Below are 60948 nucleotides of genomic sequence, written 5' to 3'. Positions count from 1 at the left end.
TGTATTGTTATTGTTATACTATTTGATATTTATTTATTTATTTATTCATGTATTCGTTATTATTTTTAGGAAATGCTTTAATTATCTCGTATAATTGGATTTGTTATTTTATGTATTTTATTTCTTTTGATTATTGCTTATATTAGTTTTACTTGTATTATCATTATCATTGTGTTATACATGTTAATATTGCATTTATTCCTACCATTTTATGTTAAGTTAATTTTATTTAATATGGTTTTTAAATAAAACCAAATCCCGTATTTAGATTCGAGAAGGTCGTACCCTAACTTACTGGGTTTCGATTTTTATAATAAATCTAAATACACGAATCTTTTCAAACTCAAGTTTTAAACAATCTCGGGAATTAAGAAAAGATTGTGTCCTAACTTACTGGGCATGATCCATTTTCTAAACTCGAGATAATTAAACATCTTTTAAATAAGTAAATTTTGACATTCATTCGCATATCGAGAATTCGAGATATTGTGTCCTAACTTACTGGATACGATGCTTTCTTTCTCGATTAATGTGGAACGCGCCCCTTTTCCCAAAATTTTCAACATTTTATTACAAGGATCGTATTTTTAAATTTCTTTAAAGTTTTCAGTTTTTCGACACTAAGACATTAAGTAATCAACTAGGTACCGATTTTGGGCGTATCGAGGGTGCTAATCCTTCCTCGTGCGTAACCGACTCCCGAACCCGTTCTTCTGAATTTCGTGGACCAAACTTGTTGTTTTAATAAAATCAAACCGTTTATTAAAAACAACCACTTTTCGAGGTGATCCAATCACACCTCATAAAAAAGGATTGGTGGCGACTTCCGTTTCATTTTTCAAAATTCAAGTTGACCCCGTTTTCATAAAAAAATGGTGTCAACAGCTTGGCGACTCCACTGGGGACAAAAAATAAGAGAGTCAAGCCATGTGTTGATTACTTTGTCTTTTTGTCAAAGATTGAAAACTTGACACGATCCTTATGTTGCATTTCATTCGTCTTTATTTCAGTCTTTATCATTTTGCTTATAATTACTGCGTTTAGATGTATATTTTTGCATATTGCATTGCATGACCGTTGGTCACACCCTTTTAAGTGGGAGTGAGAAACTACGCCTTCGTGAGGTTTTCACCTCCGCATGGGATAGTGAATCGCTTCCGGGATACATCCGTACCTATGTCTTCGTGAGATTTTCATCTCCGCATAGCCATAGGGAAATGTATTCCCCTGAACCGAACTCGGTCTGTATGAGCCTATAATGGGTGAAGATCGGGGAATCTGCTGGTTCAGGTACCTTATCTCTAGAGCCATACCACATGTAGTGAACCTTAGGAGCCCACCCTAGGTAGAGCCACTCCAAATCCCTAGTGGTTACTCGACTAGGTATTTTTTCCTTGCTTGTTTATGTTTTGTACTAACCCCTCTTGTTGTGTTTTGATCGCATTGCATTTGTATATTAGGAAAGAGATATTGATTCAAGTTTGATTACTAACTTAGAAAGCTTGTCATGGAATACGAATTCCTTGATAAAGTGGAAAACAATACGACTACCTGAATATATTCTGAGAAACACAAGAAGGATGATGGAAGAGTTCGTGACCTTGCTTCGTGGCCTGAAGATTCAAGGCGATTGTCTAAGAGCCTTCGACGTTCCACCCCCTTAAAGAGGCGGACGAGCCTTATTAAGACGGGTAGGTGATGGATTGCAACCAAGATCAAGAGAAGGAGCTAGCAATGGCATCTATTGGCGAGATTACTTCAAACATGCAGATGAAGAAAAAAACCGATGTTGTTTCTTGGAATATGAGGGTGAGGCCGTACATGTATCCGTTTTATGTAAGGGAATTTTTTTTTAGAAAAGTTTCCTAAATGTAATTGAATCAGAATCAATGTCTCTTTAGGCATTCATTTCATGTATTTGCATTACATTGCATTACATGCATTAAAATCCATTAAAAGAGTCTAAACGAGTAAATTTATTTCAGCTAACCTGGAGAACCAACCAACCAAACACCCTTACGATATCCAAGCAAAGACTAGAGAAATGGAACGAATGTTGGAAAAATTAGAGCGAATGCAGATTCAGATGCAGGAGCAATTGACTGAATTTCAATAGGAGATGAGAGATCAGATGCTAGAATTACGAAGAACTATGATAAACCAATTCAACCGATTGCTAGCTAGAAAGTCAAAAGAAGTGAAAAACCCGGTAGTTTACTTTGGGGTTGATAATGAGGATCTTGTCTATTCCTTCGATTGTACTCCAACAAGTGTCCAGGTCCAGCCAGATGGGCGCCCACGAGAAGCACTCTTTACTATCGGATCCCAATATTATCAGACTGGTACATCGACACCAGTGAATTGCCTGACAGGCTTAGGATCCAATTTGAGGAATGATTTAGCTAATCCTGTTGCTAATCTAGCCGAAATAAAGAAGATGAGGGTAGAGTACCCAGATACTATAAAAGCCCCAAGGAAGAAGGGGAATAAAAGGGATAATGTAGGTGGATATAACAAAGGCCACTCAAAACCAATCACTGTGGGCAGGCCAAAGATGGAGACCACCAGCAATCAGAGCCCTTTAAAGCAAGAATCTGGAGTGAAACCAGGTACTGAGAAGTCTCAATTTACACCAATCCCAATGTCGTACCAGGAGTTGTATCATAGTTTATTTGACGCACATGTTGTCTCCCATTTCTACTTGAAGCCTTTACAACCTCCGTATCCCAAATGGTACGACACAAATGCGCAATGTGACTATCATGCGGGAATTATGGGGCATTCTATAGAAAATTGCGCTGCCTTTAAAAAGCTGGTCGAAAGGTTTATCAATATGGCATTGTTAAATTTGAGGATTCAATCAGTACAGAAAACCCGCTGCTCAATCATACGGATAATGAAGGGAATACGATGAATGAAGAAATGTTGGGAAATGTTCACATCAGTGCCGAATATGAAGAAACAACTGGAGAAGAGATCTTATTAGATGTTCGCCCTTCTAAACTTGAGAGTGTTTTGAATAATTAGACTGCAGAAGAGACCCCTGTAGTATTTAGAGCTTACTTAGAGTAATATTCAGAACACACTTGTTGCTTTTAGCCTAGAGGCAATAAGAACTCTTTTGTGAAATAGGCTCATGTCTGAACTTCATTATTTTAATGGAATGCATCTTTGCGATCTTTTTAAACAAATATTCTTTCATTTCTTATCAATGATTATTTTTATTCTTTTATTCTTTCTTCCAAATCACTATTGCATTCATAAACATATTGTACAACTTCATATATTATTTGTAAATTCTTTTGTACTTACAATGAGTCCCCAGATATCAATGACATGAGTGATACTGCTACAGACTCAGATCTTCCACTTGAGTGAGGCATGTGTTTAGACGGATCTCATGACTTTGGAAATGACATAGATCATAGCTTATCTCCAAACTTGTTGAGGATGGTAGAACAAGAGGATAAACAGATCCTACCTCTCAAGGAATCATTAAAAATTGTGAGCTTGGTAAAGACTAGAATTGACCTGACCATAGAGACGAAGCAAGACCTTGTTGAGTTACCTCTAGAGTTCAAAAATGTCTTCGTATAATCATACCCAGATATGCCCGGGTTAAACGTCGATAATGAAATTTGCACAACAGCACGATGTCAGAAATATGCAGTATGAATGATGTAATTCTCTGTCGGGGCAATGCCTTTCTCGTGGAGTCAGCATAGCTTTGCCCATTTGAAGTCGAATTTCCATCTCTTCAAGTTGTTGTTGGGTCTATCCTGATTAAAGAGGAAGATCCAAAGTTTTCTGTAGTAGTTGCGCCCAAAAGGCTCAAATCAAAAATGGAAGAAAAAAAATCAAAATCAAAGTAAAAAAATCAAAAAATTAAAATAAAAAAAACAAAAAGAAGAAAGAAGAAAAAATCAAATTCAAGATCAAAATGAAAATAAGAAAAAGAAAGAAGAATGAAAAAGATAAATCTAGATGAAAAATCAGATTAAAAGGAAAAAGAAAAAAAGAAAAGGAGAGGCCAAAGTGAAAACCCGCAAAGGGCGCTTTGTGACCAAAAGTGGTTTTGAGTTGAAAACCCGAAAAGGGCGACTCAAATTTTGAGCAAAATAGGGCAGGGCCATCATCATCATCGAAGGTTTCCAATGGGCATTGCTTCACTATTGAGATCATTAATTACTTCATCAAATGGATAGAGGCTACTGCATGCGTCAATGTCATCATGTGCCGATATAGAATTCCAGAGAGGATGGTATTGGAAATTACATTGAACTTGAATGGCAGCACGATAGCTGAGGGCTGTAATCAGTGCAAAATCAGACACCACTGTTTGTCACCGCACTGCAAGGCAATGAATTGCAAAAATGACTGAACTTACAAGGACTGGCATAAGGAATCACCATTTGCCCTCATTGCTTGCCAAACATCTATCTAGATTTCTATCAGAGTAACGTTGTTCTCTTTGGGTTACGGGATTGAGGTAGTTTCACCTATTGAAATCCCCCCTCTCCGGGTATTAGAGTTGGAAAGATCCAATCGCGATGTGATCATTTAGACTTGGGAAAAGGGTTAAAAGCTATTCATCAGGGTCGGATATACCAGGAACAAATGACACGAGCCCATAATGAACAGTGTCATCTCAGAGAATTCCACGAGAGGGTTGGATGTTGAAAAGATCATTCGAAAGGATTCCAGAGGGAAATGAATGCCAAACCGAGAATGTCCCTATGTTGTAAAGAAGACCTTTTTCAGATGAGCACTGATCCTGAGTGAGATTTTTAATCCTATAAGCTCGGATCCAGTCAAGAAATACTTCGTTTAAAGAAAAAGAAAAGACCAATGTGAAAACCCGCAGAGGGCACTTTGAGTAAGAAAAAAATATGAAAAATGGTGCCTGAGCCAAAAAAGTGGTGCCCGAGGCTCGGCCCATTTTCTAAACGGGCCTTATTTTTTTGCCCAAGCCCATATTTCGGGTCTATATTTTTACCCAAACCCTCCCATATTTCGGAGGGTTTTGTGTGTCAGGCAGACTTTACCATGAGCACCTCTAATATGTACTCATTATATTATTGTCATTTTGTTTTATTATTTATGTAAATTTACCATAATTTCTCCATTATTGTACATTGTAGATAATTGCCACATACATTTGTTTTTCGGCATAAGCGTATAAAAAAAATATAAAGACTAAGGCGATATTCTTTATTTTGAGGATTTGAGAAATTGTGCCCCTAACTTACGAGATACGATTTTCTCCTCGAACCAAAATAATCGAACGTCCCTTCTCTCTCCCTCTTTTTTAAGAAATAATAATTAAAAATATATAAGATTTGGGCAATAATTAAAAAATGAGCATTCTTATTTTCAGGGATTCGAGACATCGTGCCCTACCTTACGGGGCATGATTCTCTTCCTGATTAACTTGAAATACGAAGACATTCTTCATAAAATTTGATTTAATTTCTTATTTTTGGGGATTCAAGACATCGTGCCCTAACTTACGAGGCATGATTTTCTTCCCGATTAACTCGAAATATGAAGGCATTTTTCATAAAATTTGATTTAATTAGCGATATTTTAATCAAATAACATCATGCAAAAAAAGGAGGTCGTACTTTAAATTTTCTTCAAATTCACAAGTCTCAATGTTAATACATCAAGTAATCAACTAGGTACCAATTTTGGGCGTTTGAGGGTGCTAATCCTTCCTCATGCATAATTGACTCTTGAACCTATTTCCAGGGTTTGTAGACCAAAAATCATATTTTTAGTAAATTTAATCTTCTATTAAAATGATTGAATTTCAAGGTGACCCGATCATACCTAAATAAAAAAGATTGGTGGCGACTCCATTTTCATTTCAAAAAAATAAAAAGTCGATTTAAAAAAAAGGTTTCGACAGTCTGGAATTGAAGAGAGTTTTTTTAAATGGAGAGAGGAAGCGTTGCAAATAAGTGAACGAGATATATGAGTTGGAATTGAAGAGAATTTTTTTATGGAGAGAGGAAGCGTTGCAAATAAGTGAACGAGATATATTAGAAGGCAAAGGGGAAAATCAGAGCATATTTGGTAACACTAAGCACAACGACAGGCAGTGTTTGGTAAGGTGGAGAAAGGAAAAAGTGGTTGAAGATTAAGCTAAACAAAGTAAATAAATTCAAAGAATTTTGAGAGTCAAAATTCCTTTCATCAATTGTAAAAGACTCCTGTTTATAATGTCTCGAAAAATGGGAGTTACAAAGTTGGCAATTAATAGGAACAATGGAATAAATTTCAATTATAATGACATTAATGGTTAATATGGGATGATGAAGAGTGTTTGATGGTGATGGTAATGGTGAATAGTGGAGAAGAATTTACTATATTTTTGAAAGGAAGGAAAAACACTCAACTCTACAGAATTCACTATATTTTTGAAAGGAAGGAAAAACACTCAACTCTATAGGAAAATGTTTAGAAGAGAACTTTCAAATACCTCCGTATCTGATCCAACAAGCCAAGCTCTCTGAAATATCCCAACAGTGAAGACAACCCAGGAACCCTACCATATTCCGAGGTTACTTTCACTTCTTCTACTTTGTTGAAGCGGTCCCATGCGAAACATATTTCGTGAAACATTTCTTGAAATGCAAAATGATGGTTGTTCTTGAATGAGAGTTGTTCCGGAATAATAGTTATTTTGGTTTGTTCTAAACGTGAGTTATTCTCAACATAGTTGTTCTTAATGTTGAGGTTGTTCCAAATAAGAGTTGTTCCTCAATAATAGCTCTTCTGGAAAATCACAATTGTTCCGAACAATGGTTTTTCTAAACACAGTTAATTTTGAAACATCATTATTCTAAACAAGAGTTGTTATGTATTTTAGCTATTCTTAACAGGAGTTGTTCTGAAATAACAACTACGTTGGAAGATAGTTGTTCTAACTAAAGCCATGTTCTGGACATAACTATTCTCGAATAATAGTTGTTACTCTGAAAGAGATACGTTTGGTAGCACAATTTCCTGAAATATAATATTCTTTATCTTAGGAATGAGATAAAATGTTAGTAGCGAAAATTGAATATCTACATTTTACCCTTGCATGAGAATTCTTAATAGAAGAAGTTATCATGTAAGAAGAGTGTAGTATAAATAAATAAATAAAACAATTATATACTTGTAAAAATAAAATTCATGTTATGTAGAAAAGAAAAGAAAATATTGAATTTCCCACCTTGTTACCCCTTCATTAATTTTTGTTTTGATAAGAGAGAGAAAGAAAAAAGAAAAATTCATGTATAAAACAAGTATATTATAAAAAATGACAAATTTTCTTAAAATTTGTGAATAATTTGATTGTTTTGTTTTTCTTAAAACTCGAATATATATTCTTATATGTAGAATAAAGACTTATCTGATTTGTTGTGGTTGACTTTATATATATATATATATACTATGAATAATGTAATACCCAATTTATGCCCACCTACATACATAAAAAAATAAAATAAAATAAAATAAAACAAACCAAATAAAGAATAATGTCCAAAAAGATTAACGTCCAATTACAATAAAATTACCAGCCCAAATGTTCTAAGCCCAATTTAGTCCTTAACCCAAATACTAAACCTATCAGACCCACCAAGCCCAATACACCCCAGCCCAGTGCAGAAAAAACCCAGATTCCAAAAACCATAGAGTTTTTTTGGAATGGTCCAGTGGCCATTTTTCCTTAGCCGCTGAAACAATTTCGTCCACCATCGCTTCCATCCGTCTCTTGCACGTGCCGCGTCTTCCACGTGCGCCTCCAGCTGGTGTGTACCTGCATCATAACAAACCAACAACAGCAAAGAAGCAATAGGATAACGGCAAAGAAGTCGAATAACAGAAATAGCAGAGAAAAATAGAGATTTTTTATTTTTTATTTATTTTCGATTCGGCTATATAAGGCCGATTCTAACGCTGTAAAGGGGATCTTTTTTTTCCACAGAGATATCGGATAGAAGAAAATCAAAAAAGATTGAAAGGGATCGAAATAAAAAGAGATTCATAAGGTGATTGAAAATTTTTCTTCACTTTTCTCTGTTTTTGTTTTTGTGTTATTTTGTTCATTAATAGTATAGAAATAAAAAAGAAAGAAAGGTGAGAGCGCGAAGAGTTTACCTGACGATCGATTCCTTGCTTACTCCGTTGTAATCGGAGATCGAGTGAGGGATCTTGAAAAGGCTAGCTCGAGAGCATGAGATGGAGGCCATGGCTTTGAGAGATTTTGGAACGGCACAGCCATGAACAAAAGGGCCTAGGGTTTCTTCTTTTTAACTTTTGTTTTAAAAATAAAAAATGGTTGCTAATTAGGTTTAATGCGGCGTTTATATGCGTTGAAAAACGGGGCTGAGATCCGCGCGGTGACCCTACCCGAGGGCAGGATCCGCGCACTTTCGTTCATCGGTCTATTTGCGTGAAGAGTCCCTCTTTCTTTTGTGTTGTTTCAATTTGATTTATTCATTTTTTAAATTTTTACCTCATATTTGGTTTCGATTCCATATGGATCCGTGTTCAAATGGTGCTGTTTTTAACGTTTGATTTTGAAACTTCTGGATTTATGCGGTTAATTACTGTTTTAGTCCCTTGGTTTTGAATCGATTGTAAATTTAGCTTGCTTTTATTTTTTTTTTGCTGTTTTTGATCCTTTTAGTTTCGTTTTGATTTCAATTTCATCTTTGATCCACAATTTTGTTATTTTTATTCTTATTTATTTTATTTTTCTTTCTTTCAATTATATTTCAATTTTAATTTAGATTTTAGTACTTTAATTTTAAATTTAATTAGTTTTTATTTTGACATATATTTTGAAAAATCTAGTATTATTTTAATATTTAAGCTTGACATTGTTTTTAAAACTTATTATTAGTATTATCTTAATATATAGTATACTTTTATTTTAAATTGTCATTAATATTATTTAAATTTATCATATATCCTAATTTAAAATTTATCATGTACTAATTTTTAAAATTTTCTTTTATATTTTTTACACTTCAAAGAATTATACGATAGTATCCTCATACATTATTATATATATATATATATAATCTATATCTTTATTCCATGAATATTTTTTATTTGTATAACTATGAAAATTTTTAGTGCCCTTTAATATTTTTGAGTTACCCATATGTATATAATTTCATTCTTTAAAATACTGTCTTTTACATTTTGTATATTTTAACTTTTGTATATTATTATATATACCATTATTTATATCGAGTTTTCACTTTATATATTACTTATTAGATTAATATATGTATATTACTTTGTATGATGCTTATTTTAATTTTCCTCATATGCAACAATTATTTTAAAATTTGTTTAAATATTATTGTCTCACATAGTATTTATTTTAAACTCAATTTTGGTTATTTCAATTCCTTGTATATTATTGTAAATTTTGTACATATACTTTATTATTACAATTTCATTTCTTTTATGTCATTTTTAGTTATTTCAAAATTTTTACATTTGGTTTGCATTTGCATTAATCGGCTTGTTTTTATTAGCTTTTGAATGTTGATATTAATATTGGCGTAATGTACAATTGAGACTATCTTTGCTATGTTTGTCGAATTTATCTATTATTTATTCATTATTCTTTAGTATGTGTTTGGATTATAAGCTATCTTTTACATCATACATTGACATTCAATCATATTACATTTGTTTTAAAAAATGGTGTTTCATTAAAAGCACCAAAATCATTTTTATTTCATAATTTTCAAAATACCGTATTCACGATTCTCGAGAGAATTGTGCCCTAACTCACTGGGCTTCAATTTTTCCGATGAATTTAGATAGCCGAGTACCTCTTTTGACCATTTGATTTCTAAATAAAGCTTTTAGGGATTTCAAAATGTTGGATCCTAACTTACTGGATATGACATTTTGCTATCTCGAATTAAGGATTTTAAAATAAAAAACAATATTTGGTGTTGAGGAATGTCGAGAGATCGAACCCTAACTTACTGGATTCTGATTTCTCGATTGACTCAAATAACCAAATATCCTTCTCAAAATGTACGATTTTTTAAAAATTTTAAAAGACAAACGTGAATTCGAAGATTAAACTGTTGCACCCTAACTCACTGAGTGTGATAATTTATCTCTTTGAAATGAGTATTTCTTATCATACAATTTGGTTCATTCAAATTTTCTTTTCAAGGAATTGTATTCTAAAATCTTTTCAAATTTTCGACACTAAAGACATTAAAAAATCAATTCGGTACCAAATTTTGGGCGTTACGAGGGTATTAACCCTTCCTCGTGCGTAATCGACTCCCGAACCTATTTTCTCAAAATTTCGCAAACCAAAATCATTTTCAAGGTGAGCCGATCACATCTTAATAAAGGATCGGTGGCGACTCCCATTTTCATTTTCAAAGTCGATCCCCATTTTTCAAATATAAAAAAAATGGTTTCGACAAATAAGATCAACAACAATGAATATTTCGGATCAATTAAGGAAGGATCATTCTTATCTTTTTCAAGTAGTACAGTGATAAGTGCACATATTTTACATATTTGATGCCTGAGCATTTAACATTTTCCATGACCCATAGGTAAAATATTGCATTTTAGTTTAGATTTCTATTATAAAATTCATTTGCATTTATTTATCTTTTTAGTGTTTTTCCTTTATTTTATGCATTTTTAAATAATTAAATTTGATTTAGATATTTTTTAACTTGAAATAGGTGCATGGAAGCTTAAGGCTCGGGTTTTGAGACCATCGAAATATTAGACGAAAAACCAAAATAAAGCGTAGCCGAAAACGAGGAGTTTAAAATAATTATCATGAAATACTTATTGATACTACTTTTGGAAAATAAAGGCATGGAATAATAGAAGATTGAAATTAGTGAATCATAGAGTGATATGAGTGGAGACAAAGATTATTTTTCTATAGCAACCTTTGTCATGCCAAATAAGGTTACTAAATTTAAACACATAAATATATTATATTAATAGTATTAAATGCAATACAATTGTCTATCATGGTCTTGTCATCAATTACAAGTTAGTGTCGAGCTGATCTGTGACATCAACCCAATCAGTGGCATTATCTATATACACAAATTTGGTGAGAGAAAGCATTTTATATTAAAAGTTAATTTTTTTTAAAAGTTTACTCAGCGGGAAAAAATTATTTATAAATTCATTAGATATGAGTTCATTTTCTAGACATAATAATTTTAGTTCATTTATTTATAAAAACATGAAAATATAAAAAGATCATCAAAATAATATAGTAGTCAGTTAATAAAAGGATATATTCACTTTTTTTTAACTGATGATACCCGATTAACCCGTGACACCAACTCAATTAAATTATAAGGATATTCAAAACCCCATTGAACTTTTATTTTATTCCTAAACCTTTTAATTTGTTTCTAGCAGATTTTGGGGCTGGTGAGCCCATTGTTGGTTGCTGCAGCCCTTTTGTTTGTTTTTAGCTAATTGAGCCCATTTTTTTTATTAGCTGAAGTTTAGTAGGTTTGACTTTAAAGCCCGTTGCTAAATGATGTTGGTTCAAATGGATATGTTGGATGTACTTTGGTTAAATCGTATGGCATATTTTAGTTATGGTATTTTGGAAATACCAAAAATTTTCTATTTTGGAAATTTATTCACTCGAATATTAAATCGTTTTATCATATACATACATACATGTGTAGTATCATAACTAAATTTTATATTGCACATTTTAAATTTCAGATTTTCGTGATAAAGTATTAATTTTAGGTATAGTGGGGATGCTATAACCTTCTCTACGCATAACCGATTCCTAAATATAATCAGGAAATTAAAATTTTATTAGATAATCAGAATTTTAAAATTTAAATAAATATTTAATCAAATAAAAAAATTAATTAGATAATTTATCCATTTGGTTTAACTTAAATATTTATTTATATAGTTTCTATATTATTAGCTAATTTAAGTTTTAATTTGATATAAAAATTTAAATTTTAATTATCACATTTTAAAATATACATGTAGTAACCATATTTTGTCGAGGTCAAGTTCGGTCTAGAGTTGTATTTGAATTTCATATATATAACTTTTTAGTTTATTATTATTGACAATTTTGTAATACTAAAATAAAAAAGAAGATGAAAAAAGATTAAAATATGCAGAAGGTTAAACATTGTTTAGACGGTTTTGAAAGTATATGTCTCTGTACACGTAAAAGGGTTGATAAGGAAAGTTTTATAGAAAAACCAGGGCGCCATCTTTACCATTCAACTAAACAATACTTGTTCATAGGAATGGAACAAATTTAATGGTTAATTGTTTATCTTTTCAGCAAATTCTCGTGGTAAGAGGATTTGTCATTACTTCTGACGATGGATATCCTAGTTACAACAAAAGAAAAACACACTAAACAATTCAATAACCTCATGGCGGAAACATATAGGGAGGAGAACCATACGGTTAAAGAGAAAAAGAAAGGAGAGCATGGGCAGAGATGTAAAGAAGCAAGGAGAAGAAAAAGAAAAAGAAAGAAAAGTCATGATTGGTAACATGTTGCTTCATCACCATTACTTGCACCTTGACAAGTCCTGAGCATGAAAACTCTTGATTGGTAACATGTTGCATTTGTAGTGGCCCAAATTTGTCCGGCCCATATAAAATAAAAACCAAAAAATAAAAAAATAATATTAATATCAAAGTCCGCTTACAAAAAAAAACAGTTTGGCCCAAATTACAAGCCCAAACCTAAACTACACTAACCCAAACCTACTAAACCTAATAACCTAGCAGCCCAAAACCTAAAGATTTTCGGAAAACCTATCTCCCTCTTGTGCCGCAACCTTACCATGTCGGCAGGCTTGCCGTCTGACACCCCCTCTGCCACTACCACCTGTAAAACAACAGAGAAACAAAAACAAAAAGCACAAGCAGAGAAAAAAAACAAAAATAATATACCTTGTAATATATTTGGCTATAAAAGCCAAAATCATCTTGTAACACACACACAAAAAAAATCGAATACAAAAAACGAAGTTCAAAAAAAAAAAGAAGGTAATTTATTTTATTTGCTTTTTTATTCCGAAAAAATAAGAATAAAAAAAAGTTTTAACTTTTACCTGTTAAGAGCCGTCATCGAGAACCACCTTCAATTTGAGAAGCCTCATTGAGGGCCTCGCCGGAGAGGGAAGAAAGTGAATGGTTTCTTCTTCCTTTTTTTTTTTCACCGATCTCGCCCTTTTTTGGGTGTTTTATCCCTAGATCTAACTCTAGGGTTTCGAAAGGATTAAAAAAAAGTTTTTTTTTTTTATTTTTTGACCACTATAGGTGGTGGTCGCCGGCGTTGATGACCGGTGGTCACGACGGCCTTGTGGCCGGAGCGAGAGGGGGGGGGAATTTCAGAGAAAAAAGAAGAAAAAGAGAATTTTTTTTTTGAAAAACTAAAACCAAATAAATTTTTTTTGGGAATTTTTTAATTTATACAAGCCCCTAAAATGACATTGTTTTGGCACAACCCAAAAATTCGACCCAAATTACCCTTAGGATTCTCGTGTTTTTGCATGGGAGGAGCTAATTTCCATTTTGGTCCTTCCGTTTTTTTGCTCTTTCTTAATTTCGTCCTAATTCATTTTTATTTGTTTTATTTTTGCCCCTTCTATTTTATTCTTGTGCGATTTAGTCCCTTGACCCACTGTGGACCCATTGAGGGGATGACAAGTGAACTTGGGTTGGGAAAGTAACCCTCTGGGTCCCTATTTTTCCATTTTATCTTAATTCCACCCTTTATGTTTTGTTGTTGTTTTAATTTTACACTTTAAATTTTATTACATTTTTAATTTAGTCCCCCTAACTAACTGGTAGCTTCTTTAAATGTGGCGCGTACGTAGTGGTTGGGATAATTAAATTTTGAGTCCCTGTGTTTTTATGTTTTATTTTACTTTAATATATTATTTTCAAATTTTTCATAATTTATCCTTTAAATTTTACCACAGTTTTGATTAGGTCATTTATTTAATTTAACTCATTTATTTTTAATGTATTTTTGTTTTCTTAGTATTTTTAATTTTGCCATTTACATTTTTTACCTTTAAATTAAGCAATTTTTACTTTTATCTTCGATTTATTATTATTATTATTTTGTTTGTTTCATTATTAAATATGGTATTAACTAGTCATAATCATTATTATTATTGTTATTATCATCGATTTGTGTTGTTATTATTATAGTTGCTTTATTACTATTTGATTATAGTGATTACCGTTATTTATGTTCTTATATTATTATTTTACTATGGTCATTTCAAATTTTTATTTATATTTTATATTTTTTTTTCTCGTGTAATTATTTTATTTTAGTCATTATCATCTTATCCATTATGCTTAGATATATTTATTTATTTTCGCACTATGCTCAACTGCATATCATATTAAGTGATGCATTCGTTTTTACACAACGCATAAGAAGAAATTAAAATCGAGGCAATATTCTTTATTTGGGGAATCTGAGGGGTCGTGCTCCTAACTTACGGAGTATGATTTTTCTCTTTGAACCGAAGTAATTGAATAACTTATTTAAAATGAAAACACATAGGATTTAGGTAATAATCAAACGGCAATTATCCTTATTTTCGATGATTTGAGACATCGTGCCCTAACTTACGGGGCATGATCTTTTTTTCTCAATTAACTCGAAATAAAGCCTTTTCCACAAAATTTAATCTAGTTCGCGATATTTTAATAAAATCATACAAGAAGGGGATCGTACTTTAAATTTTCTTTGAATTCTCAATTCTCGACACTAAGACATCAAGTAATCAACTAGGTACCAATTTTGGGCTTTACGAGGGTGTTAACCCTTCCTCATACGTAACCCACTCCCGAACCCATTTCTTGGATTTTGTAGACCAAAAAAAATTATCGTTTTAATAAATCTAACATTTTATTAAAATGACTAAAATTTGAGGTGATCCAATCACACCTAAATGAAAAATCGATTCAAAAAAATGTGTCCACAGCTATCATCAAATATGGTTGGTTCATCTTGAAATGAAACTCCGGTCTTATTGAGAACATCATCTTGTTCTTCATTGATTGTAGCTGCTTAAAATATTTTCCCTCTCGGTTCAAACATTTTCACCTTGATAGTATTTCTAACCCATTGATGTTGGCTTTCTCCATAAAAGTGATTCCAAGCTTGATTTTTTTTTTTTGACATGGAAACATATACTAATAGGCATTAATATATCATTTATTAATTTCGGTGAAGGTGGATGCTTACATGTTTTTTTTCTCAAGAATTAGATGAGTGGAAATATCAAGCTATAAGGCAACAGTTTAGCATTTAAAAATTTTGATAAGGTAGTTGTCAAGATTACTAGAACGCGATTTCATTAATTATTCTTAATAGTAGAATGTCTTTTTTGCATGTATACCGCCAGATTATATATTTTGCGGGTATACTGCCAGATAAAAAGTACAGATATATTGCTAGAATCACACTTCTTCCGTCTCATTATCATACCTCACCCCAATGTATATGCAGTCATAAACAGATTCAGATATATCAAAATGTCATACACAGATGTATTGTGCTAATTTTTGAACGAAACAGATCAGAACATGCCAATGTCATATACAGAAATTCAGATCAGATATGCCAATTTTATATAACTAAGCATGCTTTCAGGAATTATAATGACATCCCTAACGTACCAAAAATTGCTACATATTGGTTGCTTTGTTACCATCTATGGATGCATACAGAATGTTATTTTCAAACCTACGACCCAAAACACATCCCAAACAATTCTGCTCGAAAAGGGCCCACATGACCCAATTTATTGAGCCCACACACTCGTGTGACGTTGATTGACAGTTTCATTCGCATCGTTTAATGAATTTTTTGAGCTCGGGTCACACACCTGATCGATTCTGAGATGTCGACAGAACAACATCACCAAATTCTGCACAAACGACATAAAGAAACATTTAATTACACAGAAATGACCCTTACTTCCTAAAGAAAATCGTGTTAGAATTGTAAAATAAATCTAAAATAAAATTTAATAAATCAGGACTATCATGTCAAATCATCAAGAATAAATCAAGAATAAAACTAGATACGAAAGCGTAACTGAAACCATGAATTACTTGAAATTTTTCCGGATCTTGAAGATTTGATCTTTCAAATTAGCAAACAAGAAATTTAGAGAATATTTGCTCTCTTTTACTAATGATGGGGTATTAGAAAAGATATATTGTATGTAATTTGGGACCATAACCCTAATATTTATAACATTAGCACATTAGTTCTAATTCCTAATTAGCCCATCATTCATTAGGATTTGATTAAAACTCAATTACTAGAGTATCTACACATATTTGACCAATACTTTATTTAATAATTAAAGCCCAATAAAATTTTAACCAAATTAGATTACTTTCAATTTGGGCTAACCTATCATGATAGTAAATAATAACATGTAATTACCCTTATTATATATGTGATGTCCATATTTTTCAACAAGTCGACCAAAAACTAACACATTCGTCAACAAAATTCCCGAATTAACCAACCAGCTCTCCAAAAATCGGCATTTAGCACTTATCTCGCAAAGAAAAAAAACAGCAACTAGCAGAGTTAATTGGAGGATCAGGTAATTCACGCTCCTCACCTAACCAAAATTATAAAAGATCAATTAACCCCAACAACACAACGATAATTAGTACCCAAAGTAACATTCGAAGAACTTACTTAGGATGAAGTTACAAATCCTACTCCAAGATACTTACCACGCACAGCCGAAACAAATCAATTGGCAAAGAGGCGGCAAAACAGAAAACAAGATAAAAATCAAGGGAAACAGTAGAATAGAAGCAAAGGGGTGGCAAAAGAGAAAAAACTACAACCTATCAGATTTATTTAGTAGTTGAGTTTGACCGAAACTCTAACACCTTAGGTGGCAACAAGTGACAGAGCAAAAATAATTCCACTTTTGCACACAACAAGATTTGAACAAAGGACTCATAAGTAAGCTAAAGCTGGTAAACTCATTTTTATTAGTAACCTTACAAAAATTAAAAATAACTCTTACCAACCAAGACATATATGGTATCAAAATTAATGGAAAAATTGTAAAAAAAAAAAAAGAATTGAACACAAGATCTAAAGTAAACATCCAAGACACTTAACAAATCGAAATTTAGAAAAATTGGAGCATTACAATACATACAACTAAACCTGTACATTACCGAATAAAAAACTAGTAAATTATATAAAAGGTGAAGTTGCATAGATAACTTCGTTAAATGGGACTTGGATAGTTTATTTTAATGGCAAATCAAAAATATTAACAGTTGATTTAAAATATTTGAAACACAATAATTTATTTCAATTATCAATGTCAAAACAATAAAGGATAATAATATAAACAAAACCAATCCATTTAAATGAAATTAAGTGTATCAAAAAATAAAACCAATTATTTTTATATTAGGTAATGATGCTGACATGTTTTCTAGCTGACTTTGCCTACTTGTTTAGGGCAATTTACCAGAAAAAGCCTTTTTTTTTTCAAAATTTACCGAAATGGGCCGATTTTTTTATTATTTACCGGAATGATCCATTTTTCGGGAAATCGTGCCCACGTCAGCGCGATGTCAGGGTACATGGCAGGACATTGCGAGGGAGCGATTTCCTTCCACGTCAGCAGGTCGCACTGACGTGGACGCGATGTCCTGCCACGTAGCGCATTCCTGGGGACGCGATTTTGACATATTTTTCACGTTTGGTTTTTTTGGCTTTTAGGGTTTAGGGTCAGGCTTTTTAGGCAGAAAATGTTTCGGAATAAATTATTTCGAGTTGACGTTTCTGGTCAAATAGTATAAAATCGCTTCTACCAGGATGCTATTTGAGAAGAAATTGTGAAATCGCGCCCTCGTGGACGCGATTTTGCTACAGTAGGTCATGTAAGAAATAGTAAAATTTATGAAATAAACTAAAATTATTAAGTCCAGAAATTGTGTTAATGGTTAGTAAAATTATCAAAATATGTAAAATTATTAAGCCAAAAATTGTATTAATGGTTAGTAAAATTTATGAAATAAACTAAAATTATTAAGTCCAAAATTGTGTTAATGGTTAGTAAAATTTATCAAATTAAGTTAGGTTAGGGTTAGGGTTTTTAATTAATTTAGATTAGGGTTAGGGTTTTAATTAATTTAGGGTTAGGGTTTTTAATTAAGTTAGGTGAGGGTTAGGGTTTTAGTTAATTTAGGTTAGGGTTAGGATTTTTAATTAATTTAGGTTAGGGTTAGGGTTTTTAGTTAATTTAGGTTAGGGTTAGGGTTTTTAATTAATTTAGGTTAGGGTTTTTAATTAATTTAGGTTAGGGGTTAGGGTTTTTAGTTAATTTAGGTTAGGGTTAGGGTTTTTAATTAATTTAGGTTAGGGTTAGGGTTTTTAATTAAGTTAGGTTAAGGTTAGGGTTTTTAATTAAGTTAGGTTAGGGTTAGGGTTTTTATTTAGGTTAGGTTAGGGTTTTTAATTAATTTAGGTTAGGGTTAGGGTTTTTAATTAAGTTAGGTTAGGTTAGGTTAGGTTAGGGTTTTCAATTAAATTAGGGTTTTTATTTTATTATATCAAATAATATCAAAATTTTCTTCAAAAATTTCTATGCGTATTACATCAAATAAACTTCTATTTTATTACATCAAATAATAAATTTAAATACGGTAATCAATGTCTATGCCCGTGGGATTCGGTTCCACATGGCGGTCGTCGACGGTTGCGCGCTAGATTCCTCCTTCCTCTAGCTTCCGGCGGCGGTTGTTCTTCCTCCGGTGGTGATTGTGGTTCTTCCGGTTCGGCATCTGGTTGTCGGACTTGGGACGATGATCCACCTTCAAAGAATAGTGTATGTGGAGGTGTTTACATCATGAACGGCGACGGTGTTTGAAAGCCATACGTTGCTGGCGATTGGTAAAAAGGAGAGCTCCCCGAAGGCATGTGCGATCCCTCCTGCGCCGCTGGCCTAGATATCGACGGTCCGCTCGGCATAACAGGAAATGGAGCTGAACCGGGCATTTGGCTCCAACCTGCCATAGTATTCGGAAAAGGATACATGTAAGGGTTAGGGTACATATAAGGGCTAGGAAACATACTTGGCATCATAGGGAAAGGCGATTGCGTGGGTATCATCTGTTGAATTGCTGTGTCAGGTGACTGCGTCAGTGCTCTCGTTGGGGCCGGTGATTGCATGCCCGCTGATGATGCGCCGGGTGACTTTCTAGGCCTCGTTGAGGGGATGCCTTCGAAGTCTTCTCGCCTTGGATTTAGAGGCCCGTGCCTTTCCCTTTCGAGACGTAATTGTCGTTGCCTCTCCTCTGGCGTAAGTAAATACGGCTTGCCATGGATCCTAAACCATGGCATGTATTCTGGAACGCACGCTAACTCCGGAACGATGATTTCTTCCCGAGTAGGTAGATATTCATGCCGATTTTCTCACATTTCTGTGTACTCGGACCAGTATCTAGGCCAATCCGTACCTAATAGCCGAAGGTCGATTTTGTGGTGCTCGTCAAACTCTTCAGGGTCCGCAGGAATCGGTTGTCTACATCCAAACTGTCGTAGCACTCTGTCTGTCTGGTGGGGCTCCACGGTTGCATAGTTGATCAACACCACTTTCACGTGCCAAGCGTTTGGATTTTGTAAAAACTCTTCCGGGATTACTGCCCGAATTGTCGGATCCTCGTATGGTGTCCATTGAAACTATATGAACATGATAGAAATATTAGTTATATACATAATACTAAATACTAAATACTAAATATCAATCGACTAGCGAATGTATGGAAATATCTATTTGCAATAATACTTACTTCTGCTTCTGACCGTTGGTCCAATAGAAGCCATATATCTTCAAGTTCAGACGGTAATCCACGATAACTTGCCGGATGGTTCCACCTAATTAAATAAATTTTTAGCATACTTTTATTCTTACAAAATCTACATAATAATTCTAAAATGTAATATAAAATTTACCTCGTTACGAGTGGGAATGTCTATGGGTGGTTCACTCGAGGACGTAGAAATGGAAAGCGAAATCGTGCCCATGATTGCAGTAGTGACAGGCAACCTCCGATGGTTGCTCTCCTCGGTTGCGTCGCCTCGCACGTCTCCCGATATAATGTTGCCAAGACGGCAGACCCCCAACTAAATTCACCGACTCTTCTAAAATCAACGAGTTTTAACAGTCACCTTAGATGTACACGGCTCCGTGACGTGTCCGGCATCAGATAACCTCTAATTATTTGAAGAATGTATGATCGAGCATATCAGATTCTTTGGATTTCGGTTGAATTTGCATTCGGATCGGGGAAGGTGGCACGTAACCAGCCCATCTCGACCTTACCTCCATCTATTTTTTCCGGAATAGTGCCCAAAAGCTCGTAGCACATCGCCTCCCAATTGCTAGATTGGACAGACCTGGTGACTGGGTGCCCGTCCACCGGCAATCCCAACTGCATGCTGACATCTTCTAGAGTGATAGTGCACTCTCCACATGGAAGATGAAATGTGTGCGTCTCGAGTCTCCACTTCTCGATCAACGCACTAATCAGTTTCGAGTCCAACTTGCATCCTCGGCCTACCGTCCCCACGTGCCAAAAACTCGCTTCCCGCATGTAGTTCTCTACTAACGGTGATGGAGGAGCATGCATATTTCGGATATGGCATTCCAATACCCGATCTTCAGACTTTTATAACAAACAATAAATTAATAATTATCTAAAAATACTTAAATAAAAAATCTTAAATAATAATTACAAATTAAATTTAATACTTACCATTTTCATTTGCTCCATCGATATGTGATTGCTATCAAGACGAATCAATGATCCGGCCATTGATGAAAATATAAAAAAAATTAAAATTATTTTAAAAAATATAAAAAATTAATAATTATTTAAAAAAATAGATTTGAGAGAATTTTGGAAGGAAATTGAGAGGAAATTAAAAATAAATATGGGTTTGAGAGAATTTTGAAAGGAAATTGAGAGAATTTTGGAAGGAAATTGAGAGGATTAGAGAGGAAAAATTAGATAGGATTTGTTTGTGAAAAAAAATAAAGGGTTGGGGGGTATTTATATATATATATTTTGACCGTTGGGGGGGCAACGGTCAAATTTTTGACTGTTAGTAGTCTTTGTTCACGCGGAGGACATCTCGTCCCACGCCGCCAGTCGCTACCGACGTGGACGCGATGTCCCGCCATGTACCCCGACATTCTTACCGACGTATGCGATTTCCGGAAAATGGATCATTCTTGTAAATAATCAAAAAATCGGCCCATGTTTACATCACAAAAATATCTACAACACTATAAAAATGACAAAATTGAGTTGTCGTTTTTTTTCATGTTGCCAAAAATGAAAATAAAAATTTCAAATTTTTGTCTACTAGCCTATTTTCTTACCGATGCACCCCTCGAATAATATTATATAATTATATCGTGACACTAAAAATACAATATAATATGAATATTAAAAATATGCTACCTTATATTGAAGAAAATAACAAAATATATATTTGTTATATTTTATTACGGGAAAGATTCACTTATACCAATATAAAATTAAAATAGTTTTACACTCTTTCAGATATTTTTGTATGATTAATATTTTAACAATTTAGTCATTGAAATTATCAATATAACTGTACTTATCATGTGTATAAATTTTAAAACAGTCCAATATCTCTATCATATCGATCTAAAATGTTGTATATATTAATATTGTTACGCCCCAAAATATAAAGGGTTAATTGAAATAAATAACTAAAAATTAAATAAGTTTGATGGTTAAATACCATTGTCATATTTTAGAGGTTTTAGGTTCAAGTCACTCCCCTCCTATTTCTTATTCTTTTATTTTCAACAAATTAGGATTGAAACTACACTAAAACAAGTATTATGAGAAGTAAAAGTTTAATATAAGAAATAAGCCTTAGGCCTAACTGTTAGGAGCATGCTTTCCTACCTTATTTACCCAAGTTTGAGCTACCATTTTCCCCAAAATGTATTTTTATTTTCGACAGTTAGGGGAAAATTGCTATGCCACCCTTAGGGTTCCCCAAACCCTAGGTATTTAGTCCAATATTACCCAACTAAACTTGAATTATGTTTCTTTTCAAATCCCATAAGAACTTTCTTTCCTCTCCCTATTTCTTCTCATCTTTCTTTTCTTTCCTATCCTTTACATCATATTTTCCATCTTTTGCTATCGAGTATTTTTTTTCTTGTATCAAATCAACTTCGCTTCTTGATTTCTTGCGATATCGTCAAATAATATCCTTAATCTTTTCCAATAATCGATAAGTATATCTGTAATAGCCCGATTTTCAAAAATGTCGAAAACAGTGGTACGAGATCACCAAATTCAGAAAATAAGCTCGTAAATTTTATTATCAATAATTACGAGCCAAATATGATTTTTAAGAGATTTTAAATTAGTAATTTGTATTTTATAAAATTTATTAAGTCAAGAAATTGAGAAAAGAGGTATCGAGACTTCGATATTATAAACCGAGCCGTAAATATTTTTATAAATATTTACGGAGTGTCAATATGGTAGTGTTAAAGTTTCACAGAAAATTTTAATGTTTTGGCAGTTAATTAATTAAAAGGACTAAATTGAAAAGATGCAAAACTTGCTAAAGTGATTAAATAGCTTAACAATTAAATAAGGAAGGACTAAAAGAAAATGGACCAATTTAGGGCTGAGATGACATACCGTTAAAAAAATCTAAGATTTTTATGTATTAAGGACAAAATTGGAATTACAATAAAGTTTATGTGGCCAAATTTTATTTTAAGCATTTCAAGACCATTTCTTCTTGAAATTTCGGTGGGAGACAGCCATGGAAGAGGGTTTGGAGCTGGTATTCCATATTTTGGCTTCACGTAAGTTTAATTCTTGCTTTGTCCTTGAAATTTTTATATTTTAGATTTTTACAATTAGGTCCAACTTAGTATTCTACTAGTTTCTCATTTTGTTGAAAGTTTTGGAAGATACTAATGATAAGTTCATATGATTGTTGTTATTTTTGATGAAATTGATATGTTAATGGATGTTTAAAGGTGTTTTATTAAAGAATTTTAGATGAAAACATGTTTTAGGGATTAAATTGAAAAGTATTGAAATCATGGATAAATTCTAAAATTTCATGGAATCTATGGGCTGTTATTGATATGTATGAGAAATACTAGGCTTGAATTAAGGATTATATTGCAAGAATTTCATTTTCCAAGCCTAGGGACGAAATTATCATGTATTAAAAGTTTAGAGTCAAATTGGTAATCAATATATTACACTAAACAGTTTTGGGCAGCAGCAGTGGTCTGACTTTGAAAAATCACCAAAATTGTGGGAATTGAATTAGAGGGTGAATAAAATATGAAATTAAAGCTTATTAAGTCTAGTTTCTCATAGAAGAAACGGTGTAAGTAATGAAATTGTAAATCATGAGATATAATAGATTTTGTGAGACAAGGTCAGAATGAATTCAGGTTCCCTGTTCTGAATTTGGAAAATCATTAAAATTGTACAAAAATGATTATGAGTTATAATTTATATGGTTAGAATCCTTAATGAGTCTATTTTATAAGAAACAAACTAAAACATCATCCAAATTCTGTACAATGAGATAATTAATTTTTAGTGAAGAGTGGTCGGAACTGTCAGACAGCAAAACAGGGGAAACTTTAAAGAATAAACTGTACTATTTGGCTGAACCAAAAATTCTTAAAATTTTATGGTAAGAAGGTATGTGAGTCTAGTTTTAGGTAAAATTAACGGATCTTAATTTGGAGCTCTGTATCTCCGGATAAAAATAATTTAGTGACTCTGACGCGGATAAACAGCTTTGAATATACATGTGAGTGAATAGTAAAATTATAGCTAATGTTGTTTAAGTGTGTTATACACATTAAGGATGTGGAATGGAGAGGAGGAGGAGGAAAATTGGGAAGTATATGAATGATTTGTGTATAATTGGTCATATGCTTGATTATAATTGATAAACGATGAAATAGAAATAATGCTTATATTTGTGCATTATTGGTTTTGGTTTAAGCTCATGTGTGAAAATAAAGTTTCATAGTATGTGTGTATCGTATATTCGGTATATGATTTGGCATAAAATAATTTCATGAATGGTTTATCATGTGGTTAGTTCCAAAAAGAGTTATGTTTAAATATACTAGCTTGTGACTATGGTTGAATGCTATGTTTATATCTTGTGTGATGTGTATAGGAAACAAGTGTGGTAAGATAATGAAATAGTAAGTTCATATGACTGAAATTTAATGATAAAATGTTAATTTCATGAATTATATAATGTATGATGAAATGTATTTAGTGTTGAAAAGAGAGTAAAATAAAATGCGAAAATTGAATAAATGATCAAATTGAGCGGAACGCGGATTTGAGTACTTCGATCAAGTGACAAAGTGATAGGTGATAGCTTGGCTACACTTATCGATCAAGTGACAAGTGGAAAGTGATAAGTGATAGCTTGGCTACACTTATCGATCAAGTGACAAGTGGAAAGTGATAAGTGATAGCTTCGCTATACTTATCGATCAAGAGACAAAGTGATAAGTGATAGCTTGGCTACACTTATCGATCAAGTGACAAGTGAAAAGTGATAAGTGATAGCTTTAGCTACACTTATCGATCAAGAGACAAAGTGATAAGTGGCTACACTTATCCGATCAAGAAACAAAGTGATAAGTGGCTACACTTATCGATCGAGACAAGTGATAAGTGATCATACGTAAGACCATAGTTATACTATGGCAAAGTGAAAGTGAAGTACTCAATTTTCCGTAACTGTTCCCTAATTTGATTAAGGATGGTAAGTGACAAATGGGCCCAAATGAATTAAAGTAAATGAATAAGTGGTAGTGTATTTATACCGGGATGATGTTGTTATTTAAGCTAAAGTGATATTTTCATTGCAAAATTAAGAATTTCATAAATGTGTTATTGAATGATATAATCGATAAACGTTGAGTTAAATGGTAAATACGTATTAGTGTTAAACTTAGTGACATTGAATTGTACGTGAATTAAATGGAAATTGCTAGTGATATGATCTAAATTGTGAGCATGAGAAATTGCGAATTAAATGAAATGGAAATGAAGCATTGAATTGTATGAGTATGTACCGGGTCTCGTAGGCCCTAATTATTATGATTATAATATTTTGAGGATATATTGTGAAAAGTTATAGAAGCATTCTAATTATTTTGAAAGTTTTAATTTAGTTGAAATTTTATAACTCACTTAAATACGTTTACAAGCGTATGTGTTTTGGTAATGCCTCGTACCCTATTCCGGTGTTGGATACGGGTAAGGGGTGTTACAATATCTCAATCCCGATGATTAATCTCGATTTTTTGTAAAAATACTATCCAGTACGTACGAGCCCAATTTTGACCCTAGCCCAACAAACTAAATTGACCCAAACAACAAACCTAAACCCAAAATTCAAACCCAAACAAATTAACCCTAACTGCCCATTTACAAATTAAACCCTGACCCAAAGAAATAACAAGGCCCAATGGCCCAAAACTTTTAAAATTTTTAGAATAGCCAGAAACCCTAGGGTTTTTGGAACCGTTCCCCTCTTTCGTGCCGCCCGAGGCACCTCGTCCTGAGGTCTGACCCCTCGCCTAGCCTCCTTGCACCGAAATGGCAAGGTCACCTTCGTTGACCTTGCCTAGCCTTGCAAAACACAATGGAAGAAGAAAACAGAAGCAAAAAAAGTAGAAAACAGTAGCATAATCGGCTCTAAAAGCCCGAACGAAATGTAACCCTTTTCTTTTTACAGAGAATCAAATACTAAGAGGAAAAATATCATTCAAATCCCAAAGGTTTACTTCTATTTGTCATTTTAATTTTTAATTCATTTTTATTCTACTTTTTATTTTTTTATATTTTTACATACGCAAATAAAACATAAAATAAAAGTGAAAGGTTGGAAGAAAACAAACCTTCGCGTCCCGTCACCGTAAATGACTGAGGTAGCCACTTCCGATGAAAAGTGGCCAAAAATTGAAATTTTTTAACCTATTGGGTATTTTTTGTGGGGATTTCAAAAAATTTTAGCCTCGGATCTATGTTCAGGGGGTAAAAAATGATAAAAAAATGGTTTTTTTTTTCTGGCCACTGTGGAAGGCGGCGGCCACGGTGGTCCGGTGACCGGAGTCCGGCCGGAGCCATGGCCCGAAATTGAGGCTGAGAGAGAGGGGAAGGTGTTTCAAACTCTTTTTTTAAGGGGAAGGAGAAATGAGTTTTTTTTAAAAAAAAATTTGGCTTAAATAACCTAAATAAAACGACGCCGTTTTGGTTGGCATCCTTAATCCCCAAAAGGACGTCGTTTAGCCCCTCAACCCGCTCATGTGACCCGACCCGCCAGAGGATCCACGCGTTTTCGACGGAAGGGCTAATTACACCTTTAGCCCTTCTGCTTTTTAATTATTTTGCAATCAAGTTTCTTTTAGTTTTTAATTTTGCCCTAAAATTTCTTTAAGATTTCAATTTGCTCTACCTTGAAGCTGTGCGTTTTGGGGGGATGGGATTATAGCCCATTTGGTCCCTTCTTTTTATTTTCGCATTCAACTTGGTCCTCACTTTTTTATTTATTTTTGATTTACCACGAATTGTTGTTTTAAAGTTCAATTTGATCCTTTTTTTTGCTATTTTACTATGCTATTATTAAATTAATTAATTAATTAATTACTATTATCATTAGTATTATTATTTCCTTTTATTTGTTTACATATTATTTTTATTATCAAGTTAATTAATTTTCTCGTTATTATTTCTATTATTTTTATTTGCTTACCTAAATACTTTAAGTACATTTATCTTATTTTGTCTCTTGTTTATTTATGTTCTTATTTATAATTTTGAAACTTTAGATTGTTAATTGTATTATTATTATTATTATTATTATTATTATCTTTTTATTTTTTATTTTTAGTGATTCATTATTATTATATTACTATATTAACTACTTTTACATTATAGTATACTTTTTCTTATTCGTTTATTTACTTAAATATTTCAAATACATTTATTTTATTATGTCACTTCTTTATTTATATTCTTTCGTACAATCTTTAAACTTTAGATTTCTATTACTGTTATTATTATTATCATTATTATAGTCAATATTATTCTTAAATTGTTTTATATAATATATATTTATTTTTATAATATCAAGTCTTTAACTCTAAATTTTTGGTTCGTTTTCCATTATTATTTGTTTTGTTGATTATTTTTTTAGCTCGTTTATTTTATTCTTTATATGGTCATTCGTATAAATGCAATTATCATTACTCCGATACGCATTTTTATACCGTACTTTATTTCTATCGATTCATGTTACATTAATTTTACTTGATACATAAATCACGATCTTAAAATAAGTAAAACTTCATATTTTGAGATTCGAAAAGGTTGTACCCTAACGTACAGGGTTTCGATTTTCTCGATAAATCCAAATAAACGAACGTTTTTAGCAAAATTTTTAAAATAATCTTGGGAATAAAGAAAAATCGTATTCTAACTTACAGAGAACGATCTCTTCCTAAAATCGAGAGGATCAAATACCTTTCAATAAATAAACTTTTCGGTGTTTATTCTCGTATTAGGAATTCAAGACATTGCGTCCTAACTTATGGGACGTAATTCTTTTTCTCGATGAACGTGAAATACGCCAATTTCTAAAAAAATTCAACATTTTAACGAAGGATCGTATTTTAAATCTCTTCAAATTTTTCAATATTCGACACTAAGACACTAATTAATCAACTAGGTACCAGTTTTTGGGCGCTATGAGGGTGCTAACCCTTCCTTGTACGTAACCGACTCCCGAACCTGTCTTTTGAATTTCGTAGACCAAAACCTTTATTTTAATAAATTAAATCGTTTATTAAAATAACTAGTTTTCAAGGTGGCCTGATCACACCTCATTAAAAATGATCGATGGTGACTCTCATGTTCGTTTTCGTTTTTCAAAATCCAAGTCGACCCTTTTTTACAAAAAAATGGTTTCAACACAGTACTAATCATATGTTTGATTAAACAATATTTCATATTCTTACCAAAATCTTTCGTAAATCTTATTGAATCTTGATACCCAATGTTAATTCATACGAATTTGTCATTGAAGGACCTAATTTAGGTGAATCAGATTAGATTTGATCACAAGGAACGTCGATTGGACTCCCGATGAAAGGCGTGTGTTCTTTCACAAGTCAAATGAGACAAACTGTGTCTAGGATTAGGACCACACGGTCTCCCACATGGGCGTGTGGACCACATGACCCCCCATATGACCATGTGCCTTGGAAACTCTAAGCTAGTTTGAATCTCACATGGCCTGCCATACAACCGTTCCCTCCTATAGCTTAATTTTGCAATTTACCACACAACCACATTCTGTTACACGGCCTGGCCATACGATTGTGTAAACCTTCAACACGACGTATAGCATCCCACACAACTTGGACAAACGACCGTGTGTCTCCTGTTTTACAATTTTTCCCAAAATTTTGTGAATTGTTCAGTTTAGTCTCTGTATGACCCCCGAATTGTTTTTAGAAATTTTGTTCACCCGATTGAGTCCCTGACATTATGAACATGCTAGAATCTGTGATTGATGATTGAACTGCTACTGAATAATGATGATATGTGAATATTACATGTTTACTATCACTTTCTGTAACACCCCGAACTCGTGTCCGTCGCCGAATTAGGGTTACGAGGCATTACCAATCAAAACCCAACTCAGAACAGTCTTTCATTTTAAAATTTATGCATAAATTAGACTAAATCAATCACAAAATTTCATTTCATATATATATATATATATATATATATATATATATCGACCAAATTCAAATAGCAATCATTCACTCTCTCAAATAAGTCACCTCATATATATATAAATATATATAGGCACATAACCAATTAAAATCAAACATGCATCATTAATCAATTTACATATACCAACCATGTTTCAAAATTCAATCATATCATTATCATTTACCTAATAAAATTTGATATCATTCAAATTCTTAAAACATTTTCAAACATATATGATTACATATCATAAACCAAGCATATATCAAATCATCTATTTGTACACATTTATTTCTTTTCAATTTACTAACTATACTACATATTACAAACATAGGTAATCTACCCTGTTTGGATAGCTTTTATACATCAAATCGGACATCATTTATATACCCAATCGGACAGCATATATATACCAAATTGGACAGCATATATACACCAAATTGGATAGCATTTATACACCAAATCGGATAGCATTTTATACACCAAATTGGATAGCATATATACACCAAATTGGACAGCATATATACACCAAATTGGACAGCATTTATACACCAAATTGGACAACATTTTATACACCAAATTGGAAGCATATATACACTAAATTGGACAGCAATTTATACACTAAATTGGACAACATTTATACACCAAATTGGACAGCATATATATATATACCTAGTCAATTAATTTACCAACAATTCATTCATTAACAAATATGTCATACTTAAATATATATACATATTCAATCAACCTATCATTAACCAAACATATAATCACATCATTTATCACTTCTAAACCAATTCATAATACCAATTATACATTTCGTTAATAAGCCAACAATAATCACAACTAAAACACATTTATCAACCATACCAAATTCACTTGAACCGAGTCATAACAATCCACATTTGCAAATCCTACCACAAAATATATATATATATATATATATATATATCATGAAACATAATTTTTCCAACATGAACATATACCATGACCGAACATACAAAAACATAAACATCATTTCCAGCCATTTTCGCATGGCTCATATTTACATACCCCAAAATCAAATATATTAACTAGACTATACATGTCATAAGTTCGAATTCAGATTTAATACAATACCGAAAATAGTCAATAATGTGATAGACTTCTCTGACGGTCCCCGAGCTCGTAACCAACTCCCAAAATCTATAAAACGAAAAGCAAATACACACAGTAAGCTATCACAGCTTAGTAAGTCATAAGCAAATAAACATTTAATCATTTACATAATTTAAGCTAGTTAAGTAGTTAAAAGCCATTATAATTTCATATACAATCCAGCATATCATCTTATATATCAAAACGTATATATAACTTGTAATAACTTTTCTTTGGCCGAATACTCAATTGAACCTTAGTATATTTAACCTTTACTTTCAATAATACAACTACAACATTAGGTCGAATATACCAACTCTCACATAGTTCACATTAACATATAGCATCATATCATCAATTTAAACATTCAACTTACCTTATTTTCATAATTTAGTATGAATACATACCTGAGCCTTTCTAACTCAATTTTACACTCAATCTTAACTATATCATTGCCCGTTGAACCATTCGGAATTAAAAAGGATACTCGAATAGTCGAATATATTTTACAATGCCAACATCCCAAACGTGGTCTTACATGTAATCACATAACGATGCCACTGTCCCAAACAGGGTCTTACACGTAAACACAAGTTGATGCCAACGTCCCAGACATGGTCTTACACGATAACACATAACGGAATCCTATGTCATGACTTATGTATCCTAGCTATTCCTAAGGTTTGTACGAGACTTTCGGGCATCGTAACTCGATCGAATCAATCTCGTAAACATAGCTCCCAAGCTTATAAACATTCAGCCAAAACTTATATATATTCATAAAATTCAAATCATCATATAAAATTCATATATATTCAAAATTAACAGCATTTATTTGCTTATAAACTTACTTCGAATATCAACGGACAAAATAAACGACTATTCGATTATTTTTGTTTTCCCCCGATCCAAATTCGTTTTCTTTGGTTCTTGATCTAAACATATTCAAATCCATTTTATTCAATTTAGTAAAAAAAACATAAATGGGCAAATTACCATTTTGCCCCTGACATTTTACACTTTTCACAATTTAGTCCGTATTGCATAAAACACAAAATATGCAAAATTTGAAGGTCTCATGCTTGGGCTGAATTTTACCCATGATTATACAAGTCCATATATTTCATTTATTTCATATTTTAGCCCCTCAATTTATTATTTTTACAATTTAACCCTAATTACTCAAAATCATCAAAATTTCCAATACAAAACATATTAATCCAAAACATCTCTTTCGTAATCTATCATCTAACATCACAAAGCTGATGAATTCATTAATGGTTTAACTCAAAATATTCATCAAAATAAAAAATTAAAGCATGGGTTAGCTAGTCTTCGAAGCAACGATCTCAAAAACGTAAAAATTATCGAAAACTAAACAATGAAGATACCAAATTTTAATCTTCTAATTGCCGAAAATACAAAGCTCCAAATTCCTCTTTTCTTTCTCAAGTTTCGGCAAAATAAAGCCATTTGCATGGCTATATTATGTTTTATTTAATTTAATTATAAGTTAATATGCTTTTTACCATTTTACCCTTAATGAATTATCATTAAAATCCACCTAACATTGTCCAATATTGTCCACCACTATTATTAATGGTATAATTGACATGCAAGTGCTCCACATTTCCATTTTGCTTCAATTTGATGCCCTCAACTAAAAGACCTCAAAATTTTCACTTTACGTGATTAAGTCCTTTTTATCAAATTGAGCACACAAACAATAAAATTTTCACACGAAATTTTCACACATATTAATTCACTTACTGTAAACACCAAAAGAAATTTTTAAATATTTTTCTGACTCGGATTCATGGTCCCAAAACCACTTCCGACTAGGGTCTAAACTGGGCTGTTACACTTTCTCTTTGATGAATTGATATTGTTATTCTTATCACTGTATTACTGGTTGCATGTCTACTGTCGCTATTAAATTGAATACATGTTAAACATGCCTACTATTATTATTAAACCTAATACATGTTAAGCATGTCTACTACTATTGTTGAACCGAATACATGTTAAGCATGTCTATTGTTCTTGTACTGTACTGTTACTAGCATGTCATATTGCATTGCATGAGGTGGAACGATTGAAAGGAGGAAGTACTGGCAGTTTAATAATCAGCAACACTGGTGGTTTATCCACGAATTTACTAGTAGCTTTTATCTAAAATTATGTTGTGCACTCACAACCTACTGGCAGTTTATCTACAAACACTGGTGGTTCATCTGCAATCTTACTGACAACTTTTATCTGCAAATACATTGTGCATTCATCACCTACTGGTAGTTTATCTGCAGACACTGGTGGTTCATCCACAAACTGGAGTGTCCAGGTTAAAAGAGTTCTGAGGAACTCTTATTGTGGAGTGTAGCGGTGGGGTGGGACATTTTCTATTAAATGAAATTGCATTGCATTGACACTCATAAGCATACTCGAATGAATTGTTAACTTCTGCTATACTATACGAATGCTATTGTACAGAAAATTGTTATTATGCTTGGCTTATTACTCTGCATTGAGCTTCATAGCTTGCTCCCCTTTTATTTCCATCTCTACAAATAACCCATTAGGTTAGGACGCAGACACGACATTTGGAGGGTTTCAGCTCGAATTTATTTATTTTTATAAAATATTTTAGATTTATTATTTGATATTTTTGAATTCAGAGATTGTATTGTTTTATTTTTGAACTGTGGCATGAGACTTAAAATTTGTATTTTTGTAGCATGCATGACATTTAATTTGATTTTAAGATATTGAAATTTGGATATGAATTAGTTATGCATAAACTTTGTTTTTATTAAAAATATAAATAGATATAAGTTTTCCGTTACTATAATATAGATAAATTCTGAAATAAATAAATAAATTGAAAATTAACTAAGTTTTTGAAAGTAGTTACTGTTACAAGAAAACTGTTAAACTTAATCCATTTTTGTCAACTCGTGAGTTTTTTTTTTATTTATGAAAATATGCTAAGTTTTCTCCTAAGATGAACAAATGTTTTTAAATAATTGTTTTATAAACTCTGATAACTTACTGGCCGATGGCCAATGTAGTCTTCCGAATTTGGGCCTAACGTCTAGGCCGAGTTGGAGAGGTTACAAATATTTAGTGAACGGTTGAAAGTTTTTTTACACAAAATAAATAGTTACAACTTTTCAATTTACATCAAATTTGACATGCATGCTCTTTATAAACGACATATGAATTTAACAGTTGGGTTATTAAAATATTAAGGGTTGGAGAGGTTAAAGCCATGCACGGATAACGATAATTTGATTAGTGAACTAATACTACTTTCTTTCCTCACTTGATAGATGTTAAAGCCATGCACGGATAACGATAATTTGATTAGTTTATATTTCTTACGAATAAAAAAATAGTAATAAAATATTTATAGTAGATGTAGGGGTGAAGGGATGGAATTATTTTAAGAAAAAATTAAATTATAAAATTTTGAGTTAAAAGGTAATTATATTAATTTATATTTTATAAATTTTCAAGTAATTTAGAAAGTAATTTTTGAAAGCTATTGCCTACCTAAATAGATGTCATTAATTTCGATACAATGTTAGAGGTAGAGAGTGGGAGTAACCCGATTCGAATCCTTGTCAAATAGGTATTTAACAAAACTTTAACCACTACTTTATTCAAATTCTGAATTAAATTTTGAACTTAAAACTTATTTTCTTATCAATACCATATATTTATATATTTACAAAAGTTGACTAATTGTTAACTTTAAATAATATTTTATTATTAGAACAAACTTTTATATTTAAGAAATTTAAAAGAATGCTATTTTATTTACTTAGAGATTAGCACGAATCTACCTTGATACCTATGTAATGATAAAGTAATTTGATTTTAAAATAAATTAAAATGAAATTTATATAGAATAATTATTTAGATTAGTTGATTAAGCTTTATTTTGGTTGGCATTATTATTATAATAATATGGATGATGTGAGTTCAAGCATGCTTAAATTCGTTTTCTTTCAATTTAAAGGTTGAAAAAGGATTATGAGTAAAATAAATATTAGTGTTACTTAGAATATTAAAATTTTCAACTCACAATTTAAATTATTTTATTTTATTTATATATATATATTTACTATATGTTATTTTCACACATATATATATTTGACCAGTGCACCTCCCTCCTTTCGCTTGGTTAGTGTTAGTGTTATTACTAAATTTTTATTAACATAAAATTAATATTTAATTTTTACAATGTGTGTTGAATTAGTAAACGTGAATCGTCATGATTTTGATGGATTTTGTTTTATGGGAGTTGAATTGCAACAATTAAAATCATTTTTTATTTACAATTGCATAAAATCAAAAATATTATTATATTGCCTATTTGCCTTATACATTGATTAACGAGAGTTTAAGATTTTCTATTTTAAAAGGATTATTATCTTATCCGTAGTCAATCAAATAAAATAAAAAAATTCGTTAAACTATTAGTAAGTTTATTTTTTGGTCATTTAATTTCAAAAAATTACAAAACGATCATTGAACTATTCAAAAGTTTTTATTTAATCCACTGATCTGTTAAGTTTTTTGAAAGAAAAAAAGTCAAACTAGCGAGCTCCATGTGATGATTCGACAATTGGTATGGTTGATCAGTACTCATGACGAGTAGAAAAACATACCTTAGATCCAAGTTGATCTGACAGTTAGTGTTGGAGATTGGAGAGGAAAGTTTGGATTTTGGTCTGCAGATTCATAACGTTTAAAGCTGTTTTAAAAGAGAAGGGAAAGAAGAGCTTTCGATCGATGCATGTGGTGTGAACAGAGAAAGCCATATAACATCAGTTTAATAGCCAAGGACTTAGATAAAAACTTTCATATAATTCAATGATCATTTTATAACTTTTTAAAATTAAGTGACCAAAATATAAATTTAGTAATAATTTTGTGAGATTTTACACTATTATTTTTTATTTTTAAGAAATTATAATGGCACATGTTAACATCCTAAGTTGGAATTTTTTATTCTATTTGCATAAAACAAATACCCTTAAATAAATAATACCCTTAATTTTTTATTCTATTTGCCCTCCAACCTCCTAATTTTATATTAGTAAATGGATCTCATGTATAAAAAACCCTATTGTTCTCACCTTTTCTCCCAATTTGTAATATGTTCAAAATAAACAATTAGTCAACTTTTAATAAATATATGGTATTAATAGGAGAACAAATTCATAGTCCAAAATTAATGCCATCTATTATAATATTTTATTACTAATTTTTTTAACAATCTTATTATAGGTCCTGATCATATTTGTTATTTTCTAGCAATGACACAATGCCTAGAATTACTCATAGCCCCTTCCCAAACCATAAATAAGAAGATAATGCATTTCAGTGCACTCAAATCCACATCCTCCTATATTGACAACAATACTTATACTAATCAAACTAAAACTCAATCAGTTTTTATTACTAATCTTTTATTTGTGAGAAATATAGATTAGTCAACTTAAGTGTATATGTGTGGGGCCGTAACATTTAGGAAAGAAAATACTGTATTAATTAAAATGGCGGACTTGCCTATTTAGTCCTTTAAATTTTATAAAATTACATGTTAGTATAATGGTAAAATTACATTTAATTTGATTTCTCAATAATTTATGATTCATCTTTGATCTTGTTAAAGTGATTTTTAACTTTGTCCCTAATGTCATGGGTTAAACATTTAAAATAACTATAGGTAGATTATCATATCATCATCTACTTGTATGATCTTGTTGTTGTTTTTACAATGCACCTCTCTAGGTTAATAATCAATGGCAAAATCAGGAGACTAGCAAATAACTCGAACCCTCCTAAAATAAATTTTTATTTATTTATAATTTATAAAATTTTAAATTAGTAATAGTAAATTTACATTTTGATCTTCCTGCAAATGATAAAAACTTGATTTAATCTTTTAAAACTATAAAGATGTAGGCTATTAAAATTAAAATGGTAAAATCACATTTTTATTATCGTAAAAATATATAATTTAATTTCAACCTCAAAATTTTTTCTAACTTCACAGTTAATGTTATTATTATTGGTCATGGGTAATAATGATATTATTATTGTTCATGCGAAAAGCGATTGTAAAATAAATCGTCATGATTTTGATGGAAACCTAACTTTTTCTCAAAATAATGCATTATTGATGGACTTCGAGAGCTAACAAGTAACCGCAAATTACACTGATATTTGAATCATTCAAATGGAATAAAAGGGAAACATTCTTATTTATAAGTAATTAAATACGTTTTAATCTTGACTATAATACAATGGTTGACTGCCAAATATTTTAAGACACAAATAAATATAATTACTTTTTAAATAAATATAATTGTTTGTACATTTTTTTAGTAAACAAAAATGCATGCTTAAAACTAGGAATGTATAGAGATAAAGGTTGTCTCATGCAATCACCACACCTTGATTTAATTGATTTAATTGCCCTACTATTATCTTGGCCAAGCAGTCACCACTTTATTACTCTCTCTTAATACATGCCTAAACTTCACTTGCTAATGTTTAGTACACAATTCATGAATTAATCGGACTTCTTCAATGTTGTTAATTAATGCAAATCCATTTTGAATAGTATCAATTAACATTGCATTATCACAATCAACCTCTACCTGTTTGAAGCCCCTTGATCAAACCAACTTCAAGCCTTCAACAACTGCCCGTGCTTCAATCTGGAAAACATTGGACACCACTGTTACCATTTTGAAACCCATCAACCAAACTTTGCTTGAATCTCTCACGGCTCCCCCTATTGTTGCTTTGGTATTACTCATTGACATCGATCCATTGACGTTAATCTTGATCCATCTAAGTTTTGGACGTTGCCACCCTTGTTCTGTTTTAGAAAAGCAAACCAATTGCTCCATGTTACCACTGAATCCAAAAGACTTTAGCCAAGCAAGAGTCGAAGCAATGAGTTCATGGCTACTTCTACTAGTATTATTAAAGATGAAATCATTATGGCTCTTCCAAGAAACCAGGTAACAATTGAGAAAAATATTGGCCATTCGCCCTCGCCAATTGTTAGATTCCCTCATTCATGATATTCCAGTGTACCCAACATGTAAGTTCCACTTAAGCCTAGGTACTAATAACTTCCGCACAATCTAAGCGAAACCGCAATCTCTCACAACATGAGTTGTTGATTCCACTGCCTTTCCACATTGTTTACAAAAAGGGAAGAAAGTCATACCTCTTCGTGTGCGCTCTTCATTTGTCAAAAGTTTATTTCAAACAAGTAGCCACAAAAAGGTTCGTACTCTTTGGGATGCCTTAACTTTCCAAATTCCTTTTATCATTCCTGTAAGACCCAATTTCTGCCCGGGGCCCAAAACCAATACAAACCCAAATAGACCTCAGCCCAAATACCAATTAAAACCAAAAACTAAAAAAACCTAAAGCCCAAACAGCCCAACAACAACAGCCCACAAACTAAAAATTTTCAGCAAAAACCCTAGCCGCATGCCTCTAGTGCCGCATGTCAGAACCACCTCCTCGCATGCCACTGCCGCCATTCGCCTATCACTGGCCATCCATGCGTCTGCCACCTGCAAGAGAGAACCACAAGCAACAGCAGAAACAAAAACAACAAACAAATAGTAAAACGACAAAAAAATAATGATTAAGGAGTTTGTAATCGGGCTATAAAAGCCCTAATCTGTGAATTGTATTTTTTTACGAACATTAGAAATAAAAAAGCAAAAACTAAGGTGATTTTGTACTTTCGTTTTCTGTTTTAAATATTTATACAATTTTCTTTTCAATATTTTTTATTATTCTTTTATATGCATTCAAAAATATAAAAAAGAAAGCATTGAAACTTACCTGGGCATCGCGGTTTCGTCGTCGGAGTTCCCTTCTCCGTTGCCGAAATCGAATATAAAAGGCAAAGAGACTCTTTTTTTCTTCTTTCCATTTCTTGGGGAGGGGGAAGGGAAGGCTAAAAGCCCTGCTTCGCGCGACTCCCGCCGCCATTCTCGGTGGCGCCGCAATGGGTAGCGGTGGTCCGACGGAAGGGTTCCAAAGCTAGGCTGAAACCCTAGCAGAGGAAGGGGTGTTTTAAATTTTTTTTTTAAAAACAAAACAGCAAATGATTTTTTCAAAAAATTTTATAGCTTTTTATGAGGGACGCAAAACGGCGTCATTTGGGGCCTGTTTCAGTGGCCTCAAAATGATGCCGTATAGGGCCACCCGTGCGCGTGCCCGACCTGTCTGAGGATCCGCGCGTTTTCGTTTGGGGGGCCATTTGAGCAATAGATCCCTCCTTTTTGCGGTTTGTTTCAATGTGGTCTTTTGTTTTTTTTATTTATTTTGGCCACAAAGCTTTGTTCCTGTTTCGATTTGGTCCAAGGACCATGCGCACATGCAGACCCTTGAAACGGCGCCGTGTAAGGTCAAACCCAACCCGCTGAAGGTCCGCGTGTCTGAGAGAAAGAGGCATTTTGCGCAAATGATCCCCCCACCCTTTATCCAATTCTCAATGCTTCCCTTTTATTTTTTTTAATTTGCCTATGAAATTTTATTTCTTTTCCATTTTAACCCGTGTGAAACGATGCACTTTAAGGGTCAGGGATTTATATCCCACTTGGCCCCTGCGTCCTTGCAGATGTTTCAATTGGCTCCAGATCGCTTTCTTTTATTTCAAATCTAACCCATTGATTTTATTTAGACTCCAATTTGGTCCTTAATCATTTTAAATTCAAATTTCATTCTTAAAAAAAAAACAAAAACAAAAACAATTATTATTATTATTTTTATTTGATATTCGTTTAATTATTTCTTTTAAATTGCCAATTAAACTTATATGTCTTTCATTTTATTTATTATTCATTTGCTTTATGTTTATTGGTTGATGCATATTATTCGTGCCTTTATTTTCACTATCTATTTATTTATTAATTTCAAATGCTTCCAAAATTTAGATCTATTAGTATTATGTGCATTGTCGTTGTTAAGTTCGTAATGTTATATTTGTTATTATATTACTATTATTCATGCACATTGATACTGGAACTTTTAGATATTAAAACATTTGTATTTTACAATGCATATTAGGCCTTTGTTTCAATGTATGTTGTATTATTATTATTAATAGTCATGCACAATTCCTTTTGCGTGTTAACGATTTCTTTGAAAGCATAATGAATTAAATGTGTACCCCTCAAGTATTTTATTCATCTTTACTCAAAAAGAAAAACTTCCCAAAATAAAGAAATATTTTGCATGTTAGAAATACGAAAAAAATCGTGCCCTAATTTATGGGGTTTCGGTCTTTCTCATTAAATCTAATAACAAAATATCCTTTAAAAAATTTCAAAAATTGAAAGGAATCTCGATAAGGTAATATCTTTGCATTTTGATAATTCTAGAGATCGTACCCTAACTTACAGGGTTTCGAGTTTCTCACTAAATCTAAATAGCAAAGTATCCTTCTTAAAATTTCAAAAATGAAAAATTTCATTATAAGGTAATGTTTTGCGTTTAGGTGACCCAAGAAATCGTGCTCTAACTCACTGGGTTTCGATTTTTCTCATCAAACCTAAACAGCGAAATGTCTTCCTAAATTTCAAAATATAAAATTTCAATAAAATTCAAGACAAGCTTATTCTCTAAAGTTTCAAATATCGCATCCTAACTTACGGGATGTAATATTTCGTTACTTTGGTATAAGTGGGTCTGTAATCTTTTTTAATTTGCTCAAATGACTTTTGTAAATTTCCATTAATAAAATGATTGTATTTTTAAATTTTTTTCGAAATTTCAACTTTTGACATTTAGACATCTATTAATCGATTAGGTACCAATTTTGGGGCGCATCGAGGGTGCTAACTCTTCCTCGTGTGTAACCGACTCCCAGACTCGATTTCTTAAAACATCGTAGACCAAAATCATTGTTTTAATAAAATTGAAATATTTTTTTAAAACTACTATTACAAGGTGATTCGATCACACCTAAACAAAAAGGATTGGTGGCGACTCCATTTTCGTTTTCACAATTTAAGTCGACCCCGTTTTATAAAAAAAAAGGTTTCGCTAATTCCCAAATTGATTTGGATTGGTAGTACAACATAGATGCTTATATGACTCTTTAAGAGAGAATTTGTTGACTAACGTCCACTTCCAAGAAATATCATCCATTCCGAACCCCTCAATGGTGGATTGCAAGCTTGTATTCAATCTACCACCTTTCTAGGGAGTACTCTATTTTTACATTTTAAAAGTAAACATAAAATGGTGTAATATAAACAAAGATGTTAGAGTTGCAATATAAATAAACGTAAAATCAAAAGTGTTCTGATATTATAATTGCAGAAAATTAAAAATTTCATATTAAATTTTAGTGTTTAATTTATTAATGGTTAGTGCTTGCCTCATATTTACATCTCATATTGAATCAAATTTAAAGTCTCGTTTTATCCCATTTTGTGTAAATTTTATTTATCAGATAATTTAAAATATGAGTTTTGATCTTTTCAAATCAGATTTGATGTCATTGAGATAAGTATGTTTTCTCTATTAGTTTTATTTCTTCTTTATTCTAAAACTCTCATTTATTATAAAAATAATTAGCTACCACTCATTTACGTTTCTTTTTATCCATAATTGTATCTAAGGAAAAGCATTTTAATTTTAATTACTTTATAATTAAATATGATTAATTTTAATATTTTATTTAAAAATATAGTATAGATTCAAACTTAGCTGAAATCAGATAAGACTAAATTTATTGTCGATTAATTTTCTTTTGACCAGTGCACACCTCCCTCAGTTGAATTCATCGTTATTGTTTTTTTTTTTGGTGAACAATTAATTTTATTTTGACCACTGCACAGCTCTCGCAATTTTATTCATCAATGTTTTTTTTTTTTGAATTATAAAAAAAAATCAAAGTCTTAATGGTAAGATAGTTAGTGCAACTCAAATTTAGATCATATTTGATACGGTGAACGCTCTAACTATAAGGGTCACCACACGGGTTCTCAATGTTATTGTTATTATTTCTTGCAAGTTGTTATATTCATGTGAAATAAAGTCTAATATTTATTACATAAAACCAAATATATTAAAATATTCTAAATCTGAAACGTCACGATTTCTTTTCTCATTAATAAATCCTACACATGAGAGGAAAATCAAAGAGTAAGACTTTCTCAATTGGAGGCCGGATCCCAACTATTAATTTAATGAAATTATAAATTTATCATTTTAAAGTAACTAAAACGAAATTTAAATTTAAAGAGATTAAAATGTTGCCATAAGAAAAGATATTAAGGCTTTGTTTGATTTCGGGAAACATACATTGTTTTTGTTTTCATTTTCAATTCTTTTGAAAAATTGAAAATATTCAAGAAAATGTGATTGGTTGAGAATGAAAATATGTGAAAATTGGAAATTAATAAAACCTATTTTTATTATTTTCACCAAAAATATTTTGTAAAATGAAAATTATGAAAACAAAAGTTTTTAACTTTTAATCAATTAACTCCAGTTCAAATTCATATAAACGTAAACATATTTTTTCAATAAATTTTCAAATATTAAATTTGATATATTAATTCAAAATTATATAATTTTATTTACCAGGTTCCCATTACAGAAACTACCTAACAACTTTTCATGTTTTGTTTATTATTATTATTCACTAAACAAGTTTTTCAATTTTTAAAATAGAAAACGACAATTATTTTCTAAAATGAAAAGAGAAAATCTATTCTAAGTATTAGTCTCTAAACTCTTAAATTAAAGAAAATACGGTTAAAACACATTTGAATCCACATACTTCTTATTGTTTCATAGCTACACCGTTAAATGAACTAAGACTCAATTAATTAAAAATAAATTTTTTATTATATTATAAAATTAATTCAAAAATCAAATTTAAGAATAATTAAATTTGATTTTTATTTTAAATATCATATCGTAAGGACTAGAATTTCGTGGTAATGATATCAACATGTTTTCTTGTAGCAGATTTTTGTTTACTTGGACTATATTAAAATTTGGTTTTCTTGACTATCTATGACAAATAATGAAATAATTGACTTATTTATTTTTCAAATTAATATGTGATCAAAATCATTTAAAAAATAGATAAATTGATCACGAGAATCAGTAATTTATTTGATTTGATTATACATTGTAAATTTTGTATGAAGTATCGTATAAAGTTTCCTCTTTACGTAAGCTCCATGTGAAGCTAATATTTTAATATTTGTTAGGTAAAATTATTACTTATATCTTTTACTAAATAAGTGTTGAATTATTTAAAAAAAATTGAATCGTGGAGTGCTTTGGAAGTTGATTTGCATAAAATCTAACAATTACATTAAATTAAGTTTTCGTATTACTTATAAATTCAATTAAAGTTGACGTATGATTTTAAAATTAAAGAGTGGGAAGAATAATTTTATGCTACAGTCCCTTTATTAGTATTGAAATTAAAACCAAAGGTGAAGCTCGCTCAGTTTAAACTTGTGCAAGTCAGTCGATTTGAAGCATCAATCTCATTTCCAGTTAAAATTATAAAACACTCAAATAAACAACGAAACAAAACCATTCGTCATTTGAACCAATTACTAATAAATAATTAAGAATATATCACCACCAAACTTTAAATTAAGCTGATAATAGCTAAAATTGCAGTCATACGCATTACCTTGCATATAAACCAATGCAAATTTAACGCTCACAAGTTGGTTAGTTCAACAATCAATACCAATGAGAAGATTCCTCAATGACCACGGTCTAGCTTTTCTATTCAACAACTATTCCAAAACAACACCTGAACTAAATTCAATGACAAGAGGGTTTTCACATTCCATCCCAAGCCAATATACATTTCCAAGATAGTTTTAATAGCCCATGACTTTGCTATTTCAGACTCACCCGCAATTATCGGCCTAGAAAATAAAGAACGAGCCACATCTTCCTTGTCTTTTAACACCTCACCACATCCAACTTCGTCCTCCTTAACTACACCTTTGTGCAAGTATTTTTGTTTTAATAAATTAAATAACTTAAGAATGTTTTTAGTGAAATGTTCGGGAAAATGAATAATTGTTTTATGAAATTCAGTTCAAAGAATTTCATTATTGTACCCTATTTGTTTTAATAAAATTTCTTTTAGCCGAAAAAAGAAAAGGAAAGATTAGATATTTGACAAAGGAAATTAGAGTGTTAAAAGTGCATTTATTGATTAAGGATTAAACTGGAGATGGTAGTGAAATGGGAGAGGAATTAAGGTGAAACTTACCGTAAAGTGATAAGGGCTTTAATGGGAAATAAACCATGAAGTAATGGCTAAGAAAATTGGTGGGGCTTTGAATATGTTAAGGCTAGGTGTCATCACTTACTTAAAGGTGGCATGAAAACAAGTTGCCGAAACATCCCTCCCATGCAAGATTAATATTTAGTTATAAAAATATATCAATATTTTTTAATATTTTGTTATCTTTTAAAGTGTAAAAACGAATCATGTGGGCGAGTCAAGTTCTCTTGGTTATTGTATTTTTAAATCATCTAAACATGGACGAAGATAAAGGGTATGTTAGTATACTCTTAAAACAATTTTTTAATTTTGTCCCTATATCTAAAAGTTGAATAATCAAAACCCAAGTTTGTTTTTAAAACACAAAATGAGTCATTTGGACTCAAGCTCAAGCTTGTGCTAAGATCTGCTTGGACACCAACATTGAAAAACGTAGAAAAACGATAAACACATAATATTTATGCAGTTTGTTTCTTCTATGTCTATGGGAACTTGGTTAGAGAATATTTTATCTTAATATTTTGCATAACAAGTGTTTTCAAGCTTTAACATTAATGGATTTAGATTTCTTACCTTTGTATCTAAGATTTAGACACTTCCCTTTAAGTTTTCCTTTCGAAAATAAACTTATGACACTAAGTCACACACTTGATTATTACTCAATGAACAAGAATAAATTCTCTCAATTTAGTACATAACTTATAAAAGTCATCCCAATATATATGTAATATATCATTTACAACCAATCTTGTGTCGAAACAAGTAGGATAATATGTACAAAGAATATCTTCAAATAGCTCAAGATATTCTTCTTAGTTTAATCCATTACATCCAAGATATATGAGTACGTATAATTCAAATATCATGGATGAATGAAAATCATCCAAAATAATAACAGAAATCTTAGCGGAATTAATTTTATTATCAAAATTTACCAACTTACGTATGACAACCAATTGGTACTAATCCAAAACTGCTATAAGTAATACTAAAAACTGAGTCAACATTTTAATTGATAAAATTTGAATATTCAACCTCTACAAGTCTTAATATACTACTAAGCACTGTATCATTTTATTTTTGGACAAGTGGGCGCCTCTGGTTTTGCTTGGTTAATTGTCATTTTATATTTTAATGTTTTATTCTAATAGATATTATACTTACTAACTATTTTGTAAGGTTAAAGTTGACAAATATCCTATAAGGATATGGTGAAATATTAAAAATATTTTTAAAAAAAAGAGATTTTTCAAGACTACTTGTGAAAAAAAATTGTTATTATACCAAATATTCACCCTATTACAAATAGAAATTTATGCAGAGGTTTTACACTCCATAAGTGGATTGAGGGTTTGACAAGTGTATTATCGGGTATAGTAAAAAAACTTAAATATATAAATAAATGTGACACTTGTTACACCTTCAATTTACTCGTGGAATTTAAAAATCACATAGGTAATGTATCAAATAATTACATTTAAAAATATGTTAATTTATTTATATTTAAATAATAAAAATATAATGACCTATATAAAATTATTAATTATTAAATAAAATTTATATATATTAAAATATTAAAAGATATGAATGGATTTAAATACATTCACATTTTTCCATTATAACCAACATGTTTTATTTTAGCTAACCTTGTCTGTGTTTTTGTGCCTACGAGACTATAAACATGAATGACTTAGACTTATTTATTTATGTTGAAGGGATTTTATGAAGTTGTGAATTCATGTCATTTTTATCCCTTTTCAATAGGAACATGACAAATCAGATTTTTTCTCTTAACTTTTAGCATTTTTAGTTGGATTTGAACTTTTTCAGGAGCAAAAAGCTAAAAATCAGATTTATTATGCTCCTATTGAAAATGTATAGAGATGACATAAAATCGTAGTTTCATACAATACTTTCTCTTTATTTCTGTTTCATATTGTGAAATGTGAAAATTAAATCATGAATTGGAAAAAGAATAAGATTAATTTGACCAATTGATCAAGAATCAACAAGTTTGATTTCTTTTGCAATTACAAGTTATTGGATTTAATGCACAGGTTGTTATTCTGTCCATTAGAAATGAAATTAAAAAATTAGCATGCGTTTATTTTTAATTAAATTTTATACAATACAAGTTTTAATGGATGAAATGAAATTTGATTCTTCAACTTTATTTTGCTTGTATAATCTTCAATCTGTGTGGGGTAATCTTATTTATAGTTAGGTTAATATGTTGATTGATTTGATACCCTATATAAAATAGTATTATTTGAATTCAACCCTTAATATCTATTTTATATTTTATATTTTATATTCAGTAGCGTACAAAGTTTCCTGCGCTTGGATAATCAAATTAAAAAATTGGGAAGTTAATTTACAAGCTATAAATAGACCTAAATCTCTACGTAAAGAAAACCAAGTTAATTAACAAGCTAATTTAGTTCAAGGTTAAACCTTTCCTTGAGAGTATAAAAAAAAAATTAAGAACATGGGTGTCACTGTCAATGCTGAGATTGAGTTTCCAGCCATTGAGTTCCGTTCATCAGATTTGAAGCGAGGAACCGATGGATGGCGCCATTTGTGCAAAAAGGTTCAAGAGGCTTGTGAGAAATTCGGTTGTTTTGAGGTGGTGTATGATACGATATCGACGAAAGTCCGAGAAGAGACTTTTGGGTTGATGAAAGAATTGGTTGAGGTCCCGGTGGAACGGAAACAAAAGAACACTAGTCCCATGCCTTACCATGGCTGGGTTGGACCATGCGAGCAAGTTTCTTTGTTGTATGAAGGCTTCGGAATTGGAAATGCCTCCAACTATGATTGTGTTAAAAGTTTTACTCAACTTATGTGGCCTGAAGGTCACCCACACTTTTGGTAACAATAATTCTTCGACTTTTCTAATTTTACGGGTTGGGTTGGTTTTGATAATTTCTAGTTTGAGTTGAGTTGAGTGAGTTCTAAGTTATTGAATTTTTATAATTAAATCAAGTAGAGTTTGAATTCAGATTAATCAAATAAATTTTTTTATTTAGAATTGACAATATCTATTTTTAAATATTAGATGTTCATAATATGATAAGGAATTATAAGTACTGGTATTATATGAATCATTAAGTTAAATTTTAGGTTGTCGACTAAATCATAGTGGAGTGTCAAAAGATTGGTGATAAAATTTTAAATCTTACAAATCATATAAATTATTTGATTTTTTTTTCTCAGCGACACTATATATACCATGGGAACACAAATGGAGGAGCTAAACAAGTTAATCTGGTTAATGCTAATTGATAGCTATGGATTAGGAGATGACTCACTGAAGTTGAACTACACAACATTAGTGCGGATGATGAAATACATGGCTCCTCCACCAGGGGAGTATGAGAGAGGACTTTTTGCTCATACTGATAAACCAGTCAGTACACTTATTTGTGAGGATCAAGTTTCAGGATTGGAAATTGAGGTCAACGACGGCCAATGGATCAAGTTGACCAATCTATCTCCTTCTTCTTTTGTTTTTGTAGTTGGAGATCCTCTCAAGGTATGTTTCTATATATGATTAATATTCAATTTTAATTTAATAAAAACTTAAATTATATGATCTATATGAATAAAACATGAAATATAATAAAATTTTATACGATAATTAAGTTCAAATATTTTACAATTTAGAATTACTTTATTAATGAGAGAAAATTTTATTTTTTAAACAGTAAAATAAGTTATATATAGATAATGTGAACAATTACCATAAACTATTTAGTAATATTTTGAAATTAAATCTCGAGTTTAAATTTTGAATAACTTGTTTACCATGCTCATAATATATTTTAGATTATTGATGTTGAATGTGAATACTTATCATAAAATTTATACTTATTGATGTTGATTTTGGAAATTGAAGGCATGGAGTAATGGGAGGTTGAAATCAGTAAATCACAGAGTGATGATGAGCGGAGACAAAGATCGATACTCTATAGCAGCCTTTGTCATTCCAAATGAGGGTACTATAATCAGGACACCCGAAGAGCTTATAGATGACCAACATCCTCGGCTTTTCAAGGACTTCGATTTCATGGATTTCTTCCTTTTTGCCTTTTCCGACCCAGCAAAGCACATCGACAACGGGGAGTTGCTCCATGTCTTTGCTGGCCTCTCACCACCAGTTTCCAATTAAAATCATGCCCATATCGACAAGTAAAATCCAGTAAAATCAATGTTACAAATAATAAACTGAGTTCTATACTCGAGATTTGCGTTCTTGTATTGTACTACTATGTTATGGTTAGTAATAATTTTATAATTGTATTGTACCAAAGGTTACTAAATATTGTACAATTGAGTCTATTTATATGTACTTTTCGATTAATTAATTATATAGAAATTATAATAACACGTGTCAATATCCCGACATTATTTATAGTAAATAACATTATAAAATTTTCCATAATTATCACGAAATTCTCACCAAAATTAATATGCGACTACATCTTATCACTCTAAGATACGGTCCTTGCTGATTAGCGTGTCTGAATCAGGGTTACAAAGGCCTTTTAAATAGGCTTAGATTAGAGGTCTAATCACACTAAAATAACTCTAAAGTAATCGAAGTCCAACTGGGAAAAGAAATCTTGCTTGGAGTCTAAATCGTGGTTGCCTAATAGGAGAACACGTCGTGACGTGTCGTCTCTCCTCGTCAAGACGTCGATGCCGCATCTGCCTGGAATTTTCATCGCGTCGTGATGTCAGGCCTGTTTTGGCCCTTCTTCAGTTGCTCGCTGAATCTCATCTAAGGTGTTTGCAAAGTGTCCGATAAATGCGAGGTACACCCAAACTATTATATACTATTGAAAAAAAAACTTTATTATGTATTAAGCACTTAGTTGAGTTGGTGTCACAAGTTAACTGGGTACCAACTCAACTAGATAATGACAAAAAATTCGTACTTTATAATGTAAATTGTATTATTTTGAGGATATTTTTCCAGCTTATATCTTTTTATATAGAAAAATATACACATATAATAAAGTTTGAACCTAAAATTTTATAGTTTTCAACATTCATATTTTACCATTAAACCAAAACTTTATTTTTAATTTATATATTTTTGATAAATTTATTTATTACATAAATTCATTTCTACCATAATAACTAATCTCAGTTACAATTATTATGAATAAATTATGGAGTTTGCCGAGAAAAAAAGAAAATAAGTGAGCCATCATAATATATGAATGGTCATGAGTCCCTTTGCTAGTATTGTATTGTAGGGCTAGAAATTGAAACCAAATATGGAGAGAGTTACGGAAATTGATTGGGGTTATTCATCGTGGCGCTAACTATAGTTGACTGAATTTCAGTTTGAAGATATTTTCACAAGCAAAGTAATGGTATGGAGGGTGTTTTAGTAAAAATTGATATATCGAGATCTTTTTTAAAAGTTTGATGATGAATTTTGTTTAATGCATTATAGCTCTAGTTGTCTAGAGAATTTTATTTTTATTCTTTCAAAACTATTTTTGAAAGAAATTAAATGAGACGACTTATCCAACTCACCAACACCTATATTCTCTTCTAGCTGACGTCATCATATTTGGTTTTCATAGTTATCTACGAGACGACATATGGATTGAAGTATATCTTTTTCATATTATGGAAATATAGAAACTAACATAATTTGGATTGACGGTGAAGTGTGGTGTTTTTAATTTATTTTTTGTTTCACACTAGTGTCGTTACAGTATCTAATTTTATCGTCACTATTATTTTTACACCGCCAATTTAAATTCACCCTAAAAATTTTAGAATAAATTAGGAGAATAAATAAGTTGTTTGGTTTAATACGTTATATAACCGATTTTTACTTTTTATATTTTTGACCACTGCACTTTCCTGGTTAATGTTATGTGTTACCATATTTGTTCTATTAGATACAAGGAAAACGAAAGGTCTAATATTTATAACGGAAATTTCCTCAAAAACTATTTATTACAGAAAATTTTGGGCTTAATATTTTCCAATATTTGTGTTGAATTAGTAAATATGAATCGTCATAATTTTGATGTGGTTTTAGGAAGTTGGAATATTGCAACTAGCAATAAAGAAAATGCTTTATCTTCAATTGCACCAGCTACATTAAATTTCCATCCACCTAAGACTAGATTGTTAATTAAAATAATCTATTAAAATTTTTCATTAATAGTTTCCGTCATTACCTATATTGATTATTAAAATAAATTAATAGATTAATCGGATGGTGACATATGACATTTTGGTTTAATCTAATATTCTTCTAAAAATATCAAAATATAATATTAAAATTGATATAAAATTATAAAAAACTATAAAACTTATAAATATTATAAAATATAAAAAGTCCAATCAATTCTAAATTACAACATCAATCAAACTTATTTAAAATGTTTAAAATTTTAAAAAAGCGTATTAAAATCTTAAAAGATAACAAAAAAATTATAAAAATACTAAAATCAATACAAATTTATAAAAATTATAAAAAAAAATCATAACATCTTGAATTGGACCGGTTGGCCCGAAATCGACAAGGGTATCGGTCGAGGAAAGTTATTAGACTAGTTGAATTGGGAATCGGAGGATTAAAATTTTTTTGTATTTTTAATATTTTTATCAAATCAAAATTTTATTATCCAACTATTAGCATATGTCAGAATGAAATATTCTAACTAAGGTTTTCAAAATTGGACTACTGATCAAACCATCAAGCCATCGGTTTGTCAGTTCGGTTGATCCGTCAAGTTCAATTAAATAAAATATTAAAAAAATAAAAAATCGATTCAACTGTTCAGTTTCTAGGTCAACCGCTCTAATGGTTTTCTTCGAATCAATACCCTTATTGATTTTGGTTTAATCTGTCCAACTGATTAATCCTGTCTAGTTTAATTTTATATTATTTTTTTATAATTTTATAGGTTTATATCAATTTTAATATATTTTTATTGTTTTGATGGTTTTATATAATTTTAATACTTTTTTTTATAAAATTTTAAAGATTTTTTATAATTTATTAGAATCTTATATTTTTTATAATATTTATAAGTTTATATTAATTTTCATATATTTTATTATTTTGATATTTAATAATTCTTATATTTTTGATAATTCTTTTTCTGATTTATATATATATATATATATATTATAATTCTCTAATGAGTTTTGATCATTTTAATGAAAAATATTAAATTAAACCATAAATTACCACGTGTTACTATCTGATTGATTCTTCAATTTATTGTAACACTCAACGTAGTCAATAACAAAAACCGTTGACGGAGGACTTAATTGATTATATTAATTAATAAGAAAAACTTAATTAAATACAAATTTAAAACACAAGCTTAACTGATTTTTTTTTGCAATTTCTTAAAGACTTTTTTAACATACAAACCTTAAAATTATTTCCACACAAATTTAAAATATGTCGTTTTGTTGGAAATAATTAAAATGATTTCCACGTAAAATTAATTTATTTTCGCACTGGTACAAGGACAAAATGTGTATTTCTTTTAAATGTATATAGAAATACATTTGTCTTTACTTGAATAAAATTTTCCACATGCCAAAATGGAATTTAGTACCACGTAAATATCAACATTTCACATTATACATCAAACCAAAACTAGATTTATCGTCTTGAATTTATAAATTTGAACCCTCGTCGTTTTTCCTTTTAAATGGAAATATTTCTTTTCTTCTATAAATGGAGGAGGTGAGCAGTCAACATCTATATTTATTTACTCTACACAGGAGAGAAAAATAATCTCGTTATAGATTTGGTCATATCTATTTTTTGTGACATAATACTTAAAATTATTCATAGCCTCTTCAAAAATTATAAACAGGAAGATAATGTACTTCAGCACACTCGAACTCACGTCCTTGACAATAATACCCATATTAATCAAACTAAAATTCAATCGACAAGTTCTAGAAAAGTTAAATTACGACAACTTGTAAATTTAAAATCAATACCATTATATTATACATTTATTTAAAATATTAAATAGAGTTTTAAATTTTCTTAAAAAAAAGTAGAGTTTTAAATTTATTCTCCATTTCAAATAACTAAATAAAATAAAATCAAAGTTGGAATCACAATTTCATGCATTGGTTATATGTATCGGTTCAATATAAGGGATTGGATCGATAGATCCGTAAATTGATTAAAACTTTTTATATATATATATATTTTTAATTTTTATAATCCAAGTAATTAAATAAAAAATGAATGGTTTGATTGACTGAGCCACGAATAAGATTTTGAAAACTATGGTGCCTGTCTTGCAGAGCATGGCATTGCAGGGCGAGAATTTGATATAAAAAATGGACAGCGGATAGAGTAGACATCCATGAGGTGGTTCTTTCGTCATTTTAAGTATGAAACTGTTTTCTTCTAGCTGGCTTTGTTTACTTTGACTATATTTAGTTTTCTTGAGTAGACAAAAAATGAATGGATTTATTTCTTTATTTTTGGTACAGTGGAAATATGAAAATTTAGATGTGAAAAAGATAAATAAAACTTAGTATTATTTCCATTTTTTTAATCCATGAAGTTTGAATTCAATCTCTTTTTTTATATGTTTTAAGTAGCGTATAAAGTTTGCTTTGACCAGAGCAGCCCCTTCGTTTTGCTTGGATATTTCACTTTGCCCCGCCACCATTGAGAAAAACTATAAATAGAGGTAAATCCCTACCCAAAGAGAAACCAAGTTAGTTTACAAGCTGATTTAGTTTAAGAAAACATTTCCTTAGAGCATAAAAGAAAAGTTACGAACATGCCGGGTGTCAATCCTGAAATTGAGTTCCCAGCCATTGAGTTCCGTTCATCGGATTTGAAGCGAGGAACTGAAGGATGGAACCGTTTGTGCAAGAGGGTTCAAGAGGCTTGTGAGACTTTCGGTTGTTTCGAGGTGGTATATGAAAAGGTATCGACTAAACTCCGAGAGGATGCGTTTGGGTTGATGAAAGAAATGGTTGAGCTCCCAGTGGAGACGAAACAGAAGAATAATAGTCCCATGCCTTACCATGGTTGGGTTGGACCATGCAAGCAGGTTTCTGTGTTGTATGAAGGCTTTGGAGTTGGAGATGCCTCCAACTATGACTCTGTTAAAAGTTTTGCTCAACTTATGTGGCCTAATGGTCACCCACACTTTTCGTAAGAAAAATCCTTTTACCTTCCTAATTCTGTGGGTTGGGTTGTTCTCTAATGAGTGAGTTTGAATTATTGACTTTTTTTTTATTTTGATATTGTGTTTTCAGTGACACTATTCATACCCTAGGGACGCAAATGGAGGAGTTGAACAAGTTAATTTGGTTAATGTTAATTGATAGTTATGGATTAGGGGATGACTCATTGAAGATGAACTACACAACGTTGGTGCGGATGATGAAATATATGGCCCCTCCACCAGGAGAGTATGAAAGAGGACTCTTTGCTCATACTGATAAACCAGTAAGCACACTCATTTGTGAGGATCAAATTTCAGGACTGGAAATTGAGGTCAATGATGGTCAATGGATCAAGCTAACTAATTTATCTCCTTCTTCCTTTGTATTTGTGGTTGGAGATCCCCTCAAGGTATATATATATTTATTATTTAATTTATTCAAAATTTAACATAAATAATCTATGTGAATAAAACATAAGGGTTAGAATTAAGTTAGAATGAATTTTTGCCTTTTTCTTGGGGCGGGGCTTGTCCCATGGCATTGTTTGCAAGTCCCGAGTTTGATTAAGTCTTGGATAAAAATCATGGACAACTCTTCTTCTTGCTCTTCAATTAGATTAAAAAGTTTTAACGTGAATAATGATCATAAAATACTTTATGATATTAACATAAGATTTTGGGTTCAAAATTTTGAATAACCCTTTTACCTTGCTCATGATAAAAAAAATACAGAGAAATTAATTTATTGATGTTGAAAGTGAAGATTTATCAAAAAATACTTATTGATATTGATTTTAAAAATTGAAGGCTTGGAGCAATGGGAGATTGAAATCAGTGAATCACAGAGTGATGATGAGCGGAGACAAAGATCGATACTCTATAGCAGCTTTCGTCATTCCAAATGAGGGTACTATAATCAAGACACCCAAAGAGTTTATAGATGACCAACATCCTCGGCTTTTCAAGGACTTAGATTTCATGGAGTTCTTCCTTTATGCCTTTTCCGATCCTGCAAGGCACATCGACAACGGGGAGTTGCTCCATGTCTTTGCTGGCCTCTCACCACCAGTTTCCAATTAAAATCATGCTCATATAGACAAGTAAAAGTTTGGTTTTGGTTTTAAATTAATGTTACAAATAATAAATTGAGTCCTATACTCGAGATCTACGTTCTCGAACTGTATTACCATGTTATATTTTGTTATAATTGTGTACTACTAAATCTACTATGTTGAGTAATGTTGGTTTTATGAAATCAATAAGATTGCAGTTCATGGACTGAACAAGACGCCTACTCATTGAACTTGAAGATTTGAAGCCATGCATGCATTGATGTTTGAATTTGAGAGCTAATTACACAACTTTATTATTATAAAATAATTGATTGAGTTACGAGTCAAGAATTGAGTGATATTAATTTTATTAATTTTTTTAAGAAAAATGCTGGTTATTATTAAAAGGATAGCACCAAAACATAAATTAATAACAAAATTCATAAATCCCAAATTAAACACCTTTCTAACTAAAAATCCCTAAAACAAAACAATCCAAGGCCCTATCAGCCTAAAAGCTCTTATCGTAAACTTAATCCTACATTTTTCTAAGGCCCTAAGACAATGCCGCAGCCAGCCACCAAAACTTGTTGGTCACTCTCCCTCATTTCTCTTTTTAAGCTATCATTTCCGATGTTCTAACCGACCTTTCTAGAACTTTGTTTCTCAAGGCATCCCAGTTATGGCCAAGTTCTCTTCACCCATTCGATTTCGTTTACCAATCTACCCATATTGAAATGCATTTACCCAATTCTTACCGTTCTTTTTTAGCATCTACCTCCCTAACCCACTCACTTCCCTAACCGTTCTTCCTTTTCGCTGAAGTTTCTTACTTATTGCGCAGCAACCCTCTACAATCCTCTGCCATAGCGGCTAACACTGCTCCAAAAAGTTCATTATTAATTTTATTATTAAGTGGATAGAAAATTTGATGTTTTTTAAATAAAATAATATGTATGATGATACGACATTTAATTTAAATTATATATATATATATTATATTTTTAGAAAAAAATTATTCTCATTCTTAAAAAATTAATTTTTTTGATATATATGTTTTCTAACGAAAACGTTGAAAATAATTTTGGTACACCCTAATGTGAAAAGTTAAATATTTTAATATATGCAGGTGACTGGTTTTAGGCTAGCAACGTGGAGCTGCCAACACCACATGTTAAACTGAATAAAGAATAATATTTTCACAAGAATATACAATGGTTGAAGAATTCGATTCAGATTTTTCATGTAAATGCAAAATTTAAATTATTTGTCAACGACAATACATAAATGGTGAATGCTACATTTTGGTACTTATATTTTTTATTTTTCAAATGTAAAAGTTGGATGATATGATACATTATTCTTTTTAATTTTAAGGTGATGATGTGATAAAATTTCAAAGTGATACATCATCAAATCTTAATTGAATTCAATGTTAACGATCAAAATAAACCTAATTAAAAAGTACATATAACAAGTGGACGAAAATATATAAATACCAAAATTGATTTAATTATCAAATTTAATGACTAAAAATTATATTAACCTTACAAGAAACACAAAATTAATTGTGAATTTCGAGAGGAGAAAGAAGGAAAAAGGAGGCTGCTGTCTTGAGAAGAAAATAGAGACAAAGAGAAAGTGAAAGGAAGAGTTGAAGCTAAATTTTTGTCGTTAGGGTACTTTTGTGGGAAAAATAAGTTATGAAAAATAATTTTGTTGCATGGTAAGATTTTATTTTTATTTTTATTATAAAATTGAATTTTGGTTGTGATATTTATAGTAATAAATGTCATCAAATTTAGTAAATGTGTTTTGAGTCAATGAGATTTCATCAAATCTTGAATCCAACATCTAAATCCTTTTAGCTTGAATAATCTTTTTCACTATTCTTGAACCCTTAGATGCTTAGAGAGTGGCTCTATAGAAAGAACTAAACACACGATGAAAAACGAGACTTTCAAATGGGATTAGTCAAATTTCTTAAGGGGAATCCAAAATCGGTAAATTCAATCTTATGCAATTATAATCTGACAAATTTATACCACAAGTACTCACCAAATTAAAATTTATTTAACTTAAAGAAAATAACGCAATTAAAATTTTCACTAAAATTCGACAGAGTATACTCGTATTCATTTGTGTCTTTTTTTGGCAGCCCCTAATTCTTATAGGGAAAGAAAACACAAGAGTTCTACTAGAATAGAAAAAAGGAAAAAAATAATATTTTAATAAAAAAATGAGTTCTACTAGAACTTCAACTAAGGTGGATGACAGCTCAGGGAGACTTGTATGTGTGGCCCACTTCCCTAATGAATTAGTTCATTGGGACTTTCATATATTAGGTACAATTATATGTGTAGTTCAATTTTAAATTAATTTAAAATAAGCTTATATAATTATTCAATCCAATGACTAATTTTTTATTCCCAAAATATTAATTAATCTAATTAAATTAATTTTTCAACTCAATTCTAATTGTGTCAAATTCATGACTACTTTACTATATTTGAATCCATGAGTAAATAAATTTAATGCTAAATGCTCAAATTAAGACCCAACCGTTAAGGGGTTGCTCACATTAGGGCCAAAACTTTTAAAATGTTCATATAAGGGCCTAACCTTTATAAAAATATATTTAAATAAGGGTTTTCCACGTACTTCAACCCAATTTGAGTAAAAATTAGGTAAATTCTAACGTATTTGGAATAGAATACATGACAGTTGAATCAAATATTGCTTGAAAATAAAAGAAAATAATAAAAACATAATTTGATACATGATATACAATAATTTGAAAGCCTTTATTTGAGCACTTTTAAAAAGGTTCGGCTCTTATTTGAGCACTTTCAAAAAGTTTTGGCCCTTTTTTAAGCATTTCGAAAGTTTTGGCTTTCGTTTGGACACTTTTGTAAATGTTAGGCCCTTATATGAGCATTTAGAAATGTTTAGCCTTTTTATGAGTAACTCCTAAAAGGTTAGGCCCCAATTTGAGCATTTAGCCTAAATTTAATAATGCTATTTAGTAAAACTGCGTTGACTAATTAATTTAAAATTTCACTTTGGACTTAAATATTTAATTAAATTTAATTAAATAATAATCTAAAAAATTAAATTAATTTCTAAGTTGTCTTTTGCTCCTTCAAGAAAATGCATTTACTGCGAATAATAATCCATGCAACTTATTTCTCATGCATCATTTTCATTCATTCATCATATCAGTTCTTATTAGCAATCCTTATAGAGTTGTGGTTAGCTAGCGGAGGGAGCAATAATACATATATAATTAGAGCTCAAATAATTTGTAATTAAGTTCTAACTCTATGTCTATAAATAAAAAATTATTTAGTCATAGAGTCAATCCACTAAAAGTATCATGACTGATCTCCTCATTATATATCATTATGAAAGCAAATTAGATTTATGCTTTTGTCCAATAACCTTGTCATTTATGTGTTAACCTTATAGGATATCCTTGATCCCATAGGGTTATAAATCTGTTCACCCATTTCAATCCTATTTTTATCTCATGGTTACAATTGCATCTTCCATGATGAAAGGATCATTGCAAACAGATCATAGTCATAAACATTTGTCCTAAACGAATGACCCGTGACCACGTTCCTTTCTCATAGTTCATGCATTGCACATGAGAAGATATCAATTACTGTTTAACCGAATTATGAATTCCACTATTGTAAGTGAAGTCATGCCATACATAAGTCATATACCTAATAATCTAACTTTTGACTTTGATACCAAAGGAACACAGACTCTCAGTGTATCAAAGTATATGAGTTAGGTACACATGGTCAACCACTTACTCGGGATTGAGGTAAGTCACACCATGAATATCTCAAGTGAATAATTTCATAAATGGATTCAGGATAAATTCTACTCAAGTTCCATCTGATGTATTGTCAATCACACCTATGTTCTTATTTTTTGGGAGTCAATTGCTCTAACACCCGAGACAATGTATCTCCCTAATTGGACCAATAAATAACCTAATAGTCCCCATGAATCAATTGCTCATTTTTAATTCCATTGACTACAAACAATTTAAGTTACCTACTAATATAAGTTGTCTTCTCGCATCATAGTCTCACCATATAATGCAACTTAATATTAGTTAAATCCTTAAATATTCAATGAGCTAATATTTTCTTATTCATTTTAATTTTTATGCAAAAATCATTGAGGATAATTATACAAAGATATAATAAATTAATTGTGAAACTTTATTTATTTAATCAATTCATAGATTGCAAGTAGACTAACAAAATCACTACACAAAAACACATAATCATAACAATTTATACATGAAAGAATATACGAAAAATAAGCAAAATAATTTGCAATTACCTAATTTTCAACCTACTATACAGAGAGTGCAAATCCTAAATCATATCCTAAGATTATGCATATAATAACACTCCCCTTTAACCTGGAGCATATAAATCATATGCTCCTAGCTTGTTACATATATAGTCAGTCCAAGGTTTCTAAGAGATTTAGTGAGGACATCTGCTAGCTGATCATTAGAAGTGATAAAACCAGTGGTAATACACTTTGCCTCAATTTTCTATCTAACAAAGTGACAATCAATTTCTATGGGTTTTGTCCTTTCTTGAAACATCGAATTCGTAGAAATATGTCGAGTTGTTTGATTATCACATATCAACTGCACTAGGCTGTCAATTTCACACTTTAATTGCCGAAGAAGCTGTTTCAACTAGATAAGTTCACAAGTGATTAAGGCAATGGCTTGATACTCTCCTCCTATACTTATCTTGTCACAACATCTTGGTTTTTACTTTTCCATGATATATTTCTGTCCAATCCACTTTTTTGAAAAACGGGTGGACTTGGATTTTGAAAATGAAAACGAACAGTGGAGTCGCCAAGCTATCGAAACAACTTTTTTGAAAAACGGGTCGACTTGGATTTTGAAAATGAAAACGAACATGAGAGTCGCCAGCAATCCTTTTTATTTAGGTGTGATTGGATCACCTCATAATTTAATCATTTTAATAAAATTTTAAATTTAATAAAACGAAAATTTTTTGTCTATAAAATCCAGAAAACGGGTTCGGGAGTCAGTTACGCATGAGGAAGGATTAGCACCCTCGATACGCCCAAAATTGGTACCTAGTTGATTACTTAATGTCTTAAGTGTCGAAAGTAAAAAATCGAAGCCCAGTAGGTTAGGGCACAATTTCTCAAAATTCCAAACATAGAATATTGCCTTTATTTAAAAATTCCTCATCTCGAGAGAACAAAATGTCATATCCAATGAGTTAGGACACAACATATCAAATCCCCGAGAATGAGCTTTTTATTTATATGCTTTGATTAAAAAAGATACTCGATTACTTAGATTCAACGAGGAAAATTGGAACCCAGTAAGTTAGGGTGCAATCTTCTCAAATCCCAAAACATGAAATATTATTTATTAATAATTTTTATAATCTTCTTTTTTTAATTTGGATGAAAATTCATGTAATATTTAAAAATATGTCAATAAAATATTAAACTATCGAACATAATTAACAACACATAATAACGATGAATGAGACATCAATAAATAACATAATAACAATAAATAACAATAAATAAAACAATAAATAACAATAATAACAACAACAATAAATAACAACGATAATAACAATAAATAATACAACGCATAATAAGAAAATATTAAATTTAAAAGATACAAGTAAATAAATACACAAATGAGTATTAAGAAAAATAATTTATAAAAATTAATTAAATGGGCAAATAAATAAAATGGGTGATAATAATAATAACAACAACAATAATAACAACAAATAATAAAACAAACAAACCGAAATAAAATAATAAAAAAATAAAAATAAAAACCTCAAAATGTTGAAATTTAGTAAATAAAAGGATTTAATTGAAACATAACAAAACTAAAAGGTATAAATTCTAAATAAAAAAACTGATAAGGGTCTGATTGTAACGTGCCAAAAAACAATGAGGACCAACGAGGAAATTTCCCCGATCCCGATGCGCAGCGTTGCAAAATGGGCCAAAATAAAATGACGCAGAAATTATAGGGTGAAATTTAAAAAATAAAAAAGAAAATAAGATGGGACTTGATTGAATTGCATCACGAAAGTGGAGAGACCATTTGCGCAAATAGCCCATTTGGATTTGAAAACACGCAGATTCTCCACAAATCGGGTCAGGTCAGACTGGCCATTAGTAAAACGAAGCCGTTTTTGTGCTTACCCATTGGCCCAAAACGGCGCCGTTTCAAGTAAGCTATAAATACCAAAATTTTTTAAAAAAATCCTTATTATTCCTTTAATTTAAAAAACAAAAACAAAAAAAAAATTCTTTCAAACTCTCTCCCTCTCCCAAGAATTTCCAGAAATCAACCAAGCTCCGGCACCGGACCACCGTGGCGGCCGCCGGTCACCGGCGACGGCGCCGTTGTCCACGGTGGTCGAAAAGTCAGAAAAGGACCATTTTTTTGGCCTTTCGACTTCCCAACCCAAAAAGGCGTCGTTTCTCATCGGAAACGACGAACCTAGGCCTCCGATCGAGCAAAAATGCGAATAAAAGGGTAGGTTTTTTTATTTCTCTTCTTTTTCTTTTCAAAATGCAATCAAAACAAAAAGAAAATGAAAACCCAGAATCAGTGACTACCTTGGAGTATATTACTATTTTTTTCTCTGATTTTTTTATTGTATTTCTAAAAAAACCCTTTACATTCAGCTTTTTGGTGGCTTTTATAGCCAAATACACTGTCGTTTTTTTGTTTTTCATTTGTTTTCTTCTATGTGCTGTAATTGCAAGTACGGGGGCCATACGGTGGTGACATGGAGGCATGCGTGGCTGAAGGTTGGAGGTGCGGCAGCGGCGGTTGCAGCATTAGATGCAGTTAGGGCTAGGGTTTTTTTGTTTTGTTTTTTTGTTTGTTGGTTAAGATTGGGTTTGGGCTTTGTATTGGGCCTGTTATTATTTGGGTTAAGGTTAAGTTTATTTTGGTTTTATTTATTTGGGCTCGGGTCAAAATTGGGCTATTACAATTTTCTCTAAAGAAGACATAATATCCTAAAGTAGACTTTCTATTTGAGGGAGATCTTGCCCAATCTACATTTGAATACCCAACAACCTGTGTATTTCCTTTATCTTCATATAACAAACCTTTTTTGGTCGTACCTTTGATGTATCGAAGGATACGTATCATTGTATCTCAATAACTATCATATGGAGCTTGAAGAAATTGACTTTCCACACTCACTGAAAAAGA

General features: G+C 31.1%; 2 protein-coding genes and 2 long non-coding RNA genes across 4 annotated transcripts; 2 read left to right on the top strand and 2 right to left on the bottom strand.

Moving 5' to 3' along the window:
- Window positions 1–12672: 12672 nt before the first annotated feature.
- Window positions 12673–13375, bottom strand: LOC105781772 (uncharacterized). The gene is made up of 2 exons (XR_001129607.2): window positions 13134–13375; window positions 12673–12907 (listed from the first exon to the last, which is right to left on the bottom strand). It is a non-coding gene; the product is annotated as an uncharacterized LOC105781772 (long non-coding RNA).
- A 2200-nt stretch (window positions 13376–15575) lies between these two features.
- On the bottom strand, window positions 15576–17171 carry LOC128036104 (uncharacterized). Its single transcript, XR_008193004.1, has 2 exons — window positions 16505–17171; window positions 15576–15977 (listed from the first exon to the last, which is right to left on the bottom strand). It is a non-coding gene; the product is annotated as an uncharacterized LOC128036104 (long non-coding RNA).
- Window positions 17172–45831: 28660 nt separating this feature from the next.
- On the top strand, window positions 45832–47801 carry LOC128031847 (probable 2-oxoglutarate-dependent dioxygenase AOP1). The gene is made up of 3 exons (XM_012606273.2): window positions 45832–46285; window positions 46631–46949; window positions 47313–47801. Exons 1-3 carry the CDS (start codon window positions 45903–45905, stop codon window positions 47583–47585), a joined length of 975 nt encoding a protein of 324 aa, XP_012461727.1. The 5' UTR covers window positions 45832–45902; the 3' UTR covers window positions 47586–47801.
- A 4337-nt stretch (window positions 47802–52138) lies between these two features.
- Window positions 52139–53897, top strand: LOC105781760 (probable 2-oxoglutarate-dependent dioxygenase AOP1). The gene is made up of 3 exons (XM_012606277.2): window positions 52139–52598; window positions 52703–53021; window positions 53419–53897. The coding sequence occupies exons 1-3, from the start codon at window positions 52219–52221 to the stop codon at window positions 53689–53691; spliced, it is 972 nt and encodes a 323-aa protein (XP_012461731.1). The 5' UTR covers window positions 52139–52218; the 3' UTR covers window positions 53692–53897.
- The last annotated feature ends 7051 nt before the right edge of the window (window positions 53898–60948 follow it).

The sequence above is a fragment of the Gossypium raimondii genome, chromosome 13 (genome assembly GCF_025698545.1).
Source record: "Gossypium raimondii isolate GPD5lz chromosome 13, ASM2569854v1, whole genome shotgun sequence".
Classification (NCBI taxonomy): Eukaryota; Viridiplantae; Streptophyta; class Magnoliopsida; order Malvales; family Malvaceae; genus Gossypium; species Gossypium raimondii.
This window is presented reverse-complemented; position numbering and strand designations above follow the sequence as displayed.

Coding starts and splice junctions, on each gene's coding strand:
- LOC128031847 (XM_012606273.2), top strand. CDS start 45,903: ATGGGTGTCACTGTCAATGCTGAGATTGAGTTTCCAGCCATTGAGTTC. Junction 46,286..46,630: donor GAAGGTCACCCACACTTTTG/GTAACAATAATT, acceptor TTTTTTTCTCAG/CGACACTATATATACCATGG. Junction 46,950..47,312: donor TAGTTGGAGATCCTCTCAAG/GTATGTTTCTAT, acceptor TGGAAATTGAAG/GCATGGAGTAATGGGAGGTT.
- LOC105781760 (XM_012606277.2), top strand. CDS start 52,219: ATGCCGGGTGTCAATCCTGAAATTGAGTTCCCAGCCATTGAGTTCCGT. Junction 52,599..52,702: donor AATGGTCACCCACACTTTTC/GTAAGAAAAATC, acceptor TTGTGTTTTCAG/TGACACTATTCATACCCTAG. Junction 53,022..53,418: donor TGGTTGGAGATCCCCTCAAG/GTATATATATAT, acceptor TAAAAATTGAAG/GCTTGGAGCAATGGGAGATT.